We start from the raw sequence: 72,089 nt of genomic DNA, 5'->3' as shown, positions 1-72,089 counted from the left end.
GTGAAATTTAATTAACTTTACAAATAAATACTAGCACATTTCTGTTAACTTGAAGAATACATTAAATTTAATAAACTTTTAGTAAACTCAAAGAAAAAATTATAAAGCCTATTTTAAGAAACAAATCATGTATAAAATTTTAAATCTTTCTTATAATCTGCATTTTATTCAAAATATTAATACAGTTTATTTTTTCCAGTATAATAGTTTGTGATAACTGTGATTATTACTTATAGATTACAACAGCATCCAGCTGAGAAACATTATAGTTATTTTTTATTGAGTTTTCTAGATAGAAATTTTGGTGCATTTAATTTGATAAGTTTAAGTTTGTGAAAGTAAATATTGCCATTTAGAAGTTAATATGGTACAATTTTTATGATACTAAGTAGATTTAGACTATGGTTTAATGAGGCCATAATAGCCAATAAGATAATTTCACTTAAAATTAAAATCGTTTTGCAGAGATTTTGCTAAGGCTTTAAAGGAAATGATGTGGTTATTGTTGTCACCCATGCTAAGTTGCTGGTGCCATAATGTATCAATTGTAAAATCACAGGTTTGAGGCCAGCCTCAGCAGCTTAATGAGGTTTTCAGCAACTGCATTACATTCTGTATCAAAATAAAATAATATAAAGAGCTAGGATGCAATTTTGAAGTAGAAAATCATAAGCTCTATCCTTAGTAATTTCCATATCTGTATGTATGTATGTATGTATGTATGTATGTATGTATGTGTGTGTGTGTGTATATATGTGTGTGTGTGTGTGTGTGTGTGTGTGTGTGTGTGTGTGTGTGTGTATAATGATTGAAAATATACTTCTGTGTGTCTGTAGTACTGGGGATTGAACTCAGGGCCTTTTATCTCTGAGCTATACACCCAACACTATTTTATCTCATTCTATGCTATAAAATAAAATGTTCAATTCTAGGATAGAAAATAAAACTAAAAAGATTTCGAGAGAAAATTTGAAATATTTATTATCTTGCTTAAGATTCTCAAGTATCTAGGCCAGGCGTGGTGGTGCATACTTGTAATTTCCGTGCTTGGGAGGTGGAGACAGGAGGATAGAACAGGTTCGAAGCCAGCCTCCCTAGCTTAAGAGACACTGTTTCCAAAATAAAATATAAAATAGGTCTGGGAGTGTAGCCCAGAGGTAGAAAGGTTTCCAGGAACCCGGGTAACACCAAACAAACAAACAAAAAGATTCTCAAGTATCTGAGGAAGTCTGTCTGTAATAATCCTATCTATTCATCTGTTCATCTTAAGAATCCATTACTGAGGTGGGCATGGTGGCACATGCTTGTAATTCCAGCATTGGGAGGCTGAGACAGGAGGATCATGGTTCTCAGATAGCCTCGGGTACTTAGTGAGGCCCTCTGCAACTCAGTGAGACACTATTTCAAAATTAAGAATAATAAAAAAAAAACAGGGGTGGGTTTACAGCTCAGAGGTAGAATGCCCCTGGGTTCAATCCTCAGTACTCCAAAAAAAAAAAAAAAAGAAAAGAAAAATTACGTATACTGTGCTATTTTAAATTGGGTTTTGATGTAAAACATATAGCTATTAAGGTAATTTAAGCATAATAAACCAGAATTACAGTATATGAGCCCTTTTTTTAAAAACTAAAAGGCTATTTCATTTTTTTCTATCATAAGCATTATGAAGTTTCTGTCCAACAAAGACGAATCAGGCATTCTTAGGCCCTCTCTCCCATGAGAAAGGAATGCAAATATTTTAATACCTTAGTGTTTGTGGTGAAGGGCAACACCTAAAATTTCTTATTTGGGACTAAATTTTCAAACAGAACAATGACATTTTACAGCCAAACAAAAACACTAAATGTCTAATAAAAACTAACTTATTAAATAGTGAAATGAAGAGATCAGATAATTTATTTAAGACTCACTTATAAGAAACTGCTATGGAAAGATGGGCTTAGTGGTGCATGCTTGTAATCCCAGCATTTGGGAAGCTGAGACAAGAGGATAGTGGTTCGAGGTACTTAGTGAGGCCCTTTGAAACTCAGTGAGATTCTGTTTCAAAATCAAGAATTAAAAATAGGGCTGGGTCTGTAGCTTAGAGATACAAGCAAGGGCTCCAGATCCCCAATACCAAATAAATAAATAAATAAATAAATAAATAAATAAATAGGGCTGGAGGTGCATCTTAGAGGTACAATCTCTCTAGGTTCCATCCCCAGCACTGCAAATAAAATAAAATAAAATAAAATAAAATAAAATAAAATAAAATAAAATAAAATGGAAGGAAACTCCTAAGAACTATTATTTCTGCAGACTTATATGCATTTCAATTACAAAATAAAAGTCAAAATGGTGGATCTATTTATCATTTTCTTGTAGACTTACTGGCATTAAAAGGGAGAGAATTTTCTTAATAACCTCTAAAACATTAATTACTTAGTTAAAAATTAGAGATGTAAACTGAGAACAAAATTATAATGCAGATTAGATGAATTTACACTTTAAAGTCCTTAAAAATAATGCCAACTCACAGCAAGTACAACAAAATTTACTTCATATTTTGTGCCAATTGGTCTTTATATTACATATTTCCTAAATTCTCATTATTTTAACTCTTTTACTGGTGCATTGTAATAATACATCATGATGCAGTTGAGGGTGATGGAGGCATACATACACACAGCACTTCTTGAGCCTGTTCCCAGTTCTCACACCACTTTTTCTCTCTCCTAATTTTTACATGCCTCTCTTAGTGATTGCCTTAGATGAGTTTGTGTATATACACTGTATCCATTAAGGTACTTTTCTCTTCGAGTCTTTCTCCTAAACTCATTTAGGTTTCTTCCTTCACTCCACTAAACTTTCTTCTTTGTCTGGAGTCCCATTTGTGTCCCAATTTGTCCCTAACTTCTGCATATGAGAAAGAACATCTGACGCTTCATGACTGACTATTCTGAATTAACATAATATTCTCTAGTTCCATCATTTCCCTGTAAATTACATAATTTTCTTCTTTTTTATGGCTGAGTAGAATTCCTTTGTGGATATATCTGATAATTTTGTAATCCATTCATCTGTTGATGGACATCTCAGCCAGTTCCATAATTTGGTGATTATGAGTTATACAGCTATAAACATAGATATGCATGCATTCATATAGTAATATGGATTAAATTTTGGGGGATTTAATACCCAAAAGTGGTATTGCTGAGTCATATGGTATGTTCATTCACATTCTTTTTAGGATCTTCCACACTGTTTTCCAAAGTGGTTGCACTAATTTGCGATTCTGCCAATAATGTGTTGAATTCCCATTTCTCCACATCCTTGCCAGCATTTGTTGTTTGTGTTTTTAATAATTGCCATTTTAATTGGGATTAGGTAAAATATTTGGGTAGTTTTGACTTGCATCTCTTAGTGCTAATGTTGTTGAATATTTTTTATAAATTTATTGGCCATTTGAATTTCTTCTTTTGTGAAGTATCTATTTAATTCACTTGCTCACTTTTATTAGGTTATTTGTTATTTTGGTGGTAAGTTTATTGAGTTCTATCTATTAGATATTAGTGCTCTATCATAGGAGTGTCGGCAAATATCTTCCATTTTGTAGGCTCTCTCTTGATGTTATTCTTATTTTAATTTTATAAATGAGGAGACAGAGGCACAAAGAAGAGTACAGTTATTGAGATAATCATTTAAATTCACCTCTGATATCTGTGATTTGGAATGAGATTTTACATTCTCTGTAATAGAATTGATTACAAGTAACATAAACTCAATTTAAAATCTTGAATAAAATGAATTTATTGGAAGAATATTGTGAAAAGAGAGGTCACAGTCAAGCCAAATTTGGCCCCTGGTTTGCATTTTCTTCCTTTTCTTTGTGGTGCTGGGAATTCAACCCAGGGGAATTTTACTTCCAAGCTAAACCCCAGCCCTCCTTTTTATTCTTCATTTTGAAACAGGGTCTCACTAAGTTGTGGAGTTTCTCACTAAGTAGCTGATGCTGGCCACAAACCTGGATCCCCTTGTCTCAGCCTCTCAAATTCTGGGATTACAAGTGTGTGCCACCATGCCTGGCTTCTAATTTCCATTTTTTTAGTCCATCTAGACATAATCACTGTGATGTTGCATCCCATTCAATTTCCATTAGGAAAGATGATCAGAATATGTTGTAGAGGGCCCAGTTTTGTTGACAAGAAAAGGAGGAAGACATTTATAGCAGAACCATTTCCTAACTTAGGGCTCATTGTTTATTGAATGAATGGGGACAGATATGAAAGTCTTTGATCAGTTTTAATTTGGATCAGTATTAATTTGGATATAAATTGTGAGATTAGGTTAAAAATGTTTTGGTCCATATATACCAATTGCTCCAGCACCATTTGTTAAAATGTCTATTTTTTTCCTTGAATTACTTTTTCATCTTTGTCATAATCTGTGCATAGTTGTGTTCTCTGTTCCGTCTCTCTCATATATGTGCTTATTCTTTTACCAGTATCACACTACTGGTAACTTTAGGAATATAATAATATTGAGAAGACTAACTTCTCCCATTTAATTTTTTCAAATAGTTTTGTTTAATCTAGGTACTTAGCCTTTCCATATAAATTTTAGAATAAGCTTATATATGTATGTTAACGAAAAATCTGGTGTCTTTGATAGGAATTGTGGTAAGCTTATACATTAATAAAAGGGATTTACATTATTATGATGTTCTAATCTATGAACACAGATTTTTCCAATAATCTTTGTGTTTTTATTCCTTTTATTAATAGTCATACATACCCTGTACATGTTTATTATATTATGTTTATACCTTTTTAAAAATGGCATCAAAAGCTTGGTATCAGACAAATGAAACTGTTATGTGAGATTATCATTTTTAATTTTAGATAAATTGCCATAATACTAGATGTCAACTACTAAGCCAAGCATGGGAGGGAGGGATAGGGAGAGAATGGGGTGGGGATTGGGTGGGGGCTGACTGGGAAAAGTGTGCATGTATGTCTACAAAAGTATGTATCCTACTATGATGTATGAATACAGTGCACCAATTAAAAAAAAAATTAAAAAAAAAAAAAGAAAAACTCACCGTGCAGTAGACATCGTCTAGTCCATAAACAGATGATCTTGTCATTTCAACATAATTCTCCAAGTATTAGTCAATGTTTATAGTGTACTTACACCGGAGAATCAAATGTTTGGATCATCTTATTATTAATAAAATAGACATCTTCTCTTTGAAAAAAAAAATAAAAATAAAAATAAAAATAAAAATGGCATTGTGTTTTTAATTGAAATTTGTGTATGTCCATTGTTATATAAAAATTAAATTGGAAAAAATACAGATGTTCATCTGTTACAAAGCACATACTTAGTGACTTAAAACTTGTGTAAAACACATTTTATAATATTTCTAAAACACTGGTCAAGTTCTGATTAATTTTTAAAATTGTATGGACTTCTTATGGATCCATCTGGGTTATACATTAGAACAGGAAAACATTTAATATAATCATGTTATACTTGATATATTGAGTGCACAGTAGCATTTTATTTGGTAAATTTGGTGCACACTATCATAGAAATAATGACTCAATATATCTTCACATAATAGTATAAGCATTACTGCTGATACAGCCAAAATAAGTTTTTTTAAATTGCTGAGTTTGTTGCCAATTGTTCTCTCTTAAATTTAACATTTAGACTGAAAACAAAATTATTGACAAATATTTTGTGTCATACAGGAAGTAAAACATATGCTTTCAGATTTAAAGATCTATTTATTTCTAACTTCAATGTAATCAGTTCATTAAGTATATTTACAGTATTTATTAAGACAAACTCTTACTTGCATTACCAATATATGTCCATAAGTCTTTTTCTACAGAGAAAAAATCAAATATTAACTTGTAAAGATAATGCTCACTTTTTTATGTAGTATTTTATATACAAGATTTATATCAATAAGAAAATTCCTGCCCAAAGAAAGCACTACCATCATGCAGTAGAAAGAAAATTGGGAAAGGGAATGGGAGAATTATAAAGTTATAAAAAATACAACTCTGAAACTTTTAGGATGGGTTTCAGAGTTGCACAACTTGTACAATAATTCTGGATCTGGCAGATAATGCATGTGTGACCTTAAGTAAGGTATGTAACTACTATCTGCTTCACCCTGAGTTTATTCATCTGTGTTATGGATGTTCCTGCAGGTTCAGTGTGGCTATTAAATCGGTTAATGCATTCAAAGTACTTAAAACAGTTTTGGCTCACCACAAGCTCTACGAAAATGTTACTTGATACAACCTTTAGTTTATATTCTAAAAATGATAATCTATTGCACATTTTAGTCTTTACAACCTTAATATTTTGGGTATAATGGTTAGAGTAAATGTCCCTGAGATTTACAATTATTATTTCTCTTTTAAGATTATCTGCCTGGCGTGGTGGCGAACGCTTGTAATCCCCGCGCTTGGAAAGTGGCGACGGGAGGATCGCGCAGGTTTGAAGCCAGCCGCACCAACTTTAGAGACCCTGTTTCCAAATTAAAATAGGTCTGGGAGTGTAGCCTAAAGGTAGAAGGGATTCCAGGAACCCTAGTACCACACACACAAAATTATTTATAAGAGTTCTAATTTTTCTATACTTTTATTTATGCCTTGAAATTATACATCTTAGTGAGGCCAAAATCATATAAACAAACATGCACCCAAGTCTCAATATGCTTCTCTGCAGGTCCTGCCCTGTTATGCACTCCTCCAAATTCATTATGGTGAGATGGTAGAGATACCTTCACTCAAGGGCACAGCATAATTCAAATCGTTTCATCAGTCCTCTTTCTTTTTCCCACTTCTGCCCTTATCGACTTCCGTTGTTCTATATTGATCTCACTTAGAATAATATTCTCTAATTCCATCCATTTTCCTGAAAATGGCAAAACTCTGTTGTTCTTTCTGGCTAAGTAACATTCTACCATGTTTATATACCGCATTTTCTTTACCCTTTTATCTCATATGAACACCTAGGTTTGTTTTCATTATTTGGTTACTGTGAACTGTGATACCACAAGCATAAATATGCTTGTATTCTTTATGGTACTGTGACTTTGATTCTTGTGGAAAAATATTGAAAAGTATACCTATGTCATTTGGTGGTTCCAGAGTTCTCATTTTAATAGCTGAAGAAATGCCAAATACTATAGTCTGTGGTATTTCTTAAGTTTTTATCATATTGCAAAATACTATAATATATTTTAAAAGTATTATTAAGTATGCCCAAGCCAAATAAATTAGAATTATGGATGAGGTTCAAGCTTGGCCATCAATATTAAGACCATCTAATGGATATACATGAGACAATCTAGAATGATACTGTATTTTCTCATTCTAATTTTAATCTATTACAATTAATTATTTTAATTAAAGAAATTTAAATATTTACATAAAGAGCAAGATAATAAATTAACAATAAATAAAACAAAACAGTTGAAAGCAACAACAACAAAATTATTTTTTTCTTTTCATGCAGAGGCTAAACTTATTTTCTCAAGCTTCTGCAAATTTCTCCCAGGATTTCTGAGGCTTATATATTAGCACAAACTCTGATTTTTTTTTTACTTCACCCTATCTTCTTCAGTCATTAATACTTATAACTTCTTCATAGCACAAACTTCTGTTCTTATTTTATTAAAATAATCATTGATCAGCACATCCATTTTCTAGTTTAATGTTCCAAATAACCTAATGGGAAATGCCAAGGAACACCTGCCTGTTTACATTTCTCACACTAAATTATTAGGTAATCTATAGGAAGAATTTAAAAAAATCCAGATTTTCCAATTTTAAAATTTGCATTTACCAATTCTTATAAATTTATTGGTATATCATAGTGAGCTTAAAAGATATACAAATTTAAAGAATTTAAAGTCATCTTTTATTCATTTTTAGCTATCTATATTTGTCATTACTGATATTCCAAAATCTCCTTACTTTACAATCAGCATGTTCACCAATTTGCCATCAAATCTATTAATTAAATTTTGCAAAATTCTATAACTTTTTATATTCCAACTGAAAAGAAAGCTGAATATGATCATATTCTTAAGTGAATTTTCTTTCTCTTTTTGTTCTTGTTGAGGAAATAGAACTAGGGGCATTCTAATTCAAAGCTATATTTCCAACACCATTTTATCTTTTTATTTTAAAACAATTTCACTAAATTACCATGTCCTGACCTCTAACATGCAATCCTCCTGTCTCAACATCCATGTACTGGCACTACAGACAATTTTATTTTCTTAATTTCTGATTTTTATTAAAATGTTATTGAGTGCTAAGATTAATTCTTATTTAAATTTGTATTTTCCCAAAGGCCTTCAAAAGAAAGAGATTTAATTTTATCAGCAAAATATAGGAATATCTACTAGAACCAAATATCTGTGGAATTTAAAATATACATTCAAGACAAAGAGAAAATTTAAATTTTCTCTAGAGAAATTACAACATAATATTTTAGAATGTGATGCTTTTACTAAAATTATCTAAGAATTTCAATTTTAAAATTAAAAAGGGGATCTGTGAATTTAAAAGAACAAATGATAAGTGTTGGAATCAATTGATTCCTTCATGAAGAGTATTACAGATTCAACACAATGCCCTCATTTCAATATAATATATTCTTCCTGAGTCTTCACTTATATTTTTTGTGAACTTACTTTAGAGATCTAGAGTCAAAATACAGAATAAACAATGATTTTTAAGATAATTTTTCTTCTCTGTTGCCGTAAGCTGGCCTGGAACATGATCCTTTAACCAGCCTCCTGAATAGCTTTGATTACAGGTATTTGCCAACACATCTGGCTCATAAATAATGTTTAAATGCAAACTTATTTAAGCCTATTCAAGTATAGCAGTCTTCTTTACTGTCTTCTAACTCAAGAAATGATATTGAGGAGATTGGAAGAAGTAGGCAGTTAGGGCCATAGGGCCACAGTGTAAGGACTTTATTTTCTGAGGGTCAGCAGATGCTAACTAACTTCCAAAGCTCCTGAAAGGACCACACTTCCTAATGCCCAGTAATAATGAGAACAAAATCATCCTAGGAGTGACTGAAGGACTACAAAACATCAGTTGTTTCTGCTAACAAGCAATCCTAGGAGATTCTGGGAAACATCTGAGATTTCAACAGGAAAAAGCAGACAAAAAAAATGAACACTATCTAAATCCCAGAAAACTGCCTCTAGAATCTCTAACTAAAAAAAGAAAATTCAAAGAAGTATTTAAACCCAAAGCCACCTGGAATGGTTCACAATCTGGAACCCTTCATTTCAAAGCTCTGGGGAGCTTTGCTCTCTCACATAGATCCTGTTGGTTTTGAGAGAATGTTGTGTAAAACTGATAACACTCAGCCTGGGCAACTCCTGGGTAGTGACCAGAAGACACCTGCAAGAGATAAAGGATGACCAAAGGCCCTATGGGTGACCTGCAGCTCTCTTCAGTAGACCATGTGGATTTTGTGTGAAAGCGGTTTGCAATTAACAGTGCATGACTTTGTTTACTACCAACTAGTGTCCAGAAAGCAGCTGCCAGATTCCTGCCAGTCCCCTTTGCCAGCAAATGGGCTGTCTCATTTCCCCTTTCCTATTTTCTTTAAAATAACTGCCCCATCACCTTTCTGTTTTCTTCAAGTATCATTCTTTGTACTTCACAGACAAGAACCCAATAAGTAAAACATCCATTTCACCAAAAAAATTTTAGTAAAAATTTTTACTTAAAGAAATTATGATATTCAATCTTAGTTTTTGTTATGTGCCACAGAAAATAATTAAAGAGCAGAATATTCCACAAAATTTCACTGTTTCATCCACAAATACTTATAACAATGCTTAGAACATCAAGGGCATTGGCCTCCAGTTCTGCTTATGTTATTCAACATGTACAATGGTACATAAATATTCCTGTCTTGCTTGAGCTGATTCCAAATATTAGGGAATTCTCACTCTTCTTTCTCCGTGAGATCTCTGTTGCAGTTCTGCATCATGAACTTTGATTGTTAAAAACCACAAAAGTGAAAAGACAAAAATACATTTCAATTTGTTCAGTTTTTTTTTTTTTTTTTGAAGAGCAGGTGGCTGATAAAAAAGATCACTCCTTGGTGTTGAGAAAAACCAGCAGTTGAAGAGCAAAGAGCATCCTTTCCTGTGGAGTTTAAATTAAATTCAGATTTGTTTCAGCAGGGCCTTAATAGAAGCTCCACAATTGGGATTCTCTGGCTTAGCTGACATCTCCACATGCTTTTGCTACATCGAAGACTATTTATTCATTTTGTACATTCAATAAAATGGTATTAGTGATAGCCAACTGCTATACATATTAAATGTATTCTCATTATTTTTGACCTTCTGCTACAGTAGAGTTTTAAGAAAAGCATATTAATATGCTGCCATTGTCTTCTGTGTTAATTGGCAATGTTTAGTTTTCTTATTTCTTTTTCTGTAGCAATCGTCAAACCTAATGCTCCATATCCAGATAAATTTACACTGCCTAGAGAAGCTCCTTTTGCAAATAGTAAAGGAAGTCTCTGTATTGATAAGATTTGCCATTGTAAAAAAAAAAAGTTTGAAGCTACTGTTAGGGTTGATGTACTGATAGAAAATTTTGAAAAAATGATTTTTCATTCATTATGTAGAGAAGAATAGAAATAAGAGATGGTTGAGAATTAGGCAGATAAGAAATCAGATACCCAATTTCCTTTATCTTTCATATTTTTTTTACTTTTATAATTTTTATACATTTATTTATTTTTCTTTTTTTTTTTTTGGTACAGGGAATGGAACCTAGGACATTCTACCACCAAGCTACATCCCCAGTCCTAATTTTTATTCTTTATTTTGAAACAGGGTCTCACTGAGTTGCAAAGGCCCTCATTTAGTAGCTGAGGCTGTCCACGAATCTTAATCCTTCTGTCTCAGCCTCCCAAATGCTGGGATTACAAGCATGTGCCACCAAGCCAGGCTGTTTATACATTTATTTTGTCTCTACTTTGTCTTTACTTTGTGAATTGAGTTGTCAGCTTACTAGGAGTGGTGGCACACACCAGTAATCTCAATTCTTGGGAAACTTAAGAGGATCTCAGTTTCCAGGTTAGTCTTTGCACTTAGTGAGATGCTCAACAAATTAGTGCGACCCTGTTTCAAAACAAAAAGTAAAATAGGGCTGGGGATATAGTTCAGAGGTTGAAACCACTGTATTCAATCCTCAGTACCACACACACAAAATGAATGAAATAAAAATGTGAAAAAACTATCAGCTTTTAAATAAATATTACAATCAAATGATAGTAGGTTTTCTAACCATTCAATGTGTTTCCTTTGGAAACGTGGTCGTGTGCTTTCATTAAGTACCAAGGAATTTAGCGATGGCTCTTCTTCCACTACTTTTTTAATGTTTTGAGCAACCCAAAATAGATATAAAAATTCAGGAAAGGGTATTAACACAACAATCTGTATATTTGCTTTGTAGACCTCCTTAAAAAATCCCAGCTTATTTGTTTAAGAATTGGCCAATAAAAAAGCAAATAGATTCAAGATGGCATAGGTTCAATTTATTGGAAAATTATGAACTAAAGAGTGGCTTTGGTAGCAGGGTGGGTCTCCTCACCACAAAGTAGAAAAAAGTAGTTTGTATGTGAAGCTAGATAATGGTGGGCTGTAGCTAGCCAGAATGTGACTATCATCTCAATCCTATTAATAAATTCAACATCAGTTGGGAAACCGTTCAGCCAACCACTGAACAGTGTATTATCTCAATAGCTATGTTTAGCCTCCTTGGCTAGGGATGCAGGCCAGGGCCAACTGGTGACCAAATTGGCATTTATGACCAAAATGGTTATAGTCATGTCATGCTGGATCCCTACAGCAGGTGATGAAATATCAATAGAAGTATGCTTTATTATTTATAGAAAAAATTAAACTAAAAAGACTAATAGAGTTTGGGAAGTTTGTCTAAAGATGCTCTGGATATTAGTGAGTAAAAATAATATAATACTTATTTTATATATAATATAAATAATTTTCTTAGAATATATGCTCTTATTGTCAACTTAGTGCTAAATTGAAGAAACTAGGGTTAAAAAAATTTTTGTGTATGTGTGTGGTACTGCAGATGGAAGCCAAGGGCCTTCTACCTCCAGGCTATAATCCCAGACCTATCTTATATTTTATTTGAAAACAGGGTTTCACTAAGTTGCTGAGAACCTCACTAAGTAGCTGAGGCAGGCTTTGAATTTGCACAATCCTCCTGTCTCAGCCTCCCAAGCGCGGGGATTACACTGCGCAGGGCAAAGAAAATTTTTTAAAAATATGAGTATAATAAAAGAGTATTAAGATAGAAATAAACAATATTGTTGTGATTTAGATATGGAATGTTTCCAAGAAAAGCTTATGTATTGGCAATACAGATATGTTCAGAGGTGAAATTATTCAATCAGGTTTCTATATTCATTGATAGATACATCCAATAGAAAATTAATGAAGCCAATAAACTCACCGGGTGTTAACTGCAGGTAGGTAGAATGTAGCTGAGAAAGTAGGTCATTGAAAGAATGATCTTTGTGATATATGTCCCTGTTCTGTCTGTCTGTCTGTCTCTCCCTCCCTCCTTTCTCTCTCTCTTTCTCTGCTTCCCAGATGCCCTGAACAGCTTTACACTGCACTCCTCAGTTGCTGAAATGTTTCTGTTTTTGAGCCAACTGATCAAGGAATGGATCACTGAAACCGTGAGGCAAATAAACATTTTCTCTTTTAACTTGTTCTTGTCAGGTGTTTTTGTGGCAGATATAAAAATCTAAAATAATATATAGAATCATCTAATTAATAACTGAGTGACTGAATTCTAACAGCTGGTATTTATTGAAATTGATTTCACAATTATCAGTGTTCAATATAAAAAAATAATGGGTGAGGTTTTCTGAAGGCATCTGAAATTCTTTCTGATAATTTACTCATAATCTGTCCTTATTAATGAGAAAATTGTGTTGTACTGCCTAGAATATTTTTAACCTTTCTAAAGTAAACATGATAAACAATATCATGTCAGAATTCATAAATCTAAGAAGAGACTTTTAGCATTATCTACAATTTCTTTACCAATAATAAAAATAAGAAAATGCTTTCTTTACTCCTATTGTTTTAATATTTTATTCCTTATAAACAATCTTAATTTTTTTTTTTTTGTTTGGTGGTACTGGGGTTCCTGGAAGCCCTTCTACCCCCGGGCTACACTCCCAGACTTATTTTATATTTTTTATTTATTTGGAAAAAGGATCTCTTAAGCCAGCGAAGCTGACTACTACAAACCTGAGCGATCCTCCTGTCTCTGCTTCCCAAGCATGGGGATTACAACGTGTGCCCAGTAATATTAATTTAAATTTGAAAAATATTACTGGGCACACCCAGCCCGGTAATATTAATTTAAATTTGAAAAAAAATAATTTCTAGTATATTCTTTAATATTAGAACATCAAACTATTTATATTGGTTTATTGAATTAGCTGCAAATATTCAAATTCAGTTTATATTTCTTATAAGATTCTTTCTCCAGTTTTTTCATGCTTTCAAATTTACACATTCTAAAAAAAATAAAAAGTTACTTTATTGTAGTGTTTTATATAAGAAATGTGTGTTCTAGGTGGACTGGTTATCACCAGCACATTAGTATGTAACTCTTTTTATGTAAAATAATGAATAATTAAATTAATGAACTAGTTTAAATACTTCTAGTAGTGTGAACCACATAATTTTTTTAGATTTAATATTTCATTGAATTATTATAAGACATTAAAGTTTTTAATTGAATTTTGATCATAGTGTCTCACAACTATGGACCTTCTATCATGAAGCGTAAATATTTTTTTTCTACTATTGTGAATCAACTGTCTCACAACTTCAAAACTTTTTGTTGAAAATTTTGACACTAAATACAAAATAATTAACATGAAATAGTGTCATATATTCATATTTAAAAATTAGTTTAAATAGTAATATAATGGCTTATTTTCCCTGAAATTTTTGTTATATTTTTGAGGTATTCTGGATGGACAACAATGGTGAAAATGGAAATTGTCTATGGTTGTATAGTCACGGAAATGTTCCTCAGTTCTGGATTTCTAATGTTATTTTTAACATTGTGATTAATCGTCTGAAAATAATTTAACCTGTTTTGTTTTTTGCTTCTTTGCAGTACTGGAAATGAAAAACTGGGGCATTCCACATCCAAGCTATAGCCCCAGCCTTATTTTTTTATTCTTTATTTGACACAGGATCTCACTGAGTTGCAAAGGGCCCCACTAAATAGCTGAGGCTGTCCATAAACTGTGGTCCTCTGGTCTCAGCCTCCCAAATGCTGGGGTTACAAGTGTGCACCACCACACCTAGCTTAACCTTCTTTTTTTTTTTTTTTAAATGGGGGTTAAAGGAAACAACTAAGTATTGTGTGAATATGTTTCTATTACCCTCAATCTATGATATATAATTAAAATATACCAATAAAGGTATAAAAAGAATTTAAAAAGTAGTTTTGTTCAAAAATTACAATCAACTGCCTAAAATAATTTAATTGCTTTTTTTTAAAGGAGGGTGGTTTATGAAACTGAAAAATAAAAAGGACATTTAAAGAATGTCCTAGGTGATTTATTTTTTTTTTTTCTTTTTTGGTGGTGGTACTGGGGTTCCTGGAAGCCCTTCTATCTCTGGATCTCTGGGCTACACTCCCAGACCTTTTTTTTTTTTTTTTTTTTTTTTTGGAAACAGGATCTCTTAAGCCAGAGCTGCTGGCTTCGAACCTGTGCGATCTTCCTGTCTCTGCCTCCCAAGTGCGGAGATTACAAGCATGCAACACCACGCCCGGCTCCTAGGTGGTAGTGAAATACATTGCTGAAGATGTAATAGTTATGAATTTTATTTTCTTTTTTACTTTCAGAAAAATTTTTATTGGTGCATTGTTAATGGAGTATAAGTTGGTAAAGGCATACATGAACACATCACTCATTTTGCCCTTCCCCAATTATCACCCCATTCCCTAAAAGCTTCCTGCTTCTCAAGCTTGATTTAGTGACTGACTTTGATATGTTTGTGAGTGTACATCGTGTATATTAAGAAATTTTTATCTCAACCCTTCCAATCCCCTTAACTTAGGTGGCCTTATTTCCTCCTCTATGGATTGTCCTTCTTTGTCTAGAGTTCCTCCTATGACCCTTTTCCTCCCTAGCTTCCGCATATTAGGGAGCACATCCAATATTTTACTTTTTTGTGACTGAGCAATCTCACTTAGCATAAAGTTCTCCAGTTCCATCTATTTCTTCTCAAATGACAAAATTCAGTTCTTTTTTTATGGCTGAGTAAAATTCCATTGTGTAAATATACCATAATTTTGTCATCCATTCATCTGTTGATGAATATCATGGCTGCTTTTTATAGTTTTGCAATTGTGAATTGTGTGGCTATGAACACAAATATGAATGTGTTGATTTGGTAGTTTACTTCCTTGGTAAGGTTTAATTCTAAGTATTTTATTTTTGTGTGTAAAATATCCTGGCTGGAAGTGTATTTTGGATTTTTTTCAATGGAATTATGGTGGGTATACAGAAAAGCTTCTGATTTTTTAAGAAAAAATTTTGTATCCAAGGCCTGGTGTGGTAGCGCACGCTTGTAATCTCAGCATTTGGGAGGCTGAGACTGGAGGAACTCGGTTTGCAGTCAGCCTCAGCTACTTATTGAAGCTCTCTGCAACTTAGTGAGAGCCTGTTTCAAAATAAAGAATAAAAAATAGGGAAGGGGATGTAGCTCAGAGGTCAAATGCCTCTGGGTTCCATCCCCATACCGGCAAAAAGAAACAAAAGAAAAACGATTTTGTATCTAGACACTTTTCTGAATTTGTTGATCAGTTCTATACGCTTTTTGGATAAGTTAGTTGAGTCTTCTAAGTATAGTATCATGTCATCTGCAAATAGTAGTGATAGTCGTTCTTTTTGTACTTGGACTCTTTGATTTCCTTTTTTTTTTTTTTGCCTTTGGCTAGAGTCTCAAGTACTATATTAAAAAGAAGTGGTGATAATTGACATTTTTGGCTTCTTCCTGTTTTTAGGGGGAATTCTTTCAGTCTTTCCTTATTTAATATGATATTAGCTCTGAGTCTATTGTATATTGCCTTTATGATATTGAATTATCTTCCTTCTGTTCTAATATCCTGCAGTGCTTTTAGCATAAATGGGTGTTGGATTTTGTTAAATGCTTTTTCAGCATCTATTGAAGTGATTATGTGATTTTTTCTTTGGTTCTGTTTATGTAATGAATTACATGGAATTTTTTTATGTTGAACCAGACTTGCATCCCTAGGATGAACCCGACTTGGTCATAGTGCCTTATTTTCTTGATATGATTTGAATGCGTATAGTTAGTATTTTTTTAACAGTTCTGCATCTAAATTCATCACTGATATAGGCCTGTAGTTTTCTTTACTGAAGCTCTTTTTATTTGGTTTTGGTATTAATGTGATGTTGGCTTCATAGAATGTTATTGTAAGAGTCCCATTTCTATTTTAGGAAATAGTTGAGGAGTATTGGATTAGTTCTTCTATAAAGGATTTATAAAATTAATTTTTTTTTTTTTGCAGGTCTGGGGCTGGAACCCAGGGGCATTTGACCTCTGAGTTACACCTCCTGCCCTATTTTTTATTCTTTATTTTGAAACTGGGTCTCACTGAATTGCAGAGGGCCTCACTAATTAGTTGAGGCTGTCCACGAACCACAATCCTCCAGGTCTCAGCCTACCGAATGCTAGGATTATAAGCGTGCGCCACCACGCCCGGCTATAAAATTAATTTGAGAAAACATCTGGTCCTGGGCTTTTGTCTAATGGTAGGCTCTTTAATGCTGCTTTAATCTTTTTGATTGCTATTGATCATTTTAAATTTTCTATATCTTCTTGACTCACCTTAGGAAGGTGGTATTTATCAAGAACTTTGTCAATTTATTTCAGATTTTACGTTTTGTTATAGTATTTCAGAGTAGTTTCTCTTAACCCTCTGGATGTCTACATTGTTTGTGGAAATATTTTCTTTTTCACCTCTTATTTTAGTAATTTGGATTAATTTTATTCTACTTGGCATAGTGAAACTTTTCTCTGATCTTGTCTCAAGGGGGTTTTATAAGTTTCATATACCCACGAATTGGCCTTTTTTAATGTATGAATAATGTTCTGATATTAATTCACTGAAAATATTTTTGGTCCCTTTGGTTTCATCTTCTACTCTTTTTCTCTCTTACGCCTATTATTTAAAATGGCCCCATATCTCTTTGATGCCCAAATCATGCTGTCTATTTTTTTTAATTATGTACAATTATTCACTTTTGGAGTTTCATCTTCTAAGAGTGAGATTCTAAACTATTGTATATAGTTTGTATTGATGTGTTCATTTCAATAATTGTATTCTTCACTTCCTTCAGAGCTTCTTTCTGATTTCTATTCAGAATGTCAGATTATTTGTTTATATGTTCATTTTTTCAGTCTCTCTCTAAATTCTTTTCATAAATCCAGTATCATTTCTACTCTTAAATTTCTGATTTATCCTTCTGACAATCTCTGTAATTCTGTGTTATTGAGCTGTGTTTTTGTGGAGTTGTTGGAGTTCATTGTTTCCTTACTATTTCTCCTTTTTATGATTTTAGTTTTCTTAAGCTTTTATTGGTGTTGCCTTTAACAACTTGCTCTCTCCCTCTATAGGTGTCAGTTGGTATATAAAATGGAAAGTTGTGCTATATTCAGTGATGAAGTTTGACTGAGGAGAAAAGTGATAAAGTCGTAAATGCAAGAATAGGGTAAAGTTTAAGAGGAGATCAAATAAATGTGTTTGAGTTGGTAAGGCAATATGTAGAGATTAGAGATAATGAATATGTAGTAGGATATGTAATATTCTAGTAACACATGTAGTCAGTGTTGTAATACAAAGTGGATTTAATAAAAGACAAATAAAAGAAAAAAGAAAGGAAAGAGATGGATAGAAGAGAGTAGATATGTAAGAGGAAAGAAAAAAGATTATGAAGGGGGTGGGGAAGAAAGTGAACAATGAATTCTCCCCACACACACAAATAATAATAATAATAATAATAATAATAATAATAATAAATACAACCCTGTAAATATATGAATACTGATGAGACTTGGCTTCTGTAATCTGTATGGATTCTTTGGGCCATTTAAATTTTACATCCTATAATAGGTTCTTGAGGATGTTCCAAGCATTCTCATTTGCTTTGTAAACTATAGTAATAATATCAGTTTAAAACCCTGATTTTCACCAGAAAAGTAAAAAGTAAAAAAATGAATCTCTGCTTTTTGGTCTTCTTCAATAATTAGGACTTTATTCTGGTATCTTTCTCTGAGCAGGCACCCAGTCCCAGCAGCATCTTTTACACTGCAATCCTGGGGCTCTGAGCTCTCAAAAAGGACTAGTCTTTGATATTCTCTCAGTCTACACTGTGTCAGGTATCAGTGAAACTGAATGTAGTTTTAATCACAGGTCTCTATGCTTTCCACTGATGCTGAGCCAGAGTCTCTCTAAATTTTAATGTCAATGGTTAGTTACTAAGCTGTGAGCTCTTACAATTCAGAGAGAAAAAGCAAACGGTGAGTGGAATCAAGCTAATAAATAAGTTAATAAATAAATATATAGCTTTTTACATCTCCCCAGAGCCTTTGTCTAGTCTTTCTGTCTAGTGCCCAATATCAGACAATTAATGTTCATGAACTAATGTCAAACAATTTTAGAGAAAAATTTTAGATTCAGCTGGGCATGGTGGCACATGCTTGTAATCCTAGCATTTGGGAGACTAAGACAGAAATTTTGTGGTTCAAGACCACCCCCAGCTACTTAGCAACTCAGCAAGACCCTGTTCCAAAAATAAAGAATGAAAAATAAGGTAGTGGGTGGATCTCGGAGCTAGAATGTCCCTGGGTTTTATACCTACTACCACAATAATAAAAAATAAAATAAATGAATGAATATTTTTAAATTCTATTTTTATAGGACCAGATTTTCTTCAATTATTAACAAAGAATACTTAATTCTATCAACTTCCTTTAAGGGTAGCTCAACTTCCTTCTTCTAGTCTAAATAGTTAGACTAATTGTCCACTGTTGGTTTTGAAGATAAAAACTAATCAGTATAATTAATTTTGTTTATTCTTGTTTTTTGCCTTGTCTGGTTTCTAGATCCTACCTATATTCCTTGGCACATGGTTCTTTTTCAACTTCAAAACCAGCAGTGGACAATCAAGTCTTCAACACTAAGTCAACTATATCTACCTTTTTACCTTTATTTACCCTTGCAATTGCATTTATTACAGGATTTGCTCCTATTTTAAATTCAATTGATTATCACACTCAATTCCACTCAATACCTTAATTTTATTCTTTGATGAAATATAAATATAGGAACAGGTATTAAAGATTAAGCATGGACTGACCTGAGAAGCTACGATTCTGTTTAATTTATAGCCTAAAGAAGAGAGGGCTCCTCATTATGTCTCTAAACTCATAACATAATCTACAAATTTTGAGGAGAAAATTTTATTTGCTTTACCTGAGCATTTTCTGACATTAAGCCGCAAACTCACACAATACACATTCACAGACATTTATTTTAATAGATTTTATCTGTATTGAACTATACTATCAAAATCTAATTCTTTGAAAAATCAGAACTGTACTAGTTTTATGTGGTTGTTGGCAAAATTACAATAGAGTGGTTCTAAAAATAGAAATTGGCCGGGCATGGTGGCGCACCCTTGTAATCCCTGCACTTGGGAGGCAGAGACAGGAGGATTGCGCAGGTTCAAAGCCAGCCGTGCTGGCTTAAGAGACCCTGTTTCCAAATAAAAAGTATAAAATAGGTTTGGGAGTGTAGCCTGGAGGTAGAAGGGCTTCCGGGAACCCCAGTACCAACAAAAATTAAAAATAAAAAAATAGAAATTTATTTACAAAATCAGAAGTCTTTAGTCAAGGTGTTATTAGAATCATCATTCCTCTAGTGCTCTAGTGTAGATTATAGAGCTTGTACCTTTCAGCTTCCAGGGAATATTAGCACTTCTTGCTTAGTTGCAACATCACTTCAGTTTGTCTTTTCATCTTCATATGTCCTCTCCTCTATAAGACTTTTTAGTCCCTCAGTGTATCTTTGCTTTTGTGGAGTACAGGATAATCATTTCATCATAAAATTTTTTTGTAATATGAAATCAATTGGTACAAACAATATACCATTTATGATTTTCATGAAATAAGATATGGTCATATTTTAATGTGCTTTCATTGGCATATTATAGTTTCACATCATAATGTAAGTTAGGATGGCAATAACATACATGCACATAGCAAGTGGTAGGCTCCCCCTGCCTCTACATTCTCCCATCCAAATACAGAGTACTGAGATTGGTTTTGGTATATTCACACACACACACACACACACACACACACACACACACACACACACACACTGTATATATATATATATATATATATATATATATATATATATATATACAGTTGAATGTAATATTTTGATTAATAAACCTCAGTATTTCTCCTCCCCTTCCCTTATACCTCCTCTATGGCTCAACTAATATTTTTCACCATTATCTGGAGTCCCCCTTGTATCCCAATTACTTCATAGCTTGCATATATTAGAGAAAATACATAATTCTTCACTTTATATGTTTGGGTAATCTCAGTTGATATAATGTTCCCCTGATCATTCCAGGGGGAGGACTTTTTATGTATCTATTAAACTATATTGAACTTTTTAATGCATCTATTGGCCATTATTATCTCTTCTTTTGTGAAGAGTTTATTCCATCTAGTTGTCCATGTCTTGCTTGGGTTATTTATTTTTCTAGTGTAAACTCTTATGCTCATTATATATTCTAGATATTAGTTCTTTGTCAGAGTATTGATGATTTCTTATGATGTGCAGAATTTTTTTAGTTTAATATCATATGATTTATTAATTATTTTATTTAATTTCATGAGCTTTGGAGGTTTTGTTGAAGTTTCTATCTATGCATCTATGTTGAAGTTTTGAACCTATGCTCTCTTCTAGTAGCTTCAGAGTCTCTGGTTTGACTTCCAAATCTTTGATCAATCTTGAGTTGGTGCCTGTGCAGGGTGGGTGAGAGGTAAGGATTTAGTTCTATTTTTCTACAAATTTTCTTAGTCTAATTTGTTGAAAAGACTCTTTTCTCTAGCACATATATTTTATTCCTTTGTCAAAGATCAGTTGGCTATAAATGTGTGAATTTGCTTTTGTATCTTTGTTCTGTTGGTTTGTGTGCCTATTTTTGTGCCAATACCATATTGTTTTAATTACTATAGCTCTATAATATAATTTGAAGTCAGGAAATGCGATGCCTTCTGCATGGTTCCTATTGCTGAGAATTGCTTTGGCTATTCTGGATATTTTGCTTTCCATATAAAATTTATGACTGATTTTTCTAGGAAACAAGACAGTGCAGCTCATTATTACCACTCCTTTTTTATATAGTTCATTAAAATCTTGCCAATGCAATTAGCCAAGAGAATGTATAAAAATTCAAATAAAAAAATTAAAATAATCGTTTTTGCAGATGACATGATCCAATATTTAGAAGATCTAAGAAACTCAACCAAAAGACTATTACAGATTATTTAAAGATTTAGAAAAGTAGTGAGATGCAAAATCAACTTAAAAAATTGGTACGTTTTTATATGACAATTATGAATCTACAGACAATAAAATACAGAAAACAATTTTATTTACAATAACCTAAAAGCCAATAAAACATCTAGAAATAAACCTAACCAAAGAGGTGAAAGACATCTACAATAAAAATTATAAAACACTAAGAAAAATTGAAGATCTTGGAAGATAAAAATAACTTCCTTACTCTTCAATAAGGCAAAATATATATTATCAAAATGACCATTCTACCAAAAGTGATCTACAGAGTCAATGCAATCCTATCAAAATACCAATGTCATTATTTTCATTGGTATATTTTAATCATACATCTTAGTGAGGTACAGGATGTAGAGGTATACTTGCACACATGATTCATTTAGCCCTTCCCCAATTTTCACCCCATTGCCTCTCCCCTCCTTTTTTAATGATAAATTTTGATATGTTTGTGAATTTACGTCACGTGTCACATGAATTAAGCTGTTTTCCTATTTCCCCTTTCTATGTTCCTCAGTTAAATCACTTTCTTTACTCATCCAAAGTTTCTCCTTCTTTTTCTGGAGTCTCTTTTATTTTCTAATTTCTCTCTGCCTTCTACATATTAGGGAGAACATCCAACTTTCACCTTATATGATTGACTAATATCACTTAGCATAATTGTCTCCAGTTGCATCCATTTCCCTGCAAATGACATAATTTTGTTTTTATTTAAGGCTGAGTAAAATTCCAATGATTTTTTTTTCAGAGATCATGGACTTATCTTTGGAGCCACCATCCAATGTAGTGCAAGGATATAGTATAAACATACAAAAATAAAATGGAATTATAAAATAAAAATGAAATTTTTGCATATATATTAAAATTAATTTTCCAATCACATAAAACAGAAATAAAATCAGTTTTTTAAACAAAAATATTTAAGAATTTAAGACTTGAAAGAAAGATAAGTTAGCAATAAAATTAAATGTAAGATAATGCTTCAGGCAGGAAGAAATGAGGAAATAAGAAACTTAGATAGGCTTAGAGTTTCCTGAATATCAAAGGAATATACATTTTGCTTTCTTTTATTTTTATTGTGAAAATATATGTAACATAAAATTTATCATTTTAAGTATTTTAGTGGCATTAAGATAATTTTAGTGTCATAAAGTACATTCTTAATTATATGCAGTCATCATTGTCACCTGTTTCCAGAAAATTTTTATCTTCCCAAACAGAAACTCTCTATATATTAACTAATACCACCTTATTTTTCTGCCTACAAGTTTCCTCTTTTTTTGCCTAGTCTAGGTGCCTCCTATAGATAGAATCATAAAACACTTGTCCCTTTGTGTCTGACATGTCATTTAACAAGATTTTCAAGGTAGCATGTAACATGTATCTGAACTTCATCTCTGTGGATGTGTAATATACTATTGTATATAGTTTTTAAAACAAAAAAATATCCCCATCATAAAGATACTATGTTAAATATTTTGTGGGCAAAATCTCATTTAATCTTCACAAATACTGGAGTAGATAATATTTCTGTCTCCAATTTATAAATGAAAACATTGAGGCTGAGAACGTTTAAGTAACATCCTCTAGTGGTAGAATTGGGATTTGAACAAGGTTTATCTACAGGGTCTACTTTCTTAGTAAACTCAAATAGGATCAAAGACATAGAAATTAGACCAGAAACTTTGACTACTTGAAGAGGGCATAGGACCAATACTCCACCACATGGGCACTGACAGAAACTTCCTCAAAAGACTGAAAGCTCAGGGGATTAAAATTAAAAGCATTAAATTAAAAAAATCTTCTGTGTAGCAAAGAAACCATCAACTAAAGAGATAGTCTACAGGATGGGTGATTATCTTTGCCAGCTACTCCTCTGACAGAGGACTAATATATAGAATATATGGAGAGCTTAAAAACTTAACAAAAAAAATTCAAAAAGAGCAACTGAATGGAATAGACACTTCTCAAAATAAATGCAAATGAAATATATATATAGAGAGAATCATAAAACATATATATATTCTATATATATTTTATATATGTATATATATATATATATATATATATATATATATATAATCACATTGAAACCAGGCAAGGTGGTACATGGTACACACCTGTAATCCCAGTACTTGGTAGGCTTTGACAGGAAGATCACATGTTCATCACCAGCCTCAGCAGCTTAATGAGGCCCTCAGCAACCAAGTCCCTCCGCAACAAAAAATACAATAAAGCTGGTATTCTAGCTCTGCAGTAAAATGTTCTGAGTTCAATCTTTAGTACCAAAATAAATAAATAAATACATACATACATACATACATATTACACTGAGATTCTATCTAATTCCATTTAAAATGGTGATCATTGATTGGTAATGTGAGGAAAAAGAAACTCTTTTACCCTGTTAGTGTAACTGCACACTATTATAGCTCTATGCAGATCAGCATAAAAACTTTTGAGAAAACTGGAAATTAAGCCACTAAATGACCTAGTGATACCTCTCCTGGGAACCTTCCCAAAGAAATGTAAGTCTGAATTTTATAGAGATATATGCATATCTCTATAAAAGTTTACAGCAACAAAATTCACACTAGCCAAAGTTTGGAACCAAATTAGGTGTTTATCAATAGATGAATGTATTATAAAACTATATTATATACATACCATGGAATTTCACTCAGCCATAAAGAAGAATAAAAAATCATGTCATTTGCAGAAGAATGTATGAAACTTGAGGATACTGTCATAAAAGATGTTAGCCAGTCTCAAAAAGTATAAGGTAGTAAGATTTTCTTCAGATGTGAAAGCCCGATAGAAATTGTAAAACAGATAAAGAATCAGAGATTGCATTTCACTAAAAATAATATTCTGGGAGATGGTCAGACCCCTGTACCAGTAAATAAATCTGGCTTGAGGCCAGAACAACTGAAAATCAGGCAAGTGAAATGTCAAGTTAAATAGAAATTCAGTGGTGCATACCTTTAATTCAGTTATTTGGGACAGAGAAAGATTGAGGATTTGAGACCAGCCTCAACAACATAGTGAGACACTTACTGACTTACTGAGACTGTTAAAAAACAACAACAACAGGATAGGGTGGCTGCGTGTATAGCTCAGAGGTAGAATGTCTCTAGTTTCAACTCCCTGTACCAAAAGAATAAAGAAAAATAAAGGAAAAGAAAAGAAAGTTAGAAAGAAAAAAATAAAATCATGAAAGAAAGAAATTTAGTGAAACAATAGAAAACTGGATATATGAGCTTTAAGCCAGGCACAGAGTTGTGTACTCCCTGAGTGGCATATATTAGTAAATTCAAGTATTTCCTTTGTCCTAAGAGATACAGAAATACGTAAGCTTGTAAGCTAGTCCATCTGGAGAATATGTCGGAAATGAGGAAGATTCAGAGAGACTGAGTAGAGAAACAGAAAAGTTTAAGTAACAATACTTAGAGATAAAAAGGGAATGTAAAGGAATTATATACTTTTGCAAAATCCTCTAAGGATCAGAGCATTATAATGAACCATATTTTCTATTTTTTTTGTTTACTAAAATGAGACATTAAACTCTGAAAATTAATCTCTCGTTGGGCAAATGAGTAGGATAAGAAATAAGAACAACCCTGCATTCATTTTACCATGGGAGACCATTTTACTGCTGTCCAATTATATAAGAACATTTTCCTTACACAGACCTAAGAAATATTTCTTTGGCTGCTTTTATATAATTACTATAAGAGAAACTTTAAAGAGGACCAAATATATATTCTGAAGATCAATAGTTATGTCTGATAGTTATCAGATCTTAAGGATTAGTTGAAGATATATATGAGTATAGGTTGTTGCTATTCTGTTTTTAAGTGTGAACTACTTTTGCATTTATTACCTTTATTAAGTTCTCCAAATATTACTTTAATAGTAAGGTTAAAGTGTATATCAAGTTTAGAATATTGATTCACATTTCTTTATTATAATTTTAAGTAAACTAATAGCATGAAGATCCTCTGGTGCATTGAATTATTGGATTTAGTACATTTTTACCTGTAACTCAAGATTTGGTGTATTTTTTAATCTTGGGTTCTTCTTCTATTTTAGAATTAAGATTACTTCAGCACCTTTTATTTTCTATTTTTTCATGCTTTTTATTTTTATTCCTGTTTCTGCCATAAATATTTCAAAACTGATAAGTTCAAGGGAAAGAAATAGTATTTCACACCTAATCTGTTGAAAATTTAGCAGGCATTCTTTGCACACATTTTAAAATCTTCAGAGTGTGGCCTTATACTCCTAGTTTCCCACGAGAATCTTATTTTATAAACCATAAATAGCAGTAGTTACATAAACCAAGGTCAGTGGCTCAAAACAACATCAGGGCAAATCTTTTAACACATACACATATATACGTATATTATACAAATTACATATTAATATATACAAATTACATGCACACACGGAAAATAACCATGTCTGTGAACAAAATACTGTGACAAAATACACTGATTGAGAGTAAACTTTATGGGACAAATCCCCATAAAGAAGGTAAGATTTTTCGGTCCATGGTTTCAATCCATAATTGGCATAGTCACTTTTGGACCGCCAATGAAGCAGCACGTCATGGCAGCGAGAGTGTGGCACAGTAAACTCATCACCTCAGAGTTACCAAGAGGCAAAGAAAGAGGAAGAGAAATTGGCCAGGGAAAACGTACAACATTCAAGGACACACTGTGCCAGTAACCTACTTTCTTCAATTAGACCCACCTCCTAACTTTCCAGCACCTCCTAATAGCATCAACAGCTATAAAATAAGCCTTCAACACAAAAGCCTTTGAAGGACATTTTAGATTCAAACTATAACAACAAATTTTCTGCTATTTCAACATATATTAAGTTATATTTCATTTATACCCATTTTAGAACTTAGACTCACTTTCTTGTTCATAATCTATGCATGTAATAGAACATTTGAGCAAAACATAGATGTAGATATAAGTACCAGCTAATTATATATGCCACTTTGTTTGCTATGCATAATGGGAAATACAATTCCATTATTCCTTCCAGGATTTATATTATAATATTCTCTAGATATCTTTCATTTACTCACATTCTTTTTTTTGTGGTACTGGGGATGGAACCCTGGGGCTACACCCCAAGCTACACCTCCAGCCCAATTTTTTATTCTTTATTTTGAAACAGGGTTTCACTGAGTTTCAAAGAGCCTCACTAAGTAGTAGCTGAAGCTGTTATCAAATCACCATCCTCCTGTCTCAGCCTCCCAAATGCTGGGATTACAAGTGTGTACCACCCCACCTCACATTTTACTCACATTCTTGTTTCCAAATTTCATAAATCTAGGTATAACATAATATTTAATTTAGGTTCATATTCTTCTAGTTATATCCTTATAGTCCCAGCTACTTCAAAGGCTGAGAAAAAAATTCAGTTAATCCCAGTGGTTTATACCTAGCATGGCCAGCATGTTGATAACCAATTAACATAACACACACACGCACGCACGCACAGACACACACACACACACACAGACACACATACACACGTGTTTCAACTTCTAGGTTATATAAATTGCTGAAAATAACAACTTTTGTATTCTTATAAGGTAATCCAAGAAAGACTTGTAATGTATCATTATAAAATAATAAAATTGATAAAGATGATGTTGAAAACAGGAGAAAGGCTTTTTTATATACATGCCAAAGCTCTGGATTGAATGTATCCAAAAAAGTGGAAATTTCTCCTGCGCTTGGGAGGTGGAGACAGGAGGATTGCGCAGGTTCGAAGCCAGCCCTGTTTCAAAAATATAAAATAGGTCTGGGAGTGTAGCCCGAAAGGTAGAAGGGCTTCCAGGAACCCCAGTACCACCAAAAAAAAAAAAAAAGTGGAAATTTCAATATATAAAGAAGATACACTAATCACAATTGTTTGAAACAAAGTAACAGATTCAAAAGACATGAAGTAAATTTTAAAATAATTAATGAAAGTAATAGAAAATTTTGCAGTCAGAATTATAGGTTACATTATCTTTATTTAAGCAGGTGATAGAAAACCTAAAAAATATTAAAGATCAGAAAATTTGAACAATAATTTATTCATGCTATTGTGAGGGGTACTGAGGATTGAAATCCAGGGTGTTATATCTCAGAGCTATACTCCAAGATTTTTTAAAGTTTATTTAGAAACTAGGTATAACTAAGTTGCTGAGGGGCTCACTAAGTTGTTGTGGCTGGCCTTGAACCTGTGATCCTCCTTTCTCAGCATCCTATGCACTGCAGATACATGTTTATTCAGAATGTTTTGTACTTTTTGTGTAACTAAGTGACAGAAAAACTATAAAATTATTACAACTGTTGAATTATTTTAGTACTCTAAATATATGTGAGAAAACGAACCACTTGGTAAATAAAATATTTGTATTAGCTTTTCATCATGGTGAGAAAATTAACTTAAAAGAGGGAAGGTTTATTTGGGCTCATGTTTTTAGAGGCTTCAGTCCATGGTCAATTATCTGTGTCACTTTTGTACCTTTAAAGCAATATATTTTGTGTTTTTGGAGAGTAAGGTAACTCATGTGTTTCTTGCCTTTAATTTAGAGATAATATTATTTACAACAAATATAACATAAATATAATTAATGTTTTCCATGCATTTATTTTCCAAAACAATTTTAAGTTTGAAGCCCTTAGATTGTATTAGCTCATTAAAACATCACAAAACTGTATATGAATCTCTATTATTATGCCTATTTCACAAATGAAGTATTAGAGACGTTGTGTAATAATCTTAAATGTATCCAACCAATCATTGGGAGAATAGAATTTAAACTCAGACAAACTTATTTCAGAGTCTTGCCCTAATTCTTCAGTTTGGTGCTCAGTCTTAATATTGTTTACAGAGATATAAGATCATGAAATGTTATGAGAATAAAATATTTGTATACAGAGTTAAATATCTCAGATTATATTTACCTTCCCTCACCTATAATCCAAATATGCCTCATCTAATGTAGATAACTGCATTAGTTAATCAGGTCAAACATTGACTAGTGGTGACAAGATGGAAAAGATAAGGACAATATTTTAATGGCATATTTAGAAATAGCATTATCATGATTGTTAAGCATAATTGTCCATGTAGCTATTAAATTTGAAAACATAGATGGTAAAGACTAAGTTCTGGAACAGACAAGTTTTGTTAAGGAATGCTATGGATACTTATGTACCAAGAGACTTAAGACTAAATTTTTAGTCGTTTTCTTTCTCCCCTACAATCAGATTGAATTTTAGCAATTGTAACTTGCCAACGAACCCTGGCATTTAAGTTAATAAGGTATAAATGAAGACATAGCTTGTTCTTTGAATTGTTGTAACTGCCTGCTGGGTTTCATCAATCATGAAGCAGCTCATGCTGAGACTAAACAATAAAAAAAACTCAACAATTCTAGAGAAGATGAGGATATTCTTGATTTTAAATGAGAATAGGAATATATCTGTTACACCCCAAATCCAAGAAAATAGCATAAAATACTTGTAAATATTGAAAAGGCTTTACATTTTAATTGCTATTTTCATTAAGATAATGATATGTAATATTTTAAAGCAAAATTTTTACCCTGATATTATCTAATTAAAGTAAACTTATATAGTTCTATAAAGTTAAATTTAAGATAAAACTTCCGTTTATGTTAAAATGGCTTCATCCTTTTATGCTGTTATTCCTTTGTGTTTCTTCATAATTTCATGAGATCCTTTTCTTAAGTTAAAGTTTTTCTTCAGAAGATTTACAAGGCATAGTTTTATGGAAACACACTTATTTAAAATGTATACTCAAATATTTTTCTAGTTTTATGTACAGCTCTATTAAATGGACATTTTAGATGATTCATAATAATTATTTTTTAAAAGTCATTTAAAATATACCTAGCTTCCCAATAGAAAAATAAATTTTATATGTCTTTAGGCTTGGTTTTCAAATGATCTTTTTCTTAAGACAATATTAGAAAAGAAATCTAAACCACACATTGCTTGAATTACTTAGAATATTACAGGTGAATTATATATCAGTATTATAAAATGATAATGACTTATATTCTTGTTAAATAGGTCTACCAGAAAAATAGTTACCCATTCATTAATTTTTATTCATTCATTCAACAAATATGACCTTTGGGAATATAGTGAAGGTGAAATACAAATGTTGAACTATATACAGAAATTTTCACCATAAAATTGAAATATATTCATAAAAATAAATATGCCTTCCATTGAGAGATTGTCACTAAATTATATTTGGGGAATTTCTCTCTTACCTACTAACTGCAAGAACATAATAATAGATGATACAGAATAAAGTAACAACCTATGAGGACAGATTTGTGATTAAAAATAAAAATATATTCATGATTCAAATTTCAATTCACTGTGCAAAGCAGAGCTGTAATTTGTTGATCTCTGACTTCTAAAAAAATTTGGATGAGTCAAGGAGTGCTGATCAATGGGTATTAATATTACACATAACAGCCATTTGTGTGTTTGGAAGAAGGGGAAATGGTACAAAATACCTGAATCAAGTGATGGGGGAGGAATTCCCCATTCAAAACACATACAGAGCCGGGCATGGTAGCACACACTTGTAATTCCTGTGCTTGGGAGGCTAAGACTGAAGGATCGCACAGGTTCAAAGCCAGCCTCAGCTACTTAGTGAGGCTCTCAGGAACTTAGACCCTGTTTCCAAATAAAGTATAATATAGGTCTGGGAGTATAGCCCAGAGGTAGAAAAGTCCTTGGGTTCCACTCCCAATACCACCAAAAAACAAACAAACAAATAAACAAACAAACAAACACATTCAGAAAGTTTAGACAATAACTTATTTGAAGCTTCATATATAATGTAAAAAAAACAGCATATTACATTAAATTCAATATTGGTCAACTATATGATTACTCTTTGGGTCCTATTTGTTTTTAGTTTTTTTTATTAAATAAGAAATGGAAAACGATCAGTTTTGAAATTTATTTTAAAAGTAAAATTTCACAAACACTAATATTAAGTAAACCCAAAGTTCTTAGATGCATAAAAAGCATCCATAATAACAGGTAAAGCAGAAAAAAACTCACAAAATTTCTACTCAGTAGTTAGTTAACCTGAAAATTAAAATTCATGAAGATTTTAGAGAAACATAAAAAATTTATTATCGAAAATAAATTGTTTACAAAAATTGGTACATAAATCAAAAGAAAATTTGTAAAAGTGCAGTTATTCTTCTAAGCAAAAAGAAAGACATAGCATCTATAAAAGCCAAATCAAACAACAACAAATATTTCAAGGTGTTTTAGAATGCCTTAGAAATAAATGAGATAACAATGGAAATAAAAGTACAAATTATTATATTGAGAATATAAAAGTCATTTAAAAACATGCACCCTTAGAATAAATAAATAAATAAATATTCTTTAAAAAAGCATCATATCTGTATCATATATATGTATATGTGTGCATTTTAGAGTTTTTGGTATTCACTGATTATTCTTTATTTTAATTGTATATATAGATTTGTTTGTGCATATCTAAAATTTAGTTGTTAACACTGGGGAAGGAAAACAAAAGGAGACCAGGATTAGAAGCTCTTGATTATGTCTGTAACGTTCTTCGCTTTAAAGGTGATTCTGAAAAATATCAGATAAGACATCAATATTGTTAATATGTTTTAGTAGGACTATAGGTTATTTTATTTTATTATATAATCCTCTGAACACTTCTGTCTTCTAAAATTTAGAAATTATTATTGATAACAAAATAAATATCGGAAAGAAAGCACATTGCTAACAATTAGCATGTTTTATTCTTGAACTGAGATGTTTGTACAACTAAATTTTTTTTAGTCAATAAAATTTTTGGTTCTAAAACAGAGGTATAGTGTGAGTTTAAAATTATGTGTTTGGTGTTTACAAGAACTCATTAACATGATATATACACATTATTATCAATATATGTATATGTTTATGTAAAATATACTTATTTGTATATACATACAAATATATAAGAAAGGGAAAGATAATTAACTTTGACTGAGAAAGCAAAATTTGTTACTTCCAGTTCATTAGACGGTGATAACATAGATAAACCATCTAGTGTTAAGTAGAAACAACTGTTTTTCCAAGATTACTCTGCAATTTTAAACTATCATAACAATCTTTTCCTTGAGTGGTTTTTTTTCTTAGTCACTGAAAAATTTTGTTCTCTATCTCCAAACTGATAAATTCTTTTCAACAACTCTGTTATTTGAAATTATATCATTATATATGTTATATCTTATTCTCACAGAGTTCTCACTTGCTTTGAGATAAAGAAGAAGCTCAAATCCAGATGGAGAATGTCAGATAATGGGTTTTTGAATAAAACATTTTACATTCATTATAATTTGGTACTTTTCAAATGGAAGACTGAGTTCCCTTTGAAGGCCCATGCATATAATGATTCCTTAACATACAGCCCTACCAATTTGAGACAATCCAAATATTTTATTAATTTTTTCCAAACCCAATCCTTTTCTGAAAACTCATAATTATTTCATATTTTTCAGTTTTTAACATGTCCCACGGTGGTATTAATGTATGTACTTTCTTATTGTAATGAGTCAAGACACCTGGCTTACTTAGGCTATAGATTAGTACCTGGTTATCTAGGCTAATAGAGATACAAGTAGAGGAAGAAATAGTCTCAAAAAAATTATTTTTGGGGGTTTTTTGGGTATTTTTGCAGTACTGGGAATGGAACTCAGGAGCATTCTACCTTCAAGCTACACCTCCAGCCCTATTCTTTATTCTTTATTTTGAAACAGAGTCTAACTGAATTGTAAAGGGCTTCACTAAGTAGCTGAGGCTGTCCGCGAACTGTGATCCTCCTCTCTCAGCCTCCCAAATGCTGAAATTACAAGCCTGTACCACCACATTTCTGGCTAGTCTCAATCTTAAATATAATCAAAAATATTTTGAGCGATATATTAGAAAATTTCTTAAAAAGAAATATTGTTTATAACATAAATAGGGCTTTGATTAAATAAACTGACAATATAACCTTTGAAGTTAATCAATAATTAATATAAAAAATTAACAGAAATTAAAAATACTATCTTAATGCAAGCACTTAATAAAATTTAATACTATTTAATAAAATTCATATACCATTTATGATATTTAGAAAACAGAATTTTAAACTAGGCATGGTGTTTCATGCTTGTAATCTCAGTACTTGGGAGGCTGAGATGGGAGGATCTCAGGTTCTTGGCCAGCCTCAGCAACTTAGTGAGACTCTGTGAAAAATAACATAGGACTGGGGGGGGGGGGTGTAAACACAGAAATAGAATGCCTCTGGATTCAGTTCTCAGTACTACACACACACACACAAACACACACACACAGAAATTTTTATCAAACTGTGAATCAAAGGATTCTTTATTAACATAATTAAGACCATCTACTATATACAGAAAATAATCATCAATAGTAGAAATTCTGTAGAACAATTCTCACTAAATTTAAGAGTAACCTTTATATATTCTGTTTCATTGTTCTATTGTGTGTTGTTATAATAATGCAAATACTGTAGACTTATAGAAATACTTACAAAATTCAAAACTCTGTTGCTCTTCTAATGGAATTTTCAAAACTTGTTCTTCCTACATTTAATATAAAACCAAATAACCAAGATAGGCAAATAACTTTGTAGAATATTTCATTTTGTCATCACATTTCAAGGCATCGTAGAAAGTTTAATAATTAAAACATTATAGAATATATGTAAGAGGTAGACCAAATACATTTATAGAAACTGAGTATATGACAGAGGTGACTTCACAAATCAGTGAAAAGGAAATGTTTTTATCCAGTGGTTCTGAAACTATTACAGTTTATAAAAAAAAAAGGCGAGATGCTGCTTACCTCACATTAATATGTATTTATTTTGTAGAGATAAAATATTTCACTTTCTAAGCTTGATGATAGCTTCATTGCATTCCCAACTAAGAAAATAAAGGCCTGTTCTCTGTGATGTTTCAGTTCTCTCTTCACTACACAGAACTTTGTGAGTGCCTGAGTTTGGAGTGATGCCTGTGTTTCAAATTGCCAAGTGTTTCATCCAGATGGTTAAGATCATAGGACATTAGTCTATTTCCAATTTGAGTTTTAGTGCTCTTAACAGGATCACTTTATTAAAACAAGGCAAAACACAATACAGTGTTCAAAGAAATGTCATAAAAAGAGGCAAGTATAATTATTTGCACTATTTGGTACACATATGAGTGAGAGAAAACATCGTTCTATGCCTTTTGAATCTTTCTTTATTTCTAAAATAAACTGCATATAATTTTATAAATATTTTGTACCTATATAATTTGCAAAGAAAAATAAAAATGCCCTACATGTTTGTTAGTAAGATGAAAGAAGACGTGGTAGGAAGACTACCATTAAAGTTAAAAGTTAAAACTGTTCAGAATGGGACTGTGTCTTGAAGAATTGCAGGGTGGAATGTCTGTGTGCAGATCAGCAGCAATTTCTGCCATCTGGAAGTTTTAGTTCCCCACAGCTAGACACTTTTAAAAAGCTGCTCATCTCTTACAGTAAACTTCGCATTTCTGCTGTCCTGGCAACTATGCACTTGGTGTGCAGTCTGCCTGTGGCTATTAAGTTATTCTTGTCAGATTACCTCCACCTCCAGACAGACTGGAGCCCATGGAGTCAGCCTCTGTCTGGGTGCAGAATGCAGTAAACCTGTGCCAAAGTCACAGAGCCGGGCTACCATCACAGGCTGCATTTTTTGCAGATGTAGGAAGTAAATGAGAGGTAGAATTTTGAGGAGGGGGAGCCACGGTCATAAGCAAGACACCCTTACAACCAGGGTTTCATATATTCTCAGAAAGAGAAATGGACAGACACACAAAGAGACAGAGCAAATTGGGAAAGAAATTTAAATCTAATTATTAAGAAAAGGAATTAAGACAAAAACTAATAAAAAGAGCACTGATGCTTCAATGTGGATTGTGAACCAAAACCTTAAGGCTTGTAAAAGGGTAGCTTTGGGGGCCTTGAATAGATTACCCATAGCCTCAGGCATGGAGAGAAAGGGAACTATGTAAAGAAATTAAGTGCCTAGACAATTTATTCTTCAATACTTTGCTTGGAAAAAATAATTTAGAGTATCTTTATTTTGATTAGAAAATGTTTTCTTTCTATAAGCAGATATAAATACATATAGAAAATGTTTGCATGTACATACGTATAATATTAAACACATATATAAATGATGATAATAAAATAACAGATGTGAAAATAACTTTACACATATTTCCGTAATATCTCTGACTTGAGAAAATTGGTTGTTTTAGGGTGTTATATGAATGAATGCTTTTCAGCTGTCAATAAACAGCTATGTCTTAATTTTTAAAAATATAATTAATAAAAAACTCAAGATACTTTAATTTTTTAACACCGATCAAAGATTTATTTAAGGTCTTTAAAAGTGCTCTGAGCCAGGCATGGTGATACATGCTTGTCTTAATAAAGCTTGTGCTCGCTTGCTTGCATATCTCTGACGGTTGGCCTTGGGTCTTTCCTGCGCCGACCCCCGACCCCTTGACCCCTTCAGTAATTGATAGTTCTTACTGTATTGCCCAGGATGACCTTGAACTCTTGATTTTCTTACCTCAGCCTCCTGGCTAGCTGGGACTATATGCAAATGCCACTAAATATTCTTCTTAATTCATAATTAAAAAGTGAAGCTAGTTCCTTTTTCCCACACTAAAAACAATAACATTTTTCAAGTACAACTATAACTACAGTATATAGAGCTGATGCAGGTCACAATAACTCTCCTTAGATGAAAATGGCAATTTTACTTGTTTCTACTCCTTTTGTGTTATGAAAAATAGGGTTAAACAATCTCAGCATCATTTTCTGCTGGATAATTAAAGTCTTTAGTTTGTAAATTCTCTTGGTTTCTTAAAAGTTTTCCATCAGGGAAAAGACACAAACAGTGAAGGACAGTGTGCTTCCACATTCTCATTGTCAATGGAAAGTCAAAGCTAAAACAAAGCCCCACAGAAATTTTAACATTTTTTTTAATATGAAATTTTAGTAGGAGTCAAAGTTTGTTGAGCCAGTAGTTTCTGCAAACCATTGTTATATTAAGACAAACCCTGATCTACCAGATTAGTTGTATTCGAAAGTCCATCTTTAAAATCTCCCACATTCCGAGTTCTGTGTAAACAGAATTTAGTGCCTCCTGACCAGAGGACATGTGACTCCTATTTGTATTTCATGAGCCATTGTCCTGCCTTCTAAAATATGTACAAATTGTAGTACATGGTGAAGATTCTATAAGATCTTCAATAGCTTGTATTTAATTGTTCATTAAATAAGTGTTTATTTTTCTATTGTAGGTGTGATAATTATTATTGTTAATAAAAATTTTGTAGCCCTGGGTGGTGGTGCAAGCTTGTAATCCCCGTGCTTGGGAGGCAGAGACAGGAGGATCACGCAGGTTCGAAGCCAGCCTCTCTGGCTTGAGAGACCCTGTTTCCAAATGAAAATATAAAATAGATCTGGGAGTGTAGTCCAGAGGTAGAAGGGTTTCCAGGAACCCCAGTACCACTAAAAAAAAAAAAAAAAAAAAAAAAGAAAAAATTTAAAGAGATTAAATTTGAAATAATAATAAATCTCTCCCCCATGAATCTCAGTGTGGAAGAAATTATTCTGAGTAGAATAAAGAAAGAGGTTCCCTTGTCTCGGGTTTCATTCTCCTGATGAAATTATATATCACAAGCATGAGAAATTCAGGTAGGATAGAGAAAATAAAATAATAGGTAGAAATGAGACTTAAAAAAATGAATATAAAATGTAACTTTAGTATGAAAGCCTGTGGTAAAATTCCTCATACATACTATCCACAGCCAGGATTGATAGTCTCAGAATTTTGAGGAATTTATGCCTTTAATAATTACACTGATTACTGCTAACAATCTCCAAAGACCAATCTATTGATCAGAAAATACAATCTATACAAAAGATCCAGAAAAATGGGTGGAAACCACACTTGAAACTCACAAAAATACTTTTAATTGTTAATAATACATTCTAATAATATAGTTAAGAAGAAGGGATATTTTTTGGTCAGAGGTTAAAGGTCACAAGAGTAATATCCTCAGGCACTGTTAGCCATATCACCTGCAAATAATTTGAACAAAATAATTTTCTTGGACACCGTTCTTGAATAGTTTAAATAAGAGAAATACCAATGGAGAAGACAGTGAAGGCTCCTTCAGAATTCCAATGATAACCAAAACCTTCTAAATCATCTTGCAATCACAAAACAGATGTCAACTTCACATACTTTCTAACAACCCCTATGAAAGTCTCCTATTAAGTATGATCCATGAACCTCCAAACATACCTCTCTTACTTTTGAGATGTCCTGCAATCTACCTTAAAAGTATAATTCCTGCTTTCTTAAATAAATATTTGCCTATGTCTCTCACTGGTATGTGCCACATTTTCATCACATAAACCATGGGGCTTGCTGATCCCGAGTTGTGGAGAGAGAGGCACTCCTCTGAACCCTTCATCAAATTCAGGGATTGGCTCCACCACATGTACTGTGGTTTGAATATTATCAATCCTCAGTGAAATGCTGATCTACAACTCAATAACAAAAATCATTATCTAAGACATCACTTCTAAATTTTGCTACAATGAAGGCTGCAATTGGACATTGCTTAAAAATGCAGAAGCTGTGAAATACAGAAGCTCTTAGGTGAAAGAGAAGATAAAATTGGTATGAGATTTCTTTTCTCAGTTTTCAGGAATAAATAGATTCTTGTAAAAACAAAACTAAAAATGAAATATTGCTTAGTTGAGATTAATGTCCATTTTTTGCTTCCTTTTTAATGTTCTATTTTGCCAGAAGGGTTTCAGAACCACTTGTACAAAGTGGCTTAGAAATATTTTGCCCCATTTTACAAATTATGCTATTCTGAAAATTGAGTAGATAGATCTAAACATAAATTTCAAAAATATACAAATTATTTACTTAGTAATCTATAATAACACTGAATATTAGAACTGTACGTAGTGTTTTTATTCACATATCTAATGAGATAATTAAATTTTTGAACATTTAACTTTAAATATTCTATTTAACAATTTTCATTAAAATCTATTTTTTACCAGGTATGGGGGCACATGCCTATAATTCCATTACATAGGATGCTGAGAAAAGAGGATTCAATCACAAGCTCGTAATCAGCCTCAGCATCTTAGTGAGGCTCTTTACAACTTAGTGAGATGCTGTTTCAAATCTATAAATAAAAAGCCCGGTGTGGTGGGGCATGCTTGTAATCCCAATACTAGGGAGGCTGAGACAGAACACTCACAGGTTCAAGGCCAGCCTCAGCAGCTTAGTGAGGCTCAGAGCAACTAAGTGAGACCCTGCTTCCAAATAAAATATAAAATAGGTCTGGAGGTAGAGCTTGGAGGTAGAAGACCACAAGGTTCCATCCCGAGTACCACAAAAAAAAATTAAAAATAAAATAAAAAATAGGACTGAGGATAGAGCTCAGAAGTAGAATGCCCCTGGAGCCAATCCTCAGTAAAACACAGACACACACACACACACAGACACACACACACACACACACACACACACACACACACACACACACCTATTCTCAATTGTAATATTTGTATATATTGGGGGAGAGGTTAATGGGGATTAAATCCCTGGGCATCCTACCTCAAAGCTACATCCCTAACTCTTTTTAATTTATTTCTATTTTAAAACAAATTCTTGCTAAATAGCTGAAAGTCTTACAAAAATGGCAGGCTAGTCTCAAACCTGCCATTCTTTTGTCTCAGCCTCCCAAATTCTGACATGTATGTGTTATCATATGCCACTGTCTTTTAATACTAATTGCACATCTTGAAAAAATAATTTATATTAAATAACTTTTTACAATTTTATATTTATACTAAGTCTGTATATTTAAACACAATTATAGATCATTATTAATAGTAACGTTGACTAAATAAATGCCAAAATTATTTTATCTAATAATTTATATGTATTTTATAAAATCATATATATTCACATATTACTATTCATCAGAGTAACCAAGACAACCTTAATATTTTTTTAATATTTTTCTTAGCCAAGTCTCTAGGTCTACAAATTCCCTCCTACCTTGGCAACTACAGAATCCAAATTAAATGGCTTAGCCACAAAAGTCTCTCCCTCTCTTTCCTTGAAGCATTTACTTCAGAAAAACTAATTGTGAATTCTTTTTTTGCATTTTTGACATGTAAATCTTTTCTAAGACCTCTAGCCTAAATTTCAGAATCTAAGACCCTCTTGACTCAAAAACCTGAGAGACATGCCTTTAAAATGTGCTTATCAAGGAAGATAGAGCCCTGCTTTTCAGCCTATGGAGGTGGCAGAAGCAGGGTCCCTTAATGTGGATTCCTCTTTTTGAATTATAAGATCATCCCGTTAGTGGGAGTGCAGAGTGCAGCCACTATGGAGATCAGTGTGGAGATTCCTTAGAAAACTGGGAATAGATCCACCATTTGATCCGGCTACACCACTCCTGTGTATCTTCCCAAAGGGCTTGAAATCAGAAAACTACAGTAGCATATGCATACCCATGATGATAGCAGAACAATTCATAATAACCAAAATATGGAGCCAACCTAGGTCTCCATCAACAGATGAATGGATTGCAAAATTATGGGAAATACACACAATGGAATTCTATTCAGCTATAAAGAATAATAAAATAATAGCATTGCAAGAAAATGGAAGAAACTGGAAAACATTATGTTAAGTGAGATTAGTCAAACACAGAAAGAGAAGGGATGTATGTTTTCTCTAATATGCCCAAGCTAGGGAGTAGTGGTAATACCAGAGGGACTCCAGATGATGGAGGGGGAATCTCCGCAAAGCTTGAATGGAAGGATAGGAGAGAAAGAAAGCTGAGGTTGTTCAATGGAGGAGCTACATACGAATATGTGTAATAGTATAAATATAACATGGTTAACCTGGACACTCTCTATTGGGAGGGAAGAAGGGAAATGGAGGGGGAAGGGAATGAAGCACAATCTAAATGTACACTACTTTCAATATGTTCCACTTATAAAAAGTAAAAAGAAAAAAAGCAAAAAAAAGAAAAAAAATCATCCCCTACTATGTAAGTGTTTACTATTCCACTGCATGAGAAATGGTCTATAGATAAATCTCTACTCCCACTTTAACACAGCTTTTTACAATTCTCCAGCTGTTTTGTTTCATTGAGTAAAACTTGAATGGAATATTGATCTTTGCCCTGCCAGTGTACTGGACTTGATTGAAGACTATTTTGCTTATCTTTGCCTAAGATTATTCTTGCTTTCACAAAAGTTATTATGGGAGAAAAGAGAATTGAAGCAGGAGATACCTCAAAACTACCAGAACAGACTTGGAGGAGGAGAGAGTAGAATAGGATACAAAAAGAAAATCATTAGTGCTGTGAGCATGTATGTATCACTTTGAACCTTATGATAATGTATAGTTACAATTCATCAATAAAATTATTGAAAGTGTAAAAATCAAAATAAATTAAATTATTGTAATAAATTGATGTTTTCATTCATACTATGTCTATTTTTATCTAAATTAGGATATATTTGTTAAGATAGAGGTTATATTTTGTTTAATAAATTTTAGCATATATCTTTAATATCTATAAAATGGTATGCAAACTTTCTGAATCCTACAAAATTTAAATGAAGGTGGATCATAAGGGTTCTGTGACTTTCTGAGTTAACCTACAGATTTCTTAGCAATGACCACTAAAAAAATGTCTTGAAGAATAGTCTAATAAAATATTAGAAATTTATTTTTTAATTTATATAAAATATTTTAATGCCAGTATGGGTAACACTAAGTCCTAATCTTTATTAAAGCCTGACTTACCTACATGCAGCAGGACACTTTATGATTTTATAGCTGATTAAAAGACTTACACTGACTGCTTTCCTCATCTTTGCAAAGAAAATACTTCTACATATAAAATAAAACATATAATAACCCTTGTGTTCTGTGACTGGATAATCTTCACTTAATACAATGTTATACAGGTCCATAAATCTTTTTCTGCAAATATCAGCAATTTTTCTTTATTGTTGAGTGGAGTTCCATTGTTTGTATGTGCCAAAATTACATAATTCACTCAAATTTTGATGGATTCCTATGCTTTTTCATAATATAGCTATTGTAACTTGTGCTGCTAAGAACATGAATATACATATATTACATAATATTCTGATTTTGTTTACACTGGAAAAAAACTGAAATTATATAACTTGATTATATGGTGGATCCATGTCCAGTTTTCTGAGGAATCTCCACAACAATCTCCATAATAGCTGTACTAATTTGCAATCCCAACAACAGTGTAAAACGGTTTCTATATCCACACATCCAATTCTATATAGCTTTTCAGGCCATTAACTAAGTTTTGGGGATATCTAACATGATTTCATATCAAATGTATTTCAGAGACAATGTTATTAGCAAGATAATGAATCACATAACACCTTATTGGTCCACCAATAAAATGATTCTACTTTTCTTAGATGTCAATATATTGCAAATAAACAAATGTCAATGGCTTGTGTAAGTTTGTGACAATTTTTAATAAGTATAACTAATAAAATTATGAAGATGATATTAAAACTCATCTATGTCTCTTAAGCAGAAATTTCAAATATAATTGAAAAGGATTTTATAAAAATTAAAGTAAATTCTTTAAGCTCCCCTCTGACTTCTTTTTAATCAATCTGATACTTAGAATTAGTAACTGTTTTTGATGTACTACAAAAAGTAATGTATTTATGTATTCTGCATTATAATTCACTAAATTTCATTTAGAATATACAATCTCCTTATGGTTTATATAATATTTTTATATCATTAAAACTCTATTGCATTTGATGTTCATGCTATTTGCATTTGCATTTGTAAATAAAATAATTAATGCACACATTATAGCTAAGTAATATTAAGTAAAAATTATAATAATGACAAATATATAGGTTTGTGTATTAAAAAATTGAGAAAAAATATGTAGAAAGTAGAAAGCAGCTATTATGTCCTGGTAAATATAATTTAAAACAAATCGATGTAAGTAAATAATGTAGTATGAGAATAAAGCATCATAAACTTTAATTTTTCAGGGTTGAATGATACGTAAAATAATAATTAATATGTAAAATAATAATTCTTCTTGCCAATTTCTGTGAGACTGTAACTAGTATATAAAACCAAAAATTTGAGCCGGGTGTGGTGACGCATGCTTGTAATCCCAGCATTCGGGAGGCTGAGACGGGAGGATCGTGGTTCACAGACAGCCTCAGCTACTTAGTGAGGCCCTCTATAACTTAGTGAGGCCTCGTTTCAAAATAAAGAATAAAAAATAGGGCAGGGGTTGTAGCTCAGAGGTTTAATGCCCCTAGGTTCCATTTCCAGACCTGCAAAAATAAAAAAAAAACAATAAACAAAAAACAACAAAAAATTGCACGATAAAGATATTAGTATGTTATGGTTATTCAGTAATGATTTAGTATTAATAAATACATGATAGACTATGAAAAATAAAAATGATAAAACACTTTATAAATTTTATATAATATATATTGTTAGATATATTTCTGAGTACAGTATTTTATCTCAAACCAAAAATATAAAATTTGTATTCTATATGTTTAATGGTGACTTTTTCATATGATTTTTAATGATATTTTGAGTTGTTCTTCTATTCCTTTAAATAAATTTCAAAATAAATTAATACAGAATTCTTAAAATAGTGCCATATTACCGAAAGTGTTTTCTCATGAGCAATTTAGGAACATACTCCACATCTACACAAAAGAAAAGCAGTTAAGAAAAATAGAAAATGTATGCGATTTACTGAAGCTTAAAACCCCCTCAATTTCATGACTGTTTGAGCATGAAAATTGCTTAAAATATTTATGGTTTCAGATGAATAGATTCCACTTAGGGATGCAAATTGAGGCCCAGGAACCTTAAAACTTATAAAAGTTTATCACTGACCAACTTTAGGATACAGGTAAAAATTAGATTATTTGTGAATATTTACTTCCTAAATACAATGTAATATACAATGTGGATGTTTGGAAATGAGAATTAAAAATAATAGTATTTAAGGAGCTAAGTTAATGTAATAAAGATAATTATAATTTATTATATTAATTATGACAATTTTATAATTTGTATAACTTACACATAAAATTTATACCCCACATATCCATTACATCCATTCAACACATATTTATCATCAAATAATGTCAAAATATATAGCTGAAGTTTAATGGTAGTAAAAGCTAAATAGAAAAATTAACAAATGCAAAGAATATAAACTCAAAACATTTTGAATTTTTTTTCATATTTGCCCCAAATATGAAGTTACTCATTGGAAATAACAAGAATACAAACAACCTACCAGTAATAATTGCCCTAACCGGTCCTATGTGAGACTTATAAAGCAGATTATATATGAACTCCTCAAAAAGTGTAAAAACAGAGGAATAAAATATATACACATAATATTTATCAGAAGTAAGAAGGCATCACTCTATTATTTATATTACCGGGCATTTCTATCACAAAGGTTGTACTAGTGGTAGTAGTAGGGAGAATATTTAAAATTTCTCTTCGTATTTTATTTATTTATTTATTTTTTGCAGGTCTGGGGATGGAACCCAGGGACATTCAATCTCCGAGCTACACTCCCTGCCCAAATTTTTATTCTTTATTTTGAAACAGGGTCTCACTGAGTTGCAGAGGGCCTCATTAAGTAGCTGAGGCTGTCGGTGAACCCTGATCCTCTGGTCTCAGCCCCCCGAATGCTTGGGATTACAAGCGTGCGTCACCATGTCTAGCAAAATTTCTCTTTTTTTTTTCTGGTATTAAGCTCCAGCTATAATTTGATATTAGTATAGCATCTCTATAATTCTAATATAGAAAAAGGTTAGGGAATATACCTGCCTTCAAGTGTAAGGCATTTTACAGAATAATATTAAGAGGAATAACCAATCATTCCTTGGACAGAATGGACATTAATGTTACCAAAACATCATCTTATAATTCTTTCTTAAATATTCTATCTTTATGCTGATGTTACCTTTATCGTATAATATGCTATCTGTATTTTTCATTTTTCTCCTTTACATATTAATAGTTATTTTATGTTTTCTTTTTTTAACAACTTTTACTTTTTATAATGTTATTTTCTTGGTGAATTATAGTCTCAAAAGACTATAAATCAAGTTGACAATGACATATATGCACATAGTACTTGTTAGCCTCCCACTTCTCTCCTTAATTCCCACTTTTCTCTTCCAATACAGAGTACTGAGGTTGACATTGGTTTATTCACATGTGTACACAAAGCTGATTGAAGCATTTCCTTAATAAACCTCAGTATTCTCCTTCCCTTCCCTTAGAACACCTCTTTGGCTCCACTCAGATTTTTCTTCCATTTTCTGAAGTCCCTCTTGTTTCCCAATTATTCTCTGTTTACATTCAATAAGTGTTACATTCTGATAATTGCTATGTGTAGTTACATTGTGCTTTTGTTGTTTTAACATGAATTATAATTTTATTTATTTATTTATTTATTTATTTATTTATATATTTATTTATTTATTGTGGTACTGGGGTGGAACCCAGGGATTTTCTACCACATGGCTATACTTCCAAATCTATTTTTTTTTTTTTTGGTGGTACTGGGATTCCTGGAAGCCCTTCTACTTCCGGGCTACACTCCCAGACCTATTTTATACGTTTTTTATTTTTGGAAACAGGGTCTCGTAAGCCAGGGCGTCTGGCTGCGAACCTGTGCGATCCTCCTGTCTCCACCTCCCAAGTGTAGGGCAAGCGTGCGCCACCACACCCAGCTGTAATTTTATTTTATTTTAAAATGATAACATAGTATTAAGCAATAAGATTATGAGATAAATAAAAGAGACTTTAGTTTGAAAATGTTTGGTAACCTTACTAGGAGTTGGATTGTATTTAATATTTGCAATACATACTTATAGCTGCTAGAGGCTTTGTTTTTCTTAAATGTATTATTTATTTTTATCTCCTCTCTTTACATTATGCTTTGTTTAGTAAACCTGCTCCCAGAGGTTTTTTTTTTTTGTGTGTGTGTGTGTGTGTGTACAATCAGCTATAATACACTGGTGTTAGACTAGAGCTATGTTAGTATGGTGCTAAATATTGGAAATTGCAACATATTCTTTGTCTAGGTCTCAGAGTTTTAATAGGTTTATGTTTTTGTACTGTGAATTTCACAAATATTTATCTGGTAATATAATATTTTATCCCCCCTCTTAATTTTCTTTAATAGCTCCATCATTTTTCAACATACTTCCTTGAATAACAATTCTGTTCACTAGGTTTTTCTATCCTTTTGGGTAAAATAGCAAAGACAGATGTTTTTCAGGAGAAGAGTAGGCATAGCTCAGAAAAAATTGCTTTCTACTTTATTTAGGCAAAGAAATTAGTTTCTGTTGTTGTTTTATGTAGGATAGTTTTATCATATTAAATGAGATTATGATATTGATATTGAGTTCATTTGTAGATTAAATATAGTTCCAGAAAACATGTTTGAGTGTTTAGTTGACAGGGTGGACTTTTTATGGTTAATCTAGATTTTCAATTTGTTTTAGACCCCAAGGATTACCTGATTTTAGGGCATATTGAAGAAATGATTGGCATATGGAACAAATCTTTCACCTTGAATGTGGACAGCGCTGTCAAATAGACTGGGGACCTTGATGGAACAAATAGTGAAAGAAGAAAGAAGAAGTATGAAGGCGAGCTTGAGTCTTCCTGGTGGACATGTGTCTGTCTGCTCTCCTATGGTAATATTGAACTTCAGCGCCATAGCTCTTCTAACTAAACATTCATTAAGAAGTCTCTGGGTAGTTTCCAGGACTTTGCATCTTGAACTAGATCTACATCATTAGTGACTCTTGTTTTAAGACTTTAACCCTTAGACTACTGGATAAGCTTCTGGCTCCTCTGGCTACTGGGTAAAAGCTTAATTTTTTTTTTTTTAAGTACAGGGCTTTGTTGAGAAACCTGTGGATATATTGTTAAAGTGAATATTATTCTCCTCGCTCATCCAAATACAAAATAATTTATTTCTCAAAATGTCAAATAAAAAATAAATTTCCTGCAAGTAAAATTCATGAAACAAAGAAAACCTTCTAAGAATGTCTTCCCCACAATTTCTCACTCACAAATTAACCCATAATCACCTACAATAATTTAAAAAATTATTGTTTAAGGTGCGAATGGTGGCACAAGCTTGTAATCTCAGCATTCGGGAGGCTTAGACCTGAGGATCGCTTGTTTGTGGCCAGCCTCAGCTACTTAGTGAGGCCCTCAGCAATTCAGTGAGACCCTGTTTCAAAGTAAAGAAATGTGCATGTAGCATATAATTACTGAATGTGATTTTAGAAAATACCTGCTTCTTGCCAAGCATGGTGGCCCATGCTTGTAATTCTAGCATTTGGGAGGGTGAGACAGGAGGATCACATAGGTTCAAAGCCAGCCTCAGCTACTTAGTGAGGCCCTTTTCAACTCAGAGAGATGCTGTTTCAAAATAAAGAATAAAAAATAAAATAAAATAAAATAAAAAAAACAGGGCTGGGGATGTCGCTTGGAGGTAGAATGCCTCTGGGTTCTATCACCAGTACAGCAAAAAAAAAAGCAAAAAAAGAGAAAATACCTGCTTCCTTAAAAATAAAAAATAATAATAAACTAATTCTCTTTGAATACTGGTCATTGTGTGAGATAGTAGAGGTAAAAATCTACAACGTAGCATCTATATTTTTTTAATTGAGTTTGCAAATACCAGACCTAAAAATACAGAAAATAAAGTTAACATATCCAAACTTTGTAATATTTTCACAAAATGGACAGAAATATATTAAAAATCATAAGCATAGAAGCATAACCTAAATATCCAATTAAATAATCAGAATTATTTTAGTATAGGGATCAATTCAAATGAAATATAAAGTCATAAAAATATAAAAAAAAATTTTGAGATTAAAACTTGACCAATAGATATTGTGGCACATGCATGTTGTTATAGTACTTTGGAGACTGACAGGAAGATAATAGTACCAAGGCCAGAATTCACTTACTTATCAAGATCCTGTTTGAAAATAAAAAGGTATGACTGGATATGTAGTCAAATAGAATTTTCTGGGTCAGTCCCCAGTAACACACTTCCCCCCCATACACACACACACACACACACACACACACACACACACACACTTTTAAAATTGACTAAGTGAGCTGTAGATACATTTAAAATTACTGAAAAGTGTATATAAATGCAGCCTCTACAAACATCATATTTTTGTGCCAGTATTGGGAATGGCTCAGGAAGATTTGAGAAAACTCTATTAATAAATATAATTCAAAAACTGGGTGAGTGGCAGACCTGTGGAAGGACTTGGTTTCAGCCAGGAAGCAAGCAGCTATTGTAATGTAAATTAAGCAAAAAATGGTAGTTAACAAGTGGAAAGAGAAGGGGAGCTAGGACTTCCTCATTCTAAAGACATAATAATTGATAGAATATAGTTAGGCTGCGAGGAGGGGATCAGCCTTTGTGAAAAGAAAAACCTGGACATATACCAGGAGTTCCGTGGGAAAATTAAGGGGATGGACTTTACCTATGTCAGAGTTACGTAGGAAAAAGCAAGATGGAGGATGTTGTGTCTATAAAAAGGTTGTTCTGGGTTTTGTATTTTAGTGAATTCATTTGAAACAACCCCCCCCCATGCCACTCCTGAATGCCATGGGGCTGTGACTGTCTTTTGTGTTTCTATCTTTTTAATAAACTCCTTTAAATCTTCAGCAAGACTCCAGGCTATTGCATATTTATCCTTAGCTCAGGACAAGAACCCATGGGGTTTTTTTTCATGGAAATTATTTCCGGGGGTCTAACAAAGGTCCCCGGGGACATTCCCCCAAAACGTATATCTTAAACTGCAACATTTTTATAGTAAAAATATACAAGCATAAAAGAAAGTTTTGATTTTTATTTTACCTACAAAGTACTAATTATCACACTTGTCCCAATTTGATCCATTACTATATAGGAACAGACCAAAAATGTAGCAACATATTATAGATAATATGCCTTCATGGGCTTAGGCTTTCTTTATACCTGCTTTAAACACTTTTCTTTTTATCATAAATTTCCCCTTTTCCTTCTTTCTTTCCCAAGTGCGGAGATTGCAAGCGTGCCCCACCACGCCCAGCAAATTTTCCCTTTTCTACTCTCATTGATTAGGTCTGTATTTTTTTTGAAATTTACAATTATTAAAAATGTGAAAGCTGATTTAATTTTAAAGTAGATAAAAATGATCTTCATAACAATGGTAGGTAGAAAGGAGAAAAAACAAGTCTTGAAAGGATATGAAAGAGAATAATTACACGGGACATATTTAAAAGTAAGAAGATATTATTGAAGACTATTTTGTGTGTGTGTATGTGGTACTGGGGATGGAATCCAGGAGCATTCTACCTCCAAGCTACACCCACAGCCTATTTTTTATTCTTTATTTTTGAAAGAGTTTTATTTTTGAAATTGTCACTGAGTTGCAGAGGGCCTCAGGGCTTTCCTCGAACCTCCATCCTTCCAACTCAGCCTCCCAAATGTCGGAATTCCAAGCATGTACCACCATGCCTTGCTTTATTGAAGACTCTTAATAATAGTAAGTGGAGATGGAACTCAACTTCATGGAAGCAAGAGGTAGTAAGAATACTTTTTAAAGCAAAAAAGTGAGAGGAAAATTGCAGAGATATAAGGGAGTAAGTCGGTCAATGTAATTAAACCACTTACGTTTCTCATGGTGCTTTGGAGGTTAGGCCTGTATATCAGGAAAGAAGGAAGCTATCCTTTTTGGTAGTTATGTACCTCATCTTCTTCACTAGAGAACAGAGCTCTAATGTGGCCTCTATCTCTCTCAATAATTAAATTTCCCCAAGGGAAATTTGCTAAGTGAGAAAACTGCCTAAAGGGTGAAAAAAATTTGCATCTCAAACGGCCAGAGAAAGAAGTTATAACTAAACATTTTTTAAAGCAAATTACTTAGAAAAGAACCTATAGTCAATATAAAATGTGAATAATGTCAGTTGCACTTGAGGACAATAGTCAGGCTGTCAATTAATCAGAGGCCAGGCCTAAAAAGGACATTGGTGTTTGAAATCAGAGAGATCCTAGAATATCACAGCACTTCATTAATGAAAAGTAAAATAAATAAATAAATAGATAAATAAATAACTTGAAAAAATGACCAAGAACTTTTATATAGACCTCCTTCTTAAGTCCTCTAGAAAGTCAAGAAAAGGATGAGAAGTTCTTTATTCATTAAAATAGCACTGCTGACTTTTATTTAAATGTTAAGTTCATCAAAAAACTGAGTCCCAAGGACCCAGATTGTAAGAATATAATTAGATATTTTCAATCAAAAGAATGGCTTGACTTAAGATTTATTTTTAAGAACTGCCATTTTGTAACCTTGTGTGTGCTTGTATTTTTAGTAAAGATAAAATTTTCTAGAAATTGTAAGTGCTAACTTTTCCCCCAGCATTCCCTTTAGCCAATGTTATAGAGATTGTTAGATCATGTCCCCATGAATAGTAGAAAAGCACAGAAGTCTCACACTGGAAATAAAACACTGAGCGGTTTTCCACAGTGTTGTTCCTACACACTGTACTTTATTGTTGCAAGATTCTTCTTTGCAAAAAGTAAAATTTGACTTGTTGAGATGCTTTTAAATCTGCGTACAATGACATGACATCTTATTCCTAACAATATCATTTTTAAATGAAATATAGAGAAAAAAGAGAGAGATTTGTTTGTCTGATTTTTGAATAATATACCCATCAACAGACTCCTCTTTCTTTTAATATCTTTGAAATATTTTATAATTGTGTAAGTTTTAAACTATCAACAGCACTGCAATTTCAATTGTAATTTCCCACAAATATGTTAGTTCATTATTTCTAATTCAGAAAAAAATTATTCTTCCTTCCTCAGATAACCTCAATATTTATGTGAAAATTTATTTTTATATTCTGTGTGTGTGTGTGTCTACATGTAGATGTAAAACTGAATTCTTAGAAATATTTTACTCTACTCCTCAATAATTATATAAAATATTTGAAAAATATATTTTTGTTTATATTAGACATGATTGTATTCTCTATAAATATTATATTTTAAGCTTTTTACTTAAATTGCTTATAAAATCTCAGACTACCAAATGAAGAGTCAAAACTCTTGCCATAAATTAAACAAATAAATCACAAATTACAATAAAATATTTTTTGGAATACTAGCACCTAAATGATACAGTTCAGAAATTAAGAGAAAGCAATAAACCTAATCTTTATAAATCTTTGATTTTAAAATATAATGCATTAGTGAATCTTTTAAAATTAAGTTGGCTAATATAATCAGCTATTAAGAAAGCTCATTTTAGAAAGCTCAAATTGATGGGGTGAGGGTCCATTTCTCTACACAGAAACTTGAATTGGTGGGAGTCCTTGGCTAACATGATGCAAAAGAATTTAAAATGTACCAGGCAAAGCCAGGCGTGGTGGCACACGCTTGTAATCCCTGTGCTTGGGAGGCGGAGACAAGAGGATCATGCAGGTTCAGAGCCAGCCGTGCTGGCTTAAGAGACCCTGTTTCCAAATTTAAAAAGTATAAAATAGGTCTGGGAGTGTAGCCCTGCAGCAGAAGTATTTCCAGGAACCCCAGTACCATCACCACCAAAAAAAAAAAAAAAAAAAGTACCAGGCAGTCATAGGTAGGTATTTATTTTGGAAAGAATAAAATACACATTCTAAGGAAGCTAAATATTATTTAGAACTGAGATGTTAGGTAATGGGTAGGTAGGAACACCTTTCTTCTTAGAGGGTGGTTGAGGTTTTGTTTTTTATAATATTTATCTCCTGATAGTCACATTCTCTTACTGCCTATCCATAAACTATTGAATGTGGAGAAGTGAATCCAAGATGTCAAGAACCAAATATGTGTGTGCCATAGAATCGTGATCTATTGCCATATAGAGGCCCGGGAATAAACACAGCAGTCTCATGACTTTGGGGATTAAAATACATACATCACAGATTAACTAAATGGAAAAAAAAAAAGATAAAAAAGGGAATTTGTTTTTTGGTTAATTTCTACACCAAGGGGTTTTACACATATATACAGTCCTATGCTCAGCACCAATATCTGTTACCCTCTCTGAACCCCTTCCCTGTGTCAGAACTTTAACCCCGCATTCTTTTTGGTGGATGAAATAGACTTTGGAGAAAGGCAGTGTGCAACTGACAGTCATTGACCAAGGCTACACTCAGGCAGTGTCACAAGGCCCTGCTGAATATAGAGTCTGCCAAGGCCCCCAGGGTTGATGTGCATTTCTATTTATTTTTCATTGGTGGACAGACTGGACTGTGGATAAAAAGTGGTGTGCAATTGATGGTGCTATACTTGGGCAGTGCCAGAAGTTTCTGCTGGATGCTGGGACCTGCCAAGGCTTCTAGGGGTTATCTGCCTTCCCTCTTACTTTCCAAGTTAAAGTAAAATTTCCACTTTCAGCTTCTTAGTGCCTGTAGATTTCATTCTTTAATTCTTTAAAACAAATACCCAGTAAGAAAATTTGTATCAGCACAGGTGAGGAAAAGAGAAACACAGTACTAGAACTTCATTTAAATATTGCTGCTCTAAAAGCCACTGCTAACTTTTAAAATTATTTTGCTAAACTTTATAAACAGGAAATTTGCATAATCTAAGTATTTTACTGCATTAATTATTCCATATGTTTTTGTTTTATTTTGTTTTCTTTTACAAAATGTAAAAATAAATTTTTGCTTTCTTCTTTTCCTCGCTATATTTCAACATATATTTGCATATATTTTAACATATATGCATTTGTATTCTGATAAAAATAATTTCACTAATAGAATGTGTCTTCTTCATGTGTATTAGAGAATGCAATATCTATACAATGCTATCTGTTCATGGTTATACATGATGCTTATTGTAAAATTATTTTAAATTATATTATCTTTAATATAGAATAGGGAAATCTAGAATAACACAGCCTTATTAGTGTAATTTAGATGGGAACATGAAGGTGTTACACAATGTTTATAAAATAATTTTATTAATATCTACTTACTATTTGAATCAATCTTTTAGGGAGATAGTATGAAGAATTTCTGTTCAACAGATTACACCAGCCTGCAAGACAAGCAGAAAATTGGAATGGCACATTATTGAGACCAACATCATATCACTTAGCTAATACAGAAAAAAATATAAAAAACATTGTCTATTAATCTATGAGACATTTTTCTTATAAATAAATATGTTTAACCAGTAAATTAAAATTTGTTCTTTAAATAATAGTATTTAATGTCTCTGATGATTAATGTAAGGTGATAAATTAAATCATATGCTCAAGAATACAAAACTCTGTATGTTCCCACATTTTATCTGTTATTACTGTAATAATACAATGTGGTCTTCCACTTGAATAACTTCACAAAGAGGAAAATATGATAGTTTTTACAGTAAATACTAATAAAAATCTCTAAAACATACACTTGAATAAAACATAACAACTTCTCTAAAATTAAAAATAGTAAAAACATATAAGATTAGTTTCCAACATTGTGATGAGGTGCCAAGAGAATTTTTTGAAAAAAAATTCATCTTTTGGAATGAATAATAGTTATGGAATATGAAATGTTCATCTGTAATAAGGACCCAAGAGAAACAGACAGAGATATACATTTCTATACCATATTCCAGTAAAGACATGAATTTGTGTAAATTTAATAATCAAACTGTTCCAGAGGTCCAAGAGATTTTGGATATTAGCAATTGTAGCACATAGATATACACATCTATGAGAAAGAGGAAAATTTTCTATTTTCTGTTTTCTCATAATCAATACTTTTACTGAAATATTATTTTTATTTCTCCCAATTGGGAGAATAACGTAAAAGTTAGTAAAATATAGATCTCAGATTTATTTTTACTTATTTGTTCACTCAAAGTATAATTGTATTTACTATGCATGTGTCACTGTGTTAGTCATTGGGGATTCAAGAGTGCCCACATTGATTATGGTTCTTCTTTCTACAGAACTTATAATATACTGGAAATATAGATAAAAATAAGTGAAAAACAACATATATCTTATAAAATTAATAGTTTTGAAAAAGACAAGCAGAAAAAAAAGGTCTCAGTACTGGAAAGGTTGAGTCAAAACCTTCTCTGTCAAAGCCTTAATTGAACTAAGGTAGAGACGTAAAGGATATCAATAAACTGAATACTTCTTCAGACATAGACAGTAGCATGTATAAAAGTCCTGCAGTGAAAAAATCCTAACAAATAAAAATAAATGATACATATAAATTGTACTTGGCAGGAGGAGCATGCTGAAAGGAGATCTGCTAATTAAATGATAATTTTTCTTCTTTTATTGGTGCCTTATAGTCTCACATCATAATGCAGTTCTTAGTAATAGTGACATACATGTACACTTCTATTCCTGAACTCTTCCTACCCCTTCCTCTTCACTCCCCTTTCTTCACCATATAATATATTTAGATTGACATTGGTGTTCTCACATATGTACACAATGTCAGCAGAAGTATTCTTTTCATAAATTCTTCTTCTTTTCACCTCAACCACCCCAAGAAGGCCTCCTTTGTTTCAATGGAGTTTCTCCCCATTACCTAAAGACTCTTAAATCCCAATTACTCTCTAGATTCCAGATATGAGAAGAAACAAATGACCCTTCAAGGTACTGAAATTCAGTGACAATCATTTTATCACCCAGCATCATTTCTGACATCCAGGTATGTCTCAGTCAGTGCTATCACTACATAATCCAAAACAACCTACCACATAACCAAGAGGAAGATCAGTTTTTTTGAAATTTCAAAATTTCAGTCTATGTTAGGATGGATCTTCTTCAGAGCTCGGGACTTGAAGGCAAGAAGCAGAGAGAGGGAGAGAGCAGTGGCTATCCTTTCTAATGGAGATTAGAAGCAAGAAAGGGAAGCAGGCAAATAAGCAAGGAAATTAAAAATCAAAGCCACAATCCCTAAGGCCATATCCTCAGAGTCCCACCTTCTCCAGCCACACCCCAACAGCCTAGGTTACTATTCAGAAAGTTCATTTCAGTAGATTTATCTTTGGAGCCACGTGATGAGGTCATCATTTTGGATCAACTTAATTATGCATACAATACATGCAAAGTGAAAATTGTTCACAAGCAGACAAGCTTCTTTGGACTGGATAGGACCATACGCTGGACTTTGATGACCTTTTACTCACCATAAATGTTTACCTTGACCCTCTATAGTTTTAGTCCATGCCTATTACCTCCAGTCTTAACTTATGATTGCTGCTACGTGGTCTTAACTTTTAATTGCTACTCTCTGATTTTAAATGGTAATCTTCTTCCCTTTTCATTTGTTTAAACCCTATAAAAAAGTTCCTGGTTACCATAGGCCAGAAGAATTATCATTTATCTCCTCCTTGATCCTTCAATTATTAAATTCTCTTACAATTATTATATCAGATTTCACGTTATTGTCCTGTGAGAAGACTATTGTCAGGAAGCTGCTTTGAGCAGTGACCTTCCATGGCAGGAACCATGGAATAATTTTCAGGGAGTTACTCAAAGCAAAATCCTTCCATGTTAGAACTATGGAGCAAGCAGCATCCACTAACATCTACAATGTATTAATTTATTTATAATAGTACAAGCCTTATAACTTAATCACATCAACTTTGAGCATTAATATATGAGCTCTTCAGAAGACATTCAATATCCATCCAAAACATTCTTCCTCTGGTCCCTAAAGAACTCATGCCCATTTCATAGTGCAAAATTCATTTATTTCATATCCAAGACTTTCTAAAATCTCAGTAGTTCCAGCATTGCTCAAAAGTCTTAAAGTCTAAATGCTACTCTAAAACTTAAGATGAACTCTTGACTATGCACCCTTGTTAAAGAACATGAAAATAAAAACCAAGTTCAAATCACCTATTCAAAAAGGAACAGAGTAGACATTTGCATTACAAAATGAAGTAACAGGATCATAGATAGAAGGAATAATACAAGAACAAAATCCAATTCCAACAGGGCAAGCATTTCTGGCATCTAGGGTACATGGTAGTGAGATGTCATTCCCTAAGGGCCTTAGAACACCTACACCTGTGGCTTGTTTTATTGCAATTGCCATCATACTCCCTCTTCTAACCTGCCGCCATAAGTTATTTCATTTTATCTGGCATTCCTGTATCTCAAGGGTTCATTTGCAATATTGACTTCACACTTAGAGCTTCACAATTTGCCTTATTTGGGCCTTCTTGCAGGGATTCTAACTCTGCAATTTTGAAGATATTGCATGTCTTTTTTATTTTTGGTGGTGGTGGTACTGGGGTTCCTGGAAGCCCTTCTACCTCGGGCTACACTCCCAGACCTATTCTTAATATTTTTATTTGGAAACAGGGTCTCTTAACCCAGCGCAGCTGACTTCGAACCTGTGCAATCCTCCTGTCTCTGCCTCCCAAGCACGGAGATTACAAGCGTGTGCCACCACGCTCGGTGATATTGCATGTCTTACCAAGCCCTCTTTTGATATCTATGGGGGAGACTCCATGACCCCTTTTGTCCAGCAAAGCCAACATAACCTGACTATCAAAATTGACCGCCAGGAGAAAAGATATTCACACCTTTCTCAGTCACTGCCACTGGGCCCTTTTGAATTACAGCTGCTGATGGGTCTTTTTAATTATAGCCACCACTAGACTTGTCCAAATCTCAGCTGCCACTGAGCTTGTCACAATTCTGGGTGTCTCTGTGTCTGTCTTAATCCTAGGTGTTGCTGAAAACTTTTCAGTTATAGTAAACACTCATTGGGCTTCTGTTTTCCTGGTTTTACACTTGGGCTTGAACTGCCCTGACATCACTTCTTTCTTTGTTCCTATACAAAATTTTCAATCTCCATTCAGCCATCATACTTTCATCTATAGAATGAGCTCTCTGACCTCCAGCTTTACACATGTCTTTCTGGCCAAACTACCCATCTATAAAGTCTCTCTGCTTTCTGTTTCTGATATTTGCTGTACAACTGGCTGAATGCAGATATCAATGTACATAATGCGATTTGGATATTTTGAAGCTTTGAGATTTTCTCCACCAACTTAATTAGCCCATCTTCTTTAAATCTGGCCTCAAACAAAGTTTTAAGACACAGGAACATTGTTGATAAGTTATTTGCCAAAATGCAACATGGCCTCTACCTCTACTGCATTTTCTTATGGAGTCCTCTTTGCCCTTCAAAATCTGAGCACAGTCTCTAGCATGTGTATTTCTAGCCACATTCTGGCCCTTTCAGCTTCAAGGCTCACAAATACCATGGCCAGACATAGATATAGCAATACCACCACTTATCTGGTACTAATTTCTGTCTTGGTCAACATTCTCATTATGTAACCCCAAACTACTAACTACTGACTCCACACTTTAAAGAAGTGAATATTTACTCACTCATAGTTCTTTTTGTTGTTGTTGTTGTTGTTGTTGTTGTTGTTGTTGTTGTTATTGATTGTTTTTTTTTTTTTTAGATTTTAGAGTTTCAGTCTATGTCAGGCCAGGACAGATCTAAGAATCTCAGGGCATGAAGTGGAAAGCAGAGACAAAGAAAACAAGGGTTATCTTCTAACATCATGGAAATTAAAATCAAACAATGAAAAAGAAGCAATCAACTAGGCAATGATATTCAAAGATAAAACTACAATCCCTAAGTCCACGCACTCAAGAACTCATCTTTCCTTCTCTAGCCAGATCCCACTGGCCTAGGTTACCATACTGTAGATCCATTGAAATGGATTTATCCAAATGACATTACAATCCTGAGGACCTAATCACACCAACTCTGAATATTAATACATGAGCTTTTCAAGGGACATTCTATATCAAACCATAACAGAAGCACATGGTGGTAAGATACGCTCAAGCTCAAGCTCAGCTGTCTCTACGTCTTAGTTGATTGTAATGAGTGGTATACTAGCTCTTCTAGACTGTCTCCATAACTCACAGATGAAAGCCTTTCCTTGAAGTTATTTCATATTTTTGACAACTCTAAATCTCAGTGCTTTTTTTTAATGATTTTCTTCACAAATCGTGACTTCAACCTCACAACATCACTAATTGCCCCATTTGAGCCTGCTTGACTCGACAATTTGAAGGAAGAAAAATTTATTTGCTCAAATTTCTGGAGATTGAGATGTTTAGGCCATGTTGGACCAGGAATTTGCATCTCAGGGCATGGTGTTGGGGAGAGGGAGAGACTACAAACCTCCACTCTGACATCATGACATTTAATTTAATTCTATTACAACAGCGGTGAAGAAAAAGTTCAGGGTCACACTACCATAGCCTGCTAAGTATTGTCATATGAGCAGTGGGCCATATTTGAGGGTGAAATTCACATTCTCTGCTTAAAGTTTGATAAACATCAGTGTATGGTTCAGATAAGAGATGATAAGAGATAAGAGATAAGAGATAAGATATAAGAGGGGTCCAATCTGGGTGCTGGTAGACCATTTGGAAGCTATTCCAGAAGCTCTTCTACAATAGGATGAAAGGCTGTGCTAAGACTGCAAAGATGGGCTTAGAGCAAAGTGATAAAATTTAACAAACATATTATTATATTTTTATTAAAATATTAAAATATTTTATTAAATCTTATCAAATTAGTCAGTGTGTACTACGTAATCCATTGAAAATATTAACTATTTTACCTAAACTGGTAAATAACAGTGGAAATCAATAAAATAAGGTATTGGAAACACAGCTCTGAGGTCCCCTCAGACCAGCCAGGGTAGGCACAATGAGTTTATCCAAGTGGAAATTGTTTGCATGCAGACAAGTTTTCAAGGACCAAATTGGAACGATAAAGAATATGGATCAATGTAACTTTCTTATTTTCCAGAATTGCTTACTCTTTTCTTCTCTGACTCATCCTGTGATTGCTTTGCTGGCTCTTGTGTTTAATCATTTTTACAATGTTATGGTTAAACCGTCAGTAAAAGAAAGATGCTAATTAAAGGAGAGCAAATGATTTTCTGTCTTCTCCGCAGATGCTCTGTATCTCTGATCATTTTGATTGCGAGTCATTCATACACAGAACTTCTAATCACAGCATCATGGAAATGAAAAACTATAGCATCTGGACAACACATAGGAAAAGTAAAATAAAACTTTAGCTTTGTCGAGTGGGACAAATGTCCTTCATCTCAACTTTACACACACACACACACACACACACACACACACACACACACACATGCTTTGTTGCCTACGAGAAATACAGAACTGAAATTTTTCACTTCACCCTCTCATTTCATTATGTGTCAGGTCAAAGCCATCTCCACAGAAAGTCCTCCCCTGACGACTATACCTTAAATTATTCTGTTAACTAGTAATTCTCCAACTCAAACTACATACTATTTTATGGTACCTTCTGAATTCATACTATTAATTTATTTTATTGTCATTTCTTTCACTGGATGTTCTAGTTAGCATTTATACAACCATGATCTAAAGACTTGGCCATATAACTTAGAGAAAGAAGGATTTCTGTGCATGGTGGCAGGAGGTGGAGAGGGAAAGGGTGTGCTCATCACATCACAAAGCTAGAAGCAAGAGAGAAATACTAGGGGGAGGAGGAACTATATATAATCTCAAGGCCAAACCTTCAGTAATCCACGCCCTCCAGCCGCACTCTACTGGCCCAAGACACCACTCATATTAATTACAGTTAATTTATCTGCTGCTTGGATTATAACCCTTGAGACTCAATTACATCAGCTCCAAATATCAATAAATGAGCTCTTTAGGGGACATTTTATATCTAACTATAACACTAGAATTAAATATCACCATAGAAAGGGGAATTGTTCAATTTAAAAAAAAATAGAGAGTACCTACCTGAGTTACAGGTACATCGGACATAATAAAATATGTAAATGAGTGAATAATTAAGTGAGGACAATTACATATATAAATCTATCATTCAAGCGTAGAGACATATTATTCTTATGAAGAGATAAAAATTAACCAGATATCAATTATTCCCTATATCTGCAGACTTCTTTTTTCAAGAGTGAGTAAAGCTGGGTGTAGGGGCACATGCCTGTAATTCCAGTACTTGGAAAGCTAAAACAGGTGTTTGGCTGGTTAAAGGGTAGCCAACAGAAGCTCAGTGAGACTCTGTTTAAAATATGAAAATGGCAGGATGTATATATAGCTCAAAGGTAGAATTCCCCTGGCTTATATCCCCAGTGCCTCCCTCAAAAGTAAAAAAAGAAACATGTCATTACTATAATTATAAATTAATTTGCAATAACAAAAAATAGTAACTTAATTCTAACTAAACCATAATTTTACTATATATATTTTACTTCATAATGATATTTATGAATTACACTTCAGAACTCCAGATGTTGAGTTTATATTTATAAAGAATATCATAAGAAGAATGGAATTCCTTGTTTCTGTAAGTGTTCTAAAATAAAAAAAATAAAATATATTGCAAATGCGATATTTATGTTTGATTCAATAAACAATCCCAATCTCAATGATGTGTATGAAAAGGAGGGAAAGGGAAGAGGCAGGACATAAAAAAAGTACTCCAAAAATTCTGTGCATGTGTGCCTCCATCATTCTATACCCCAATATGTTGTACAATTGCAATACACCAGATAAAAAAAATTCAAAAACTGTAATTTAGCAGAAATTTTGGCTTAAAATGTGTCATTTGATTATAAGAATAATTGTTTTACTAGTGGTAATAAGACTAAAACAATACAACTATCTTCACAATGTTATCTAAAGTATATGTAACTACAATAGAACTCGAACTGTCATTATACAATGTAATATATATAAATTTTGCTGTAATTAGATCTCCAGAGGTAAAAATTACAAGATAACATAAATCCTATAACAGACTTACTATTGCAGAACACATTAAAAAAAAACAAAGTCTATACTTGTCCTAACCTGGTAAACTACAGAAGAGTTAATGTGAGTTGTGTCTTGGTCCATTAATGGGAACTATGGTTTGAATTTGTTCTCCCAAAGTGCATGAATTGGAATCTTAATTCTCAATGTTAATCTTGAGTGGTGAGACTTAGTGGGAATTATTTAGGTTATAAAAATTGTATTCTCAAGCCTTTCTAAAGGAAGTGGGTATTTCTATAGGGCATGGTTTTATTATACTATAGAGCTCTTCCACAGCTTTCACTTTCTGGCCCTTCCACTGTTCCTACAAAAGATAATGCAGCATGATGTCTTTGCCAAATGCAGTCAACATGCCTGTGGTTTCTCAACTTCTAAAACCATAATATAAATATACTTCTTAATAAATTACACATTCTATGAAATTCCCTTATAATAACAAAAAATAAATTATATAGTAGAAATATACTAATATCAAAGAATGGGAAAGTAAAACAAAACAGAAAAATGTTTGTAGAGGGTCAGGGGAGCATGATACATTCCGAAATCCTTTGCATATTGACCACCATATAGGCATGTTTAAAAGAATGGCTGCAATGAAAGCAAAATAGAGAAACTGCTTAGGGAGAGACTCGTCTTCTAAGTGCCATGCACTTTATGGAATGTGGTGCCATTTACAGTTCTTAATGGCCTTACAACATTTGTATTTTAGAAAGGTCATGTCTAATTTTATTTGAAGAAAGGTTTCTACGTGACCAAGAAAGAAAGATACTATTTAAAATCTCTCTTTTAATATTATCATTGAAGTGCTCTTAATGGCAAAGAAAAGTGAATGATAACATTAGGGATGTGGACGGGAATTCAGTTATGCCTACTGGTTGTAAGAAAGCATTAGATGAACCACTTTAAAAAGAACTCAATGGGAATATTGAAATCTACTTTGTAAGTACAATATTTGCAATTATTCACTAATTATAATGTTGTATCTTCCTCTATAACAATTGTTCTGAGGAAAGTAAAAAGCCTTGGAAAAATCATCAGTTTCTCCCTCAGAATACAGTATATTACCATTATTGGAGACATTAACAAAGCAGGATAAACATAATTTTCTAAATAAAAATAGAAGTATATTTAGCTAAAAAGTACTAAAACAGTATATGTGAACAATTGAAACAAAACAAAATAAGTAGATCATATCTTAGTGACATTTTTCTTATTCTTTAATTTTCTTGAAGTATATGAATGCCATAAAATAATATAACTATATGTACATATATGTATATATGTATGTATGTGTATATGCATGTATATACATATGTTAGCAAAATGAAGTTCAAATTTGTTACATGATTTTAGAAAATATTTAGGACCTCCATGGAATTTAATATAAATTTATTTAATATCTAAGGTTCCATCTAGGTCTGGAATCCTATGCTATTATAATATATCTGCATTTGTATCTAGTGTTACATACATTTAAATATTCTATTAAACTGGTCTACATGTTTGTTTGGAACTTTTGTTATATTATATAAATAAATTTTAGAATTGTTTTTCCTAGATATATGGCATTTTTATTTTTAGAGATTGCATTATTTTTTTTTTGCATTTTGATAGTATGGCCACTTTAACAATACTAATTTTGCCTAGCCATGGACAATAGGAATCCCTTCCATTTTCTAGTATCTTCTATTTCTTTATTCAGTGTCACATAATTTTATCATAAAAGTCATACCCTTTTTGATTGGGTTTATTTCTGGGTGTCTTATATTTTTTAGGCTACTGTAAATGGAATTATTTTTCTAATTTAAATATCTGCTATATTAAGGTAATCCTCAACATAGAATAGTATGAATGAATATCAGCTCATAAATTGTTGCTATCTCTGTCATAAAAATTTTTTATATGAGAAGCACAATGATCTTTTTGTTCCAATTATTAATTTGTATGCATCCTATTTTCTGTTACTTGCAGGTTCTTTTGTAATATTATTGTAGGTACCACTGTAAAGTTACCTTAGACCAAGAGTGATGAACTCTGTATCAGTATTCTTTCTAGCTGATTCACAGAAATCAAAAATATTTTTTTCTTCTCATCACCATGTCCCTTTACTATAAAAAATTCTATCCTTTGTTCTGTACTCCTCTTCAGGCCCATATTATAACTCACTGAAGTTCTGACTATAGCTTTATGTCTTCATGTGTAAACATCAGAAGGGTAGCGATTGTGTGGTCAGGTGATTGTCAGCCTCAGATTCACATTTACCTTGAATAAAGTGCCCAGGTCAAGAAGTCAAGCCACAGAGTACTATCTCAGTTTACTTGCCACATGTCTCACTACCATTTTCATTTTAAGGCCCTCTCTTTTTTCCCAGGAGTCCAGGCTCATTCAGGGACACTAATGGGAGATAAATTAGCTAAAAAAAAATTAAAGCCTAACAGGATTTGATAGTTATAAAAAGAAACAACTGAAATATAAGAACTATACTGTAAAAAGTACCCATCAAAGAATTTGCTATGTATATAATAAAAAGACAAATTTTGCTAGGGAGAATTTGTATATTTTTAAGAGAAACAGTCCTCTGACATTATTTTGAAAGTAAAACAGTTAAACATTATTTTGAAAGTAAAACAGCTGAATGTGGTGGTACATACCTGTACTAGGGAGGTTGAGACAGGCGGATCACAGATTTGAGGCCAGCCTCCGCAAGTTGGTAAGAAACTCAGCAACATTGTGAAACCATGTTTAAATATAAAATAAATAAAATAAAAGGGCTGGGGTTGTAGATCAAGGGTAGAACGTCTTTAGATTCAATTCCTAATACCAAATAAATTAATAATTAAAAAGTTAAAGGATAGAAAGTCAGTATTAAAAAAAAACAGAACAAAGACACAGAAACAAGAATCTTTGAAGAAATGTTCTAAAATTGTGTTCTTACTCTAGAGCAATATCATTGCATAATAACTTATTAGAAATGTGAATCTTTGGGCTAATTACAAGCTATTAAATCAGAAATACTGGGATCAGCAATTTGTACTCTTTTCATTTAAATGGTTCCCAGATGATTCTGAAGTATTAGAAAATTTAAGGACTACAAAGCAAATCTTTAAAAAAGAAACAATTTTGTATACCTTAAATGAACAAGAGTGTGTACAGAAAATATTTACTCATTGGGCAATTGTGGGATATTTAATCACAGACTGGCACATTTATAATATTTTTAAGATAACTGTGATAGTACTGCAATTATTTAATTAGATTAAGAAATGAGATCTACATTTCAAAAATGGATAAAGCTTGAACAGGAACATAAATAATGCTAGGAAGGATGGAGGATAAAGAGGTGATAACAAGAATAAATGGAGATTTAGTATTTCCCAGATGGTGTGTAATCTAGCAACAGGGTTTTCTGCAGTCAAACTTAAATGGAAAAAAAAAAAAGATAAGCACATAAGCATATTGATGTCAGTGGAAAAGGGGAGCTATATTTGCTCAAACAGATTAAAACCAAGCTCATTTTCTTCTCAATCTAAAAATGTCATGTCCAATGTAAGACTAGAAGAAATCAGAGAAAATGCTATGGAACATTGACATGGGCAAGACTTTTATGAAAAAAAAATTATCAAAAGCACACAAAAAGGACAAAATGGCAACTGAAATGAAATCAAGCTCAAGTTAACACTATGATAATAACCCAATGAATAAATTGAAAGATAAAATGGGTAGAGATTTTTCAAAAGAAGAAATAAAAAAAAAATTGGCCACATTTTGCTAGATGAAATAAATCAAAGTAGAGGGCAGAATATGCGCTCATATTCTAAAACCAGAGAGAATAAAGAAATAAAAAGATACCTCATGAGAATAGAAAGACTAGTAAAACAGAGTAAGGAACAGGGTAATATTTTGATTCTGCATGGTCATCAGTGTACAGACTTGATTGTGCTTAATAATTTATTTTAGCTTAAGAAAATCTGAAGTGTATCTTGAAAGCCATAAGCAAATTTGGGCATATATAACCTGGTGTGCATCCCAAGGATGTGACAGTGGGCAGATACTCTTCAGCATTACTTAAGAATGATTTTTTTCTTTAAAATTTCTTTCAAAAGTTGTTGGTAATCTTATTTTTAAATGTCTAAGAAAGGCTCAAGGCTGTATCAGCTATAAAATTATACAACCTAAAGTTTAAATTCATTTGATAGTTATGTGGGGAAAAAAAGTCATATGCAGCAAAGTAAAATTGCTGACACATCACCCAAATGTTATTTCCCAAAAGTTTCATCACATCTTAAGTTTAAGAAAACTTTCCAAATAAAATTTTTGGAAGAGGGGTTAAATTTTGAGAGATATAGTTAGAAAGGATGAAAAACTCCTTACAATAATTTAAGAAATAAACAAAGAAACAAGTATTGGCACTGAACTAATTAGAAATACCAATTTTCTTATTTACTTAAAAGTCAAGATTTTCAAAGCTTCCTAAGGTAAAAATTATTCTAAGATTTTTAGGGGAAGAAAGAGACATTTATAGCTTCTGAAAATAGTGTTTTTCATATTTCTTATTATTGTGGTTATACAATTTTCTGACACTTTAATAGAAGTATACAAAATATTATTCAACACAATTGCTTTGTAATGCTTGGAATTTGAGGAAAATTAAATTTTACAGTTTTTCTTTGGTTTTTATTATATTCATTTTCCAGCTTCATGATTAATTCAGAATTGCCAGTAAGATCTCTGTTATTTTGCTTCTCTTGAGAGATTTTTGTAATGAAAACAAGGAAAATTTCTGAAGGTAAGCATATGCAATTCGAAAGAAAAGTGTGTTGGAAAATTAGCATTATATCATGCGTTAAGAATTTTCCTAGTAACAACTTTACTTCTAGAAATATGAGAATATATTAAACATTTATGGTCTGAGAAGTCAAGATTTGGCAGAGAAAGAAAGAGAGGGAGAGAGAAAGGGAGAGGGAGAGGGAGAGGGAGAGGGAGAGGAAGAGAGAGAGAGAGAATTTGGAAATAGAGCCTAGATCTGAAGAAACTGAAAATTACTATTCCAAAGTTAACTGTATATTCATATATCTATCAGTGTACACACATATCCAAATAAAAAATTACTCTCTAAAATAAATTAAAATATAAAATTTATTTATTTAAAATGTGTTTAATTATAAAATTAAGCACATTATTTAATATATTTTATTAATTTCTTCTTTTTTGAAAATTTCTAACAAACAAATCACCTTATCTAAAATCAGACAGGTAAACCATTACAAATTATTGACTGTTACCTGACTTACTTACTTTATCTTATTCTTTTAGGTACTGGGAATTCACTGCATGGGGGCTCAACAACCAAGTTATACCCCCAATCTGTCCACTTTAAAAAGTTTTAAGACAGATTTACACAAAATTGCTCTTGCTGGCCTCTAACTTGCAAGCCCCTGCATTGGTCTTCCCAGTTTCAGAAATTACAGGCCTAAACCACCGTATCTAGATGTCTCCTGATTTTTCCTTAAATATATTAAGCTATATTTTATCTGAGACTATTACTGTATCCAAAAGAGAAGAGTGCTTGAGATTATGATGTTTTAAAATTCACTCTTATAGAGAAAGGTTTTTATTTTCTTATTTTTTAACTCATATAGTTTTATATATAATCTAGAAAAGTAATACGAAGAAAAATGTCCCAAATTTTTATATTGAAAGTGTTTTATTTCTTTGTATATTTTTATTTCTTTGTATATTCATGTTGTTCTCTGTCAGTATGCTCGAAAGAATTTCTTTCATTCTGTAAGCTTCCTCTTTAGCTGTTGATTATTTCTTTTTGCTGTGCACAAGCTTTTTATATTGATGGCATCCCTCTTACTAATCCTTAGTTTTATTTTCTAAGATTAGGTGTCTTATTAAGGAAGTCGCTTCTTGTGCCTATGCTTTGAAGAATTGGTAGTATGCTTTCTTTTGATAATTACAAAGTTTCTGGTCTAATTCCTTGATCACCTGATTTTGTGTGTATTTATTGCTATTCCTTTTCAACTCAATTCTGTGAGTCTGTTCTTAATCCAATATCATGTTGTTTTTATTTCTGTAGCTTTGATGATTTTTAATAGGCAAAATCAATGTTATCAAATGGTCATATTGCCAATAAAATCTACAGATTTAATGAAACCTCCATCAAAATACAAATGGCATTCTTCTCAGAACTAGCAAATAATAGTGCTTGTATTAGTATTTTTATTTTAATCTTGTTTACAACACCATAACTTGTTCCAAAAATAATGTTGGCTGAAGAATATCAAATTGTTTCCAAATGATCATACTTGAGGTAATTCTACATTACCACCAAAATGAGATTTCTTAAAATTTTTGTGTCTATAATTTTATAAGATATAACCATGAAAACATGACTCTAAGGAAAATATACTTTGGAGCTAAAGACATATGAGGAGTGAATGTCAGACAAATTATATTACATAAAAAATTAAGGGCTTTTTTATTCTTCAAAAATTTCACATATTTTCTTTTTTTTAATTGGTGCATTGTAGTCATACATCTTAATGGGATAAAAGATGGTGGAGCCATACATGCACATATCACCCAATTACCCTTACCCAATCCCCACACCATTCCCTCCCCATCCCTCCTTCCCATGCTTGGCTTAGTGATTGATTTTGATATATTTGTTTAAGTACATCATGTGCTTTAGAGAGTTTCCCTCTTTGCCCTCTCGTCTCCTCAGTTAGGTCACCTTATTTGCTCCTCTACAGGATCTCCTTCTTCATCTGGAGTTCCTCCTGTTATCCATTTCTCCCTAGCTTTCACATATTAGGGAAAGCATCTGGCTTATTTTTTGTGACTGATTAATCTCACTTAGCATAATGTCCTCCAGTTCCATCCATTTCCCTGTAAATGGTGTAATTGTGTTTTTCTTTATGGCTGAATAAAATTCCATTGTGTACATATCCCACAGTTTTGTAATCCATTCATCTGTTGATGGACATCATATATTTTCATCAATATTTAAACATTAAAACTTTGGTAACAAATATTAACAAATTTTTACTTATTAGCAAACTAGTAAATAGCTATGAATTTTATTTCAATAATGTATGCAGAATATTTTATCATTGTGGAATAATTCTAAAATTAACATAAGCATATCCTAACGTATCAAATTTAAATAAATTTGTTCAATGTATTATATTACCTAATATTTTATAGTAGCTTACTTTTTCAGATACCTTTGACCTATACTTCAAATATTTTTATAATGTTTTATTTTATACAAAGTACCCTAGCTGGGTGCAGTGATGCAAGCTTGTACTTCCAATACTTGAGAGACTAGATAGGAGAATCACAGTCTGAGACCAACATGTGGTAATTTAGCTAGACCTTGTTTCAAAACAAAATGTGAAAAGGCCTGTAGGTATAACTGAGAGAGTGTGCCTAGATTAAATATGCTATACAACACACATGAAAAATTAGAACCATAGACACAACACGGTTGTGCTACTTTTCCTAATCATATATGACATGTATAACAAAAATAATTTCAAAGAATTATCTTTGTCTTTTAACATACTTTCCAGTTTTATTTTAAGCAAAGTAAAATAAGAGCTATTTTGATTTATTCTATTTTGTTCTTATATTCTAATGCTATTATAAGAACATTCTTTATTTTCTAAAATAGGGTTATAGGTATAGTCCAAAAGGTACATATTAATAATATATAGAAGTCTTTATGTCAATAAGCTAAGTGCCATGAAATATCTCCCAAGGTATCCTTGAAAGAGTATATAAATATTTGCAACTTCCCACAAGACTAATTTGAATGATTTATTTTATTTTAACCTTTATTTGTTATAGGATGGTGAATACATTTATTTTTAATTTTATGGGAACTGCATAAATCAACATACACACACACACACACACACACACACACACACACACACACACATACACACACATTTCCAAAATTGCATTTGAACATACTTATATGTAGAATTATAGAATATGTATAAACCAGTATACAGAGAACATATTTTCTAGCATTGTAGCAATATAGTATCTAGTCTAGAAATTTACCAGACTTATTTTACTTTATATAAATTTTATATTAATTTTATATAAATTTTATATAAAATTTTATATATTTTATATAAATTTTTATATATTGTAATTATATACATTGTGATGTCTGTAGTGATACATTTATACTTGCACAGATAACTTGGTGTATTTTTCTCTGCTTTCCACCCTGCTTCTCCTTCTTCCTCTGCATATATATTAGTGAGATTCGTAGTGATACTGTCACATAAAGGTGTAACCTATTTGAACTACTTTCTCTCTCGAGCCTTATTTTTCCCTCTCCATTTCCCTTTCCCAACCCACTTTTACTTTCCTACCATCTCTGTATTCATTTATCTGAATTACCTTTTCTATTTTCACTCTAGCTTTCATGTATGAGAGAAAGCATACAACCCTTGTCTATCTGAGACTAGGCTCTCTCACTTAGCATAATGTTTTCTAATTCCATTAATTTTCCTGCAAATAATATATTTTAGTAATACATTAATGGCTCCATTATGTCTATATACCACATTTTCTTTACTCGTTCATCTGTTAAGAGATACATAGGTTTGTTTTACGATTTGGCTAATGTAATTGTGCTGCTATCAACATGGGAGTGTATGTATCAATAAAGTGGTATCTATATAGCATTATAACTTTAATTATATTGGAGATATTATGAGTAGTGTAACTGGATCACGTGGTAGTTCAGTTCCTAGTCTTTTGAGGAAACCGCATATTAATCTTCAAGGTGATTGTACTAATTTACAATCTGACTTATAGTGTATGAAATTTTGTTTTTTGAGCCAACTATGGTGAGAAACTGAAAGAGGAGGATCTCAGGTTCTAAGCCAGCATCAGCAACATAGTAAGGATCTTGACAATTTACCAAGATCCTGTTTCCAAATAAAATAAGACTGATGGTATGTATACCTTGAATGTAGAATACCCCTGGCTTCAACTGACAGCAACCGCCATAAGAAAGCTTTCATTTTTCCATGTCCTAATTAGCATTTATTTCTGTTTGTATTCTTGATTATTTAATTCATTTTTTTTGCAGTACTGGGGATTGAACTCAGGAGCATTTTATCTCTGAGCTATACCCCCAGTCCCATATTTATTCTTTTATTTGAAATGGGGTCTCACTAAGTTGCAGAGAGCCTAACAAGTAGCTAAGGATGGCCATAAACCTGCGGTCCTCCTGTTTTAGCCTCCCAAGTACTGGGATTACAGATATGTGCGACCATGCCTGGCAATTATTTCTATTCTTAGTTGGAGTGAAATGTAGTTGCCTTGTAGTTTTTATTTGCATTTTTCTGACTGCTAAGAATGTTAAACTACTATTTTTTCTTCTTATATTTTGACCACTTATATCTCTTCCTATGAAGAGTTTTTATTCAGTCTATTGCCTACTTTTATTGAATTATTTTTATCTTTATATATATATATATATATATATATATATATATATATATCCTCTATCAGAGAAATAGCAAGTAAAGATATTTTCCCATTCTATATGTACTCTTTTCACACACTTCATTGTAAAGCTTTTGCTATGTAGACACTCTTTAATTTGTTGCCATCCAATTTATTGATTGTCAGTTATACTTCTAAGCTTTAGGTTTGTATTAAGGAAGTCTCTATAGTTACATGCATGTTGGAGAATTGCTCCTATGCTTTCTTCTATTAATTGCGAAGGTTGTGGGATAATTTCTAGAACTTTAACCATCTTCAGTTGACTATTTTGAAGGACAAGAAATAGAGTTTTAATTTTTTTCCTTCTACATATAGATATCCAGTTTTCCCAGTGCCGTTTGTTGAAAAGGCTTTTTATTTTCTCCAGTGAATGTTTTTGGAATTTTTGTCAAAAAACAGCTGGCTCTAATTGTAGGCTAATTAGAGTATGAGAAAAGAAATTATGATATAGAATTTTAGTTCTTTTGAAAATGTGTTCACTAATGTTTTGTGATAATTTTTGTCTTATAATACAATTAAATCTGGCAGTATATTTTTGCTGATAGACAATTTGCATATAGATAAGTGTAACATATAAAGGTGTTATGCTTAAGTCTACACATTCAAGTCAATGAGTTAATAGCTTTATTGGTGCATAATAATTATAAAAAGTAGTGGGTTTTATTTTAAAATGTTTATTCATACATATATTTACAATAAATTTCTGAAAGTTTTTTGTTTTATTAATAACATTATACTTTTCTTGGACATATAACAGGAATTCAAGATAAAATGGGGAACAATATCTCTGACTTCTCTAATTAGACATGACTCTCAAATTACTTAATATAGGATAGGCTTTTAGAAAAGTGATAATCTAAATTACATTTTTAGGGTAGAATTTCATTTAGTTTACTGCAAGACAAGAGTCCAGCATAATTATTGATTATTTGATACATCAATCTTCTTTAATTATGAAGATAAAGTAGCAAGTAATGATTGCCATATGCCAGAAACTTATTAAAAATCTATAACAAAGTTTTCAGTTTTCAATTATTTAATTAGAAAATGCTTTAGTACATATTTTAAAAATATTTTTTAAAATCAAAATGAATAAGATACATGAAATAAAACAACAAAAAATTCCATAAGAAGCACTACTGTACTAGAACTGTTCTGTTTCAGATGATTCAGACCAGGGAAGTTTAAATAATATTGTTGAAAAATAAAGACAAAAATAATATATAGAATTAGTTTTACTTATTAAATATTTGATTTTATCAAATAAAATATTTTCTTAATAAAAATGATTTTATACATAAAATATACAAATCCAATTTACTTATTTATTTATTTGTTTGTTTATTTATTGGTGGAACTGGGGTTCCTGGAAGGCCTTCTACCTCCAGGCTACACTCCCAAATCTATGCTACACTCTTTTTTTTATTTGGAAACAGGGTCTTTTTTTTAATTTATTTTTTTTATTGGTGCATTATATTCATACAACTTATTGGGGTAAAAAAACTTGTGTGTATAAACATGTACTCATCGCTGATTTAACCCCTACCCAAATACCACCCCATTCCCTCCCCGTCCCTCCCTTCCTTGCTTGGCTTAGTGATTGACTTCGATATGTTTAAGTACATTGTGTGCTTTAGAGATTTTTCTCTTCCCCCTCCTTTCTCTTCCTTTAGGTTATCTTGTTCGCTCCTCTTTTCTCCCTAACTCTCACATATTAGGGAAAGCATCTGATTTCTTATTTTTTGTGACTGACTAATCTCACTTAGCATAATGTCCTCCAGTTCCATCCATTTCCCTGGAAATGACGTAATTGAGCTTTTTTTGATGGCTGAGTAAAATTCCATTGTGTACATATCCCACAGTTTTGTAATCCATTCATCTGTTGATGGACATCTTGGCTGGTTCCATAGTTTGGCTATGGTGAATTGTGCAGCTATGAACATAGATACACATGCATTAGTTTGGTAGTTTGGTTTCTTTTCTTTTGGGTAGATACCCAACAGTGGTATTGCTGGATCAAATGGTAGGTGTGTTCCCATTCTTCTGAGGATTCTCCATACTGTTTTCCAAAGTGGTTGCACTAATTTGCAATCCCACCAACAATGTCTTAGAGTTCCCACTTCTCCACATCCTCGCGAGCATCTGTTGTTGTTTGTGTTTTGAATGATTGCCATTCTAGTTGGAGTTAGGTGAAATCTCAGGGTAGTTTTGATTCGCATCTCTCTGATTGCCAGTGATGTTGAGCATTTTTTCATGCATTTATTGGCCATTTGAATTTCTTCTTTTGTGAAGTATCTATTTAGTTCATTTGCCCATTTTGTTATTGGATGTTTTGTTTTCTTAGTGTTGAGTTTCTTGAGTTCTCTGTATATTCTAGATATTAGTCCTCTATCAGAGGGGTAGGTGGCAAAAATCTTCTCTCATTCTGTTGGCTCTCGATTGAGGTTCTTGATAGTTTCCTTTGCTGAACAGAAGCTCTTCAGTTTCATGCAATCCCATGTATTGATTCTCCTTTTAATTTGTTGTGCCTTTGGGGTCTTATTGAGGAAATGTTTGTCTGTGCCTATGTGTTGTAGTG

The sequence above is a fragment of the Muscardinus avellanarius genome (assembly GCF_963383645.1).
Source record: "Muscardinus avellanarius genome assembly, chromosome: 5".
Taxonomy (NCBI): Eukaryota; Metazoa; Chordata; class Mammalia; order Rodentia; family Gliridae; genus Muscardinus; species Muscardinus avellanarius.
The sequence above is the reverse complement of the archived record's forward strand: the minus strand, read 5'-3'. Positions refer to the sequence as shown.